The sequence below is a fragment of the Anastrepha obliqua genome, chromosome 5 (genome assembly GCF_027943255.1).
Source record: "Anastrepha obliqua isolate idAnaObli1 chromosome 5, idAnaObli1_1.0, whole genome shotgun sequence".
NCBI lineage: Eukaryota > Metazoa > Arthropoda > Insecta > Diptera > Tephritidae > Anastrepha > Anastrepha obliqua.
The window spans coordinates 79046620-79118708 of NC_072896.1; the positions used below are offsets into that span (position 1 = coordinate 79046620).

Here is a 72089-nt window from a genome sequence, read left to right on the forward strand (position 1 = left end):
CGAATTTTTCGGGAAGGTTAAAGGTTCCGCCTTCTTTACGATCTTTACAGCTTCTTTACGTCATCCTCTAATCCCAAGGCCCTTTCCTCTCTTCCTTTTCCCCTGTATGGTATCACAACGGACGAATTTTGAATGTTTGTTGGCCCCTCGCAAGGGCGACCAGTTACACAAATCCTAAATCCTAATCCTATAGCGTAAGTATAGAATATTCTCGGAAATTGTATGGGAATTACCAGGAGGATAGTTCCTTTAGAATATAAAAAGCCTCTACCTCTTTCTCATATAGGGCATGCTTTATTCCTTTAAAGAAAATTTGTGTAAAAATCTTCTGATGTTGTTGTTGTTGTCAAAAATATTTTTACTAAGCTTGTTTTTTACTAATTTCGCAAGAAGAGCAACAGAAACATTATAAATATCATGATGGAAAAAAATGCCATGTGCAACATGTCCCGTGTGACAGTAATTAAAATTTAATTAAAAAAATAGTACAATTAATTTGTGGGTAAAATCAAAACCATTTTTGCGAAAGATCAATGCACAACATTCTAAAATTAGTCACATTGAAATATTGCCTCAGGTTGACTGATATCGGCTTTTGAATTGTTGGCAGCGAAAACCACTTCTGTTTTTGTCTCGTGCGAATTCTTTGGCCGAATTTTAAGGCGAAGACGAATGCATAAGGTGATATCAGTAGAAACAAGAATAGTAGAATAAGAGATTGTATGTAGCTTTTTGTTTTTGTACTATCGCTGAAAACGAAAAATCTCCCGAAATCAATTACAGGAATTTATTATTATATAGAGCTGTAAGTTGGGCCTATTTTCAAATAAAAAAAACTTTTCGATGACGGTTTTTCTCAGCTTGAATATGTTCGACATGATGGAAATGCTCATATATGTATTTTGCAAAAGTATATTATTTTATTATTGGGCTATTATAAATTAAGGCTTTCGTCTTAATATTCCTAAAAAATTACGCATGAACGAATTACGAATATCGGAGAAGTGGCTCGGTTAAACATCTAGCAAAGGATGTATGGGTAAATTTTATACATACATATAAGTAGACATGAAAAGTTGGCAACAATTGAGGAAAATACTCTATCCTGATCTCATATTTCGCAGGTACATACATAGATAAGTTTCTTGGATAATTGTAATATCACGAGCAGTCCTTGGATATTAGTGGAACTAGCATTAAACGGACTCGTATCCATTAATGTAAAAAAATTTTGAAGAAATTCAGCCTCGGAAACGAATTAACAAAATGACAGTATGGGTGTTCCAAGACGAGCTTAAGCCAACAAAAGTTCTTTGCGACAAAAGCACCTCAAAGCAAATGGTCGTCTGTTTTTTTTGGAAAATCTGGTCCTGTGCCAAAAATGTAACTAGCGAAACTTAAAGGAGTCAATTCTGAATGGTATAACAACCAGATATTTGGCAAAAGTTTTCGGGGAATTAAGGAAAAACAATCGCCGAAGACGAATCATACTTCACCAAGACAATAAAAGCTCATATCGACTCACACAAGAGAGGTTTTAAGTACTGAAAACATCGAATTAATAGGTCATCCGCCTTATAGCCCAGTTTGGATTTCTTTTAGTTCCCGAACTTCAAAAATAAAATGCGAGGCAAACGTTTTTCAACTTTTGAAGAGGCTGCTGAAGCCCTTAAAAAGCTCGTATCTACTTCTGAGTGACAAATGTGATATGAAAATTGGTTCAAGCGAAAGCGGAAATGTATCGACTTCCATGGAGAATATATTAGAAAAAAAAAAATAAAGCCGTGTTCATTATTATTTTATTAGATTCAGCGACCAATTTTACATAGTAATTGGATGTTTTTGACTGTAAGCTGTTGAACTGAAAACTGTTGTTGAAATCTGACAACATTTTGTTCAACAGGAACTTTCTTCACGAATTGTCGTGATTAACTTTCTTTATTAAGGAAAGTTGACGCATTTGTAGAATTTTTGTGACAATTTATGAGAACATTTAGATTTTTAGGTTATTAAGAGTGTTCTTGTTAGTCGTTTCAACATAGAATAGCCACTAAAAATGCTATGAGGAAAATACTAAAAATGAAATACGAAAACATTATGTACGAGAGTCGTTTGAAAAGTTCGTGCAAAAATAAAACTACTTAGTGCTTTGTGGTAAACATGCTGCAATCACCTCCTCGTTTGAATAAAATGTTTTTTCCCGCCAGCCATTTATTCAAATAGGGTAACAAATACTACGTTGCTCAAGTGTGTAGCGTTCCATGATGAAATGTATACTAATTAAGTTTACAAATGACAAGCGAAAAATATAAAATATTGCGTCGTTCGCCCTCCCTATCGGAAAAAAGTTGAAGCGCACCTATTGAACAACCCTATATCAAAGAAGCGAGTTTCCTAGCATCAGTGAATTTTCAATAAGCCATTGAAAATTATTTTCAGCGGAGCCACCAGAGCAAGGCAATTTTAAATAAAATATACCATCAAAGTCAGTTTGGGTGTAGTTTTAGAGTTTTGAGAGTTGGGACTTTATTTCTATTATTTTTGCGACCACAACGGCTCAGGTGTGAGCTGGTGCGTTGCCATGATGGAAAAAAATCACTAGACTTTCTCGATTCAAACGAATGCCAAACACAAAGAAATATACCGATCTGGCTGAGACTTGGGGTGGGTCCTTCCAAGATATACTACTAACTAAGCATAACCTCGATACGCGCCAGTAGTACCATCTCTCTGACTTTGCACGGACTTTTCAAACGAACTTCGTACATTATGACAAAAATTCATTTAATATTTGATGCTTGCAAATAATTGCATTTGAGCGCCGATGACGATTTTGGTTTTATTCTGAAATGACGTAAAAGCTAAATATATGATATATAGGCAAAGTATAAAGTTGATTTATGCATACAGATACCAAAGTAGGTACATACCCTGTAGGAAAATACGCCGGTTAAGTTTTTGGATGTAAAGGGGGATCAAATTGGAGGTACTTTTTGCAATAGGAGTTTTTTTGACAGATCCAGCATGACTACCGTTAAACTGAATACATTATTTTTTTTTAAGTATTCCTTGACATTTCATCATGGAAAGACTTAAAAATTCTACAATTTTAGAATTTTACGCGTTGTGAAAAGTGTTCATCGCGCGGTAAAGCCAACTTTTGGGGTACATAACCGTACAGCCTGATCGATGTGAAGAGAATATTGCGCCTGTAAATGAGAGTTTAGACGAAGACGGGAAAGAATCGATTCGGCGCCGGTTTCAACAACTTGGCCTATCCGACTTTTTGATGCCGGAAATTAAATACTTGTCAAACAGCCCGTGAAGCAATGGATTTACTGTGTCGTCGTTTCGGTGATAGTGGATTGGTCAGTAAGATGGTGTGGTATCACACCTTTGCACTTTTATTTGTGACGGTATGCTTTGTGGATTAACCAGCTTCGATTGAGGCATAGGAGACCAACATTACTAAAGTTATACACGAGATACCGACCGAAGTCCTCCAGAACGTCATTCAAAATTTGGTGTTTATGAATGGCCGAATTACGGCGCAGTTGCGGCAATATTTGAAAGGGGTTGTCTTTAAAGAATAAATGTCATAAATAGTTCTACACAAAAATAATTAGTACTGCCCAATCAATTCGAATTTTCGTTGCTTATTTCAATTTGAAATCCGATACCTCTAAATTGATCACCCTTATTAATATTATGTTAAATTAAATCAAAATTGATGGTCGAATGGTATCACATTTTGAAATTTGAGCAAATCACTGCCATAGTGCCACTAAATGTACATACATAAATATTTTTAATCGTAATTTGCCTATGCCATATGGTGCCAAGTAAGTTGCAGTTAGTTGTAAATTGCCCCTTATGTAATTGTTTTTAAAGTGCCAAATTTTGGTAGCTTTTTAATTGGAAAGCCCCCAGTTACTAGTTCGCATTTAGTGATCTCAAAATCAGTTCATTTATTCAGTTTTTCTCGCAAGGTATTAATCCACGTATATACGCAGGTATGTGCTTTCATCACATGTAAATATATAGTGCTTACATACGTAAAATTGAAGAATGCCCGCAAAATTTTTTGGCACCCAAGAGTTGTTTTGATGCATCACATTTCTTTGTTATTTTCCCTACCTCACCTTTAATGCTATTCTCGCCAAATAGGACGATTGTGGAAGATCGGCAATTTTGCCAAGTCAGCAGCGTTATGTGCTTTGCATGCGTTTTACTTTTGTAAGCAGCTGACTGACTCACCTACACTTAAATACTTAATAGCAAATAAGCTATGCAAAGATGCTGTAGCTATACATGAAAATATGGCGAAATCAGTGAAATTATCATTAAAGGCTGTTGGGTTTATTTTGATAAGAAGAAAACAAAGGCTATTTGCGTTTCGAAAATGGTACTTGCAAGGCGGCCGCTAACAGAGTTGATGGAAATTTCGAATTTTCATGTGGCATTTTGCAGCACATTCCTCCAGATGCCCGGCGATAATCTAACGTTGAATCTAATCTAATCAATGTCTTAAAGAGTCTGTGGCTTGTTTACGTAGATCAATCTCTTTAAGTGAGAAAGTACTATTAAGTACTCGCTGGTCTAATCAAGTAACCAAATGGCCTGGCTTAACACATTTTGCGATTTGACTTATTTTTAGTGTTTAGTTTGAGCTTTGGTGCATTAAGAGGCTTATAGTAGAATTTTATGGGGAATATTTCCGTGGTGCATTCTAAACCATTATATCATACAGTTATAACTATTTTTGTCCTTTCCCACAAAAGAGACAAAACTACAGAACGGCTGAATAAATTAAAAAATAAAATAAAGAATTGGCGCGTACACTTCTGTTAGTTGTTTGGCCTACCTTCTCCTCTTATTCGTTTGACCGAGCGACTCCGAACGACAAATGGCTTCGGCCGTATGGATCACATAGTTTTCTATGCCAATTCAACATAGGAATGTGTAACAGGTGGAAGCAACGCTCCTGAAAACGTACATGTTTTTGCCCACTCTACCAGAACTTATTTTTATTTATTTTGAAAAAAACAAAAATTGATTTTGTCATACAGCATTATCGGTTGCCAAAAGTGTTTACATGTATCGAGAAGTGAAGGTACACAACGTCGCCGATCAGTAATTTTTCGAAAAAATTCGGCATTACATTAATCAGCTGCAACAACCGCTGACAGTGAGTTACACACGTTGGGCGGTAAGCGCGCACGAGCTATTGAATCACCTGCATTTTGTGTGGTAACATGTGAAAAATTTTAGCCAAAATTCTTTGAAAGGACTGCCTAGAAATGTTGAGGTCGATGTCGATGGCTCGACACTAAACCTCACAGCTTGAATGATAAAAAATGACCGGCTTTTTTGAAGTTCGGATATTTAATTTGGAATTCACGTTGACTACCACACAAATTTTAACAATTATTCCGCCTTCTTCGCTTTAAGCGTCATTTTGAAGCATGATAAATGTCGCAGCTGTCTACTGTCAAATGTAAAAAAAAATTGTATTAATCGCTAAACTAGATTTGTAGAGCCTTCCAGCTTCCATCTTGTATAACAATCCAAAAGTCTTCAACGAAATATCAAAGCATCCACAAAGATTGACTATTTGCTGAAATTTATGCTATGACGACAAAATCGGCTTTATTCCTTTCGAAATGAGGAAAGATTACCTCTTGCCCTGAATGGCTCAGAGTGATTTGCTGACCCATTTCCTGAGGCCAATATTCGAGCTGTGGTTAGAACATGACAGCACTAGATGTCATAAAAGCCATACCACGCTCGAAGTTATGAAGGAGAAATTTGAAAACGTAGTTATCGGCCAAGGCGAGTAATCAGCAATTAGCTACCGCGATCGTGATCGTTGTCTGGTGGAACTCACTGGAGAGGATGACATCAGTTAAAAAGCTAGAGAGAGTTTGAAGGTCTCTACTCATTGGAATCAGTGGGGCGCTTCGAAATACGTCTTACACTAGCGCTTAATGTAATGTTGAATGTGGTACCTATAGACATCGCAAGCAGAATTGCTGCTGCACGTAGCGCAATCAGACTAAGGGGTTTAGCCCATAAGCCCAATCTCACAAATGGACACTCAAGCATCCTGCGAAACTTTGAGTTCATCCCCCCGTCGACGGATCAGTGTGTACCTTCGCTTAGTCCAAGCGGAACTTTCTCCACCTATATTCCATCAAGGGAGGAGTGGACCGGGGGCAACACCTGGGGACAGGGCCTGGTTAACCTGTTCACGGATGGCTCGAAGTCGGACGGTAGGATTGGAGGAGGAGTATTCTGCAAAGAGCTCTCTATCAAACTCAAATTCTTGTTACCGGATCACTACAGTGTATTCCAAGCAGAGGTGGCCGCAATCAAAGAAACAGCTGACAGGCTATTTACTTGCGTAATAACTGTTAAGAAGGTAAATATTTACTCCGATAGCCAAGCGGTCATTAGGGACCTAGGCACTATTATGGTGCACTCGAAACTGGTTAGGGAATGCCTGGTCTCACTCTTGATTGCATCAGAATTCTTCGACATAAGGGTAATCTGGGCACCTGGTCATAGTGATATTGCTGGAAACTGCGAAGTCGACGAGCTGGCCAGAAAAGGGACTTGTGAGGTAGTGTGCCTGCGCAAGGAGAGGATCGGGATCCCCTTGACAACCTGCAGTCCACTCCTGGAAGGATGGGCTTTGCATCAACTCAGCGAGCGCTGGGCAAGTACACGAACGTGTAAGGTAGCGAAATCCTTCTGGCCACGTTTGGATCGGAGGTGTTCGAGGGACATTCTGAGGATGACAAAATCTCAGCTCTCAAATTTTGTGAACATCCTCACGAGGCACTATCCTCGGGGTATACATGCCGTGAGACTCGGAATTACTTCGAGTCTTTTTTGCGTCAGCTGTATGGAGGATGAGGTTGAATCATCTTAGCACTTGCTTCTTAGCTGCACCGCTCTCGCGGGACTAAGACTTAAGCATCTTGGTTCTCACTTCTTTTCTGCGCCTGCTGGCATAGCAGGTCTTGATATCAAATATCTGATGAGCTTCATCAGCAGCATAAAACGGCTAACACAACCGCAAATTAGTCACCGTTCACAGTCCACAAATACTCAACCCTCCCCACCCCTCTCTTGTTCGTCCTATCGCGTTTTCCTTCATCTCCTTTTCCCTCTAGCAATGGTATCACAAAGGATGAACCAAACTTCTTTCGTCCAAGTGGGCAACCATTACAATCTAACGTACCGCGATCAAGCGTTAATTATTTTTTCTATAGTTACGTTGAAGTTATTTTTCCGCCTTCTGGTTGCGAGGTATACACACCATTTCAAGTCCAAAGTCCGCGTCAACAAGCCAACTACTTTGAACGAGGTCGAAGCTTATATTCCATACGTTATTGCAAGATTACTGGACTGAGCTGTTAAAAATTAGACCGTCCGTTTGAAACCCTACCAGCAATAGTAAGGCGGCCATTTGAAAGATGTGCTATTCCATATGAAAAAGCATGAATGTAGATTCAAAATAAATTCAGTTTCAATTGGACATCGCAAACCATTGTTATTTTATTTAGTTTTTTTCTATCATTCTGGCATGATGTAAGTTAATATAATATATCAGTTGAAAACCTCAATAAACTACCAACAATATGCGCAAACTCCCACAACTATTTTCCTCACGTGATAGCTACAACACAACCCGAAAAACTGGTTGAGAAAGAGTACTTAAGCTAAGATAGTTTTCAAATAAATTCAGAAAAATAAACTTAATAAATTTTGTAAACAATTTAAGTGAAAAACAAAAAGTTAGAATAAAATGCGAATTAAAATATTAAAGAAAGTGGTTTTATTTAACAACTTAAAAATGAAGTCACGAACCCAAGTAGATCAAAAATTCGATGTGATGTTGACTTGTACAAACAAGTTTCCAAGGTGACATCAATTTACAAATACATACAACAATTTTGCAGGCTATTGTCAAAATTTTCTTCGCTGAAGTAAGAAGAGAAAAGAAATTCAAATACTCTCGGTTTGACAACCAGGCATCAATCAGCTATTAAAAAAATACCAACTTGTGTGAATTCGTCTTGATTATTCTTGTTCGTTATTAATATTATTATATATAAAAAAATTGTCTTCTACGGGCCCCTCTGTCGAGGAGTTTTCGAGATTGGATTTTTTGAGGTAATGTAAAGAATATATATAAATAGGATATGAAAAATATTTATAATACATTTATTTTTTATTTAGATTGAGTGAAGCTGAAAAAGATGCGTATTTGCAACAGCTACTAGGCGAGGACGATGACGATAATTCGGATTCTTCGGACAGTGAAGATGACGAGTGGTTTCCAAGCGGTAATAGAACGTAAAATTCTCGTGATACTGAAGCGTCAGATAATGAAGAATTTAAATTTTTAGCTATGCCGGTGATTCAAGAGCGAGCTTCCAACCAGCAGGTTATGCGAAACCACGCAACGAAGTTTGCAGTCGAAAGTTACTTCGAAAAACCAGTAGCGGTGGTAGTACCTGCTGACAACCAACATCGAGACGTCACTGGCAGAAAAGTTGTAGTTGGGTGAGGCTACATTTGCAACGAGCAGCCTATTCGTAAGCGAAGAAAGACAAGGAGTGTTGTGCCGAGTGCGAGAACCCCGTTTGTGATGAGCACTCAGTAAAGATCAATAAATGTTTACATTGCGATCAGTAATTTTGAATTACGCTAAAGATTAATCATTAAGATTTAATTATTTATATTACATGTATTTATCTATTTATTACTTTTATTCTTTACTTTTATTAATTTTTCACGTATTACTGACTGTGCAAATAGTGCAATGTCTATGTTTTTTTTTCGTAACAATCACATTGCAAAATTTACTAATTTTTATTATGTACAGTATATTTATTCAATAAACAATTTAAAAAGAATAGAATTTATAATTAATTACTAATAATACTTATTTACTTTTTCTTTGTATAAATAAAGATTTTTTCACGACATAATACATGAATCTCGTGGTTTCTGTATAGGGGTACCCGGGTGGGTTATACATTTAGTTTTTTTCAAATGCAAAAATTGTGAAGTCCAAAAACTTTTCAAAATATGCTTAATGAGGAGGTTGGCCTATCTCTCATAGGAAAAACGTTATTCAACCAAATGTACGTCAATGGGCACCCGGGTACCCGGTTGGCAACACAAGGGTTATATATATATTGATATACAGCCTTCGAAAAAAACACCCTTTTGACCACTTTAATTTTGATTTTCTTAAATTTCTTATAAAGATTTTTTTCAGGTTTTGGACAACATTTATAAGAACTCGACCAATTTCCATCATTTTAATCAGAAACATTCTCGAACATTTTCATCGGAATTTTTACAAAAAATTTGGGTACACAGTTTTATAGCCTGTTATATAGATAATATATATACAATATATATATATAAGGCACTAACACCTTTGTTGGGTGTTTGTGGTGTGCGACTTGTTCCACAAATGGAGAGATCCTTAGTTTTAAACCGACTCCGAACGCAGTTTTTTTTTTGTTTTTCGGAAACATGGAGATTCGAATCTAGGCACCTCCGAATTGTAGCAATGCACCAAATCATTCGGCTACGACTGTTCATTAATTTATATAATTAAAAGAATAAAGAGCAAGCTGGAAGTGGCTCAAAGTTTTTTCAGTGCCGATGTGGCTCATTTTCTCCATATAAAAAAAAATTATGGTGCATTTGTTATTGATTTATCATATGTACTGTAGTTTTTGTAGCTTAACAAGAAATTTGTTTAATGTCTGTGAATTTTTCGAAATTCCGCAATTTTCGATTTGTAATCTTTTAATATGTAAATAATATTTCGCGTTTGTTTTTATTATCTTTTTCTGCAAGTAAACAGTAGATAATTGGGTGATATCGGAATTTGCAAACAAAGGCTGTGAAAAAAAATTTGCACTCAATAGAATTTTTGGCGTAAAATTAGAGTATATGTACAATTTTATGTACGTGTGTGCATTGATGCAAAAGCGACCGGTTTAGCTCAACTCGCTATGTATTTAGCTTTTAATAGCAAAATTTCGAGTTTGCATCCCCGACCAGGCCGAGCGTATAATTTGCTTGCTTTTAATGGCCACCTTTTGACAAAATATGCTAAATCTGCGCAAATTGATTTATGTAAAACACGATTTTTAAAAATTCCTATATTGAGAATGCTTTAAGCAGCGCACCTCTGCCACAGTTGCAATTTATCCAACTACAGAGCGCAAAGTTCGGCCCATATCTATTATAGTTGGATGGGTTGCTGCATCATGTACATATGTACATTTGTATACATTGTATTATTAATTGCAAATTCAACAGCCAAGTGCAGAACAGCTGCCAGTCAGAGTGCATTGAATTGCATTTTGCGCCACCGAAAAATGATGAATTGCTGCCACTTTACCTATGGCATAGTTTAACCGGTTTATCTACAAGATACTTGCGGGCATATTGTGTTCATTGTTTTTCGTTTTTCGTCGCGTTTTTTGCTTTTTACGTTGTCATCTCTTAGTTACGCTTTGATGTTCCGCATGCTGTTGGCACATTCTGATGCAGGCACACAGGTTCATGGCAAACTAATGGTCGCTGCTCTGTCATCACTTTTTCTGAGTTTGTTGCAGTTGCTCCGCATAGCTCACAGCTCACAGCTCGCAGCTCACAAGAACTGTAAATGTGTAAAATATGGAGAGTACAAAGGAGAAACTGCTGTGTTCTAGAAAAACAATAGAATAGCGAATGGGAAAATACAATCGTAAATATTTGTACATACAAACATGCATATGTAGGTATTCAGGTAAATGAGTATGGGCGTACTTTTTTTATATGCGTAAATATATGAAAATAGAGGGTGGCCGAAATGAACCATAACTTTTCAGAACGCCATATATTTATTTTTGAAACCAAAAACAAAAAAAAAGAAGAGTAAAATGGTAAAACTTAAATTTAATTTCTATTTTCTGATACAGCTTTCTTTGGTGCGTGCTTCACTTTCTGTCAAAAAGTAACGAGAATTGATTATTTACAAAGCCTATTTAAGGGGACTGTCAAAATTAAAAACAAATATTATCCGACGGTAAATAAAGAACACCAAGTTTCTGCTCATTATGCCGCATTTAACAGAGCAAATTCGTCGAAAAAGGCTAAGTTTGTGGGTCATAGATTTTGCTTTCGCACGCCTTCAAAGAATAAAAAATTTAGGTAAAATTTTAAGTTTAGTGCAGCTAGATTTGTGCATGCTGTGGTACTCTTATGTATACCCATACACCTGTGTTGGAAAAATGTTTTTTTATGAGGAGCTCTTACATGGTACAAACACACTTGGAGATTTGCCATTGCCTACCGACGGGGGACCGCTTTAAAAAAAAACCTTTTTCTATCATTTTGCTGTTTCTTGCACGGAGACTCGAGCCTAGGGACTCCCGAATGGTAGTCACGCACCAACTCATTCGGCTACAGTGGCCGCCAATTTTGGAACAACATCAAGACGCGTGCCACAAATAGGAGGAGGAGCACGGCAAAACACCTAAAAGAAGTGTACGCGCCAATTATTTTTTTTTACGTGTTCAAAAAAATATGAGCTCGGCGAATTTCCAAGTTTTAAAGTTTTTTTCCTTTTTTTGTATAAATTGTTTTTTTTTTCTTAAGTTTTTATAAAAGTATAGTGCATTCCACAAAAAAGAAATTAACTCAAAGCACCAAACTTGTACAAAATTTTCAAAAATTTAAGAAGTTAAAGAAAAATTTCGTAAAAATGTTAAACTTTTTGAATCCCTAGGAGACTTCAAGGCTTGCAGTTTTAAATACCACTAAATTCTATTGTAGTATAACCAACAGCAAGTTTCAAGTGGGTTTAAAATTGTGTTAATGTTTGACAAGTTTTTTTGCATACAATGTTGAGAATTTTCTTCCATTTCGAAATATTTTGGAGTCTTTTATATAAAAGAAAATGCATATCACCTCAGCGAAAAAAATTGCCGAAAATCAATTATAATTTTCTGCTGTTTGAAAATTGCACTTTTTCAAAGGGTTTTCCAATAAGAGCAGTTATTGTGATATTCAAAGGAAAATGCTATTTTTCAATATAACTGATCGGATGTTTATTTCATTATAAAAAGGAAGGTATGCCGTTAAAAGTGGAAAATAACATCAGGCAATTGATCACCACGACCATGCTTACAGGACAATATCCTTTTCATGAAATTTTCCATAACCGAATTGCAAAGTGGCTGCCCTATGTCCTCGATAGCCTCACGAATTCCATCTCTGAGGTCTTGAATCGACCCTGGGCTGTTGGTGTAGACCTTCTATTTCACGTGTCCCCAAAGAAAAAAGTCACAAGGTGTTAAATCACAAGATCTCGGTGGCCACCTCTTCAAGAGATAACACGGTCCGGAAACTTTTCCCGTAAAATATCAATGGTTTCGTTGCTTTTTTGGCACGTAGCCTCGATCAATACCATCCAACTCCGGCCATAAAAAATCGTTAATCATCTCTCGATAGCGCAATCCATTCATCCATAACACCTGTTATTGGAAAACCCTTTAGTAATATTAAAAAGGCTATAAAACTCTGCATACACACAATTTTTCTAAGAACTCTGAATAAAAAGTTGGAAATTTTGATGAACTTTTTTTGGAAATTTTTTTAGTTTTTGTGAATTTTTTTAGAAAGTTTTGCTAGATCAACAACAATATTTTGCACGCTTGATCGTCAAAGCAAAGTATTGGCAAAGTAGAAAACAAAGAATGAATTCGCCTTATTTCATTCTGGGCTGACAGCGACATGGGCACGGCAAAAGAAACAACACAAATCAGCTGATTTGCCGATAACACCTTTATTAGATTCGCCTTGGTTTCATGCTTTGAGTTATATGGTTTTTGTTGTAGAACGCACGTACCTAACCTTAAAAACATTACTAAAAAAACCGCAAAAATGCTAAAAAACAATTAGCGAAAAAACAAATAGCGAAAAAAATTGTCAAAAATCGACGAAAATTTTGCGCTGCTGACAACTCACACTTTACTTTACCAATACTAAATGGGCTATAATGCATGCCCAGAATTTTTCTAAGAGTTCTGAATAAAAAGTTGGAAATTTTGATGTGTTTTTTTGGAAAATTGTTACATTCTTGTGAATTTTGAACAAAGTTGAAAACTTTGAGTTATAGCTTTTGTTCAGGAACGTACTACACTTCTGCAAACATCTAAAAAAAAATTTATAAACAAAAAAAAATTGCTATTGTAAAATTTGCTACAATAGTTTCTCGCACTCCTATTATTTTGAACGCAAGTGTATGTACATACGTATATATGCATATATGTATGTACATTTCAGATGCAACGTTAGCTTCATTCGCTTTACTAGGTGGGTTACTGCATATATAACATATAATAATATCAGGTAATTCTAGTGACAGAACATTTTAAATAAAACTTCCCACAAAGTATTTAATTCATCTAAAGCGAAAGTGAAGATGTGTGTCAGTGTGGCAAACTTGTCTGGATACATTTGTTTACATTATTCTATGCAGTATTTCGTTGAATACACTTTGATATCTTTATATTCAAAAATCAATGAGGTTTAAGAAACACTCAAGGCGTATCTATAGAATTTATAGAATTTAACGCGACACTCGAAATACTTTGTTTACGTTTATTTTTTATTTATTATCCAATTCACCTTGGAAATAATTATTTTGACAAGTGAGCCCAAAAAGCAAAAACAAAATACATGTAATTTTTTTGTACTATTGCTATCACCTTGAGTAGATTCGCCTTGGAAACACCCAATAAAAATGCAATAAAAATATTTGGAGTTTTCAAATAAAATAGTTTACGACTGCAATCCCATACCACTCTTCAATAAAACGAAAATTCAGGTGTTTTTTCGACGCGCCAAATTGGCACACAAAGTCTTACGCCGTTGACAAATTGTACAAATTAATTGTAAAATCAGTGTTTAGAAAAAAATGTTCCAGAGCGCTTTGCCTTAAATACCATCAATAGAAGTACAACAGCAGCAACAACAACAAAATGGCTTAGTATGTAATAATATTTTCCCTTTTGAGGTAAAATATTTTTTGTTAGAAAATGGGATATTTTTTGACCAGGTTGAGAATCTTTGGTATATTGTGTAGCATTGAGTGGTTAAGAAGAGTTAGATGTTGCTGAGTTAGATCAGATACTTCTAATTTGGTCTGAAAAATGTTATCCTAAAGTGCCCTCTGTGTCTCGTTTCTGCCTGTTATGAAGTTGGATTAAGGCAGCGCCCATAAAATTTAGCCCACTCCTGATCATCGTGTATAATAATCAAGCATATCTGATGTTTCAGCTCTATATTTATCTGTTAGGAGATTTAACAATTTATACATTCAAATATTTGGCGGAAAAAATGCGAGGTACGTTCAGAATGTAAGTGTACTGGATTTCTCACGGTCGAAGGGAATGTTTTTTCGGCATGTTGCCAACGCTGCCAAGAAGGCTGACTCTTTCCGTTCAAAACGAGATCCCTTCGAAGTTACAATAGTATGTTGAAAATTCTTGACTCGTGAGCATTTCTTACGCAAAATGTCTATCTAATTTCGTGACTAGTGCGATATCTGCGGCATCATTTGCTACTTCATTGTGAAACCTTAAAAAAATAGCGATTAAGAATGAAAAAAAGTGGTATGCTGACAAAGTGAGTCTGCCTGCTATACGAAAATCCAAGAAATCACACGACTAACAGTACCAATCATGTCTTAGACTCGTTTGGGTGAGACGTTCTTAACCACTTACTGCATTTTCCTGATCTGCCGCCTTCACAATACACATTTTTTCACATTCAGAGAAGGTACACGTGAGTGGTAAAAGGTTTGATGGCATTACGAAGTTTCAATAGATGACGAGGTGAAGAGGAGCAGTGAGCGTATGAGTTGATGGGCCACCTCCCCACTTGCATCGAAAGCGTTAGCGACTATATTTAAATAATGAGAAGGCCGATGAGCTTACTAGGCTAGGACAACCTCGACCACAGCGGAACCAGTAGTTCAGCTTGGTTAACCCTTTACTGCATGAATTAATAGCGTTAAAAATATGTATCACAATGGAGATAGCTTTATTTAATTATCAATAAGACAAGTTAAATGAAAAATAATGAAAAAGTTTGATAGTTTTTTTTTTTTTTTTTACGGGACCATACAAAAAAATAGTTCAAAAGTTTAAAAAACAGTTGAAAAGTCGAACAACTATTATCTGTCGAGAAAGATGAGCATTTTTTCTGTCAAAAAGTTTACTCTATTATCGTTTTTTGAAAATTAATCACAATTCGGCTTCTTTTTCTTCTTTTGCGCTTTATTATTCCTAAACATGATTCCTAATTATATATTTGATTGATCAAAATAGTTCGGATTATTTTATAATATATACTTTATTTGGAAATACAATAAAATTTAATCAAATCTGCAATACCTCATGTGCAGAAAAGGGCTGAGGCGGAAGTAGAGTCTAACTATTACAGCATTTTAAGTAGACAATGGAAAGAACGACCAAACAGTGCAATGTTCAGGAAGACATGGCTCGACTTTACTATATCAAGGGCCAAACAACTGCTTGGGTACGGTCGACTCAACATCTCAAGACTAACCGCGGCGTAGTTTCAAATACCACTCAACAATATCTACTACCCTGATAAAACAGTTCCCGGAATAACCCTCAGGTGTCGCTATAAGTCAACCGATTTGAATTCCGTTTTTATTTGTTTGATTGCCACATCTGTGATTAACATTCCTACTAAAATCTTCATTGCTTTACATTTCTGCGTGCGTTTTCGATTTTTTACAGTTTTAAAAATGAATTTCAATTTGCAACAACGAGTTTTTACTGAATGAATTAAACGCAAATTAACCATCAGAGAGTTGGCAGAGGACTTGAACGTTGCTTATGGATCCGTTCACAATATTGCAGTTAATGAGTTAGGTTTGCGTTATGTTGATGAAAAGTTTGTCCCATGGACCTGAGTTTCATGCAAAAAAGTCATGATATAGATTTGATATGGTTGAAGACATGATTCCCAAGGCTGAATCCGACCCAACATTGATTAAAGACATCATTACTGGAGACGAGACGTATCACATCAGTCGAGTGAGTGGAGAGCTCCGAATGAACCAAACACAAAGAAACCACGTCGTTTTCAGTCGAAAGGAAATCGGCGCTCACGGTTTTTGTGAATTCTAACGGTATTGTACACCACGAGTTTCTGTACACCACCAGAAGATGAGACATTATTCAAGTATAAAGAGTATTATTAGTGCGTTCTGAGATGAAGTAATTCGCCAAAAAAAGAAAGGTTTTGAGGGGGAAAACAACTCCAGATAACGCACCGTCGTACAGTGGCATCATTATTTGTGAATTTTTGCCCGAGAATAAAACGAATACCATTCAAAAGCGATCGAGTTCTCCTGATATGGCTCGCTACGATTTTTTTCTTTTTGATCAAGTCAAAAAACCACTACGGGGAACGCGTTTTAACCACCGAAAGGAAGTTATGGAAAAATCGATGGCGGCTCTGATGGCTATACCGAAAAAAGAGTTCCAGAAATGTTTCGAGAGCTGAATCAAACGCTGTCATAAATGCGTTGCAGTTGATGGGGAATACTTTGAAGGCGATAATATCAGTTTTGACGAATTAACTTGTATTTAGAATTTTCTGAAAATATTCCCGGAACTTGCTGATCAAGGTGGTATGCCGAAGCTGTAGAGAAGTGGGGGAGAAAGATGTTCCTGCTCACAATCTTTGCAATTGTCTGGGTTTAACAAGAGCAAAATTTCGAGCTTTTAGCAAAACCATTCCACACTAATATTGACGACATTTCAGGTTTAGAATTTACATGTCATTTACTGTCAAAAAGTACAGGGAATTGTTCAATAAAACGCAAAATTTATTTTGTCGCCTTCGAAGCAATACACATATGCCAACCATTAGTCCAGTCATTAAAGCACCGTTTAAACGCATTTGAAGATATCTTCTTCAGCTCCTTCAGCGAATTCTCCTTATTGGCCTCTATCGACTCAAAGCGGCGCCCGCGGAGTGGTAATTTAAGTGTTGGGAAAAGGAAAAATCACAGAGGGCTGAATCCGGTGAATACGGTGATTGTTCGATGATATATGTCGAGTTTTTGCTGAAAAAAGTGTTCACAATATGAGCCTTGTGAGACGGTGCGTTATCATGGTGCAAGGTCCATGAGTTTTTTTCCACAAATCGAACACACTCTGATAATCAAAGAAAACGAGAAGCATGACTTTCATTTTTGAGGTGATTTTTTGGTTTCGGCTCATGTGGATAGCGCCATTCAGCCGCTTGTTAACTGGTTTGCATGTAAAACTCATATAGCCACGTCTCATCACCTGTTATGATGCGCTGTATAAACGTAGCGTCGGAATTTACTTGCTCAAGCATGTCTTCAGCCATCTGCTTCCGATGAATTTTTGAAAGAAATTCAACTCTCTTGGAACGAGTCAAGCAGCCACGCGTCTCATGCCCAATAGATGGTGTAAAATGTTGCGAATTGATTCGTGAGACACGCTAAGGTCACGAGCTACATCCCTCAAACTTAAATGATGGTTTTCCAGCACCATTTCCTTAACTTTGGCGACTTTTTCATCCGTTGAAGACGTTGATGGGCGACCAGATCGGGGCGAATCTTCGACGACTTCTCGGCCCTCTGCAAAAGCCTTAGGCTCTCTGCAACATTTTCAACGATGCGGCACTCGTGCCAAAAACAAGCTAATTCACAGATCACGCTCAAACTCTGCGACACTATAGAGTACCAACATTCCAGCAAAAAAATTGAGACATATGTATGTGTAACGCCCGCTTTTTAAATCAACAATTCCCGATATTTTTTTAACAGACATTTACTAGCAGTAAAACTTGTAATCATTTCTAAGAAAATTCGTTAGCATTTTGCTTACGACACTAAAATGTTCTGATGTTCAGAAAAATTCAACCTTCTCAAATCTTATGAGGAACAAAAATTTAAGAAAAAGCTAACAGCGAAAATAATAACAATACAAAGAAATGCAAGTTTTCACGTGAAAATGAAGGGGAAAAGAAAATGTAAAATCAAAAAAAAAAAAAAAACTAAAAAAAAAAAAATAAACAAAATCATATGAATTCGTTCGCTTAGATCGTACAGACTCGTTGTGAAAAGCATGAAATTTTCTTTTCTGGTACGAGTATCTTTTTTAAAAATAGCACGCGCTGTCAGTTTTTCAAGAGAACTGCTGCCGTTAAGTTGCAACGAACTCAAAACTGAATTTTTTTACGTACACATTATACTCACAGCTAAGTTGAATAAAACTGTGGAAAAATAATTGTAATTTTGAAAAGAATGAAAGTCGTACAGAAATATTTGTGATTCTAATTTACGAATGGAATTTGGAGTATAGAATTTGTTTGCTATGAGGGTGTAAAGTGGAGTATTTTTTATAGACACAATAGTACATAATAAATATACATATATGTATGTATATATGCATATATATTTATATATGAACTTGAAATAAAAATAAAATATGTACCTATATAGGTAAAAATCAAGAAATAAAAAATTAAGAGCAGTGAAGTGATTGTGAAACCGCAAGCAACAAAAACTGTGAATATTCTGCCATATGTAGATACATACAGAGATATACCTACATATATACGAGTATAAGTGTACACGTACGTGAATATACCCAAGATTATTTAATTACTTTAAAGTGTTGTTTTTTCTTCATGTGATCGGTGAAAATTTCGCAACTGAATTTGTGTCAGCGAGAGTCCTGATTTTTGTTTAAGAGCATATACACCGTTACATACATATGCATGTATGTAGATTTATAAAATTTAAAACGCAGTTGCAGAGACTTTTAAAAGGCTAAGACGCACACGGCAAAGTTCGCAGTTACTCGTAGCATAAATAATTGTGTGGTAACCCATTGACGAGCCAATCGCACGGGGCATTCACTCAGTTAGTCTTTTGTGTCGCAAGACGAAAATTGTAGTCTTTGCTATTGATCAGTCACAACATTGAGCAGTAGGAAGTCGAACGCCCAAACAAGCGGTACATTGTGAACACCGGCAGGAACCAAAAATTTTAATTAATTTAACTATTGACGAATAGCACTAAGGAATTGTCGAAGCTTTAACCCACCCGGGATAATATACGATTTCCGTTCAACGAAATGGAGGAACAAAGCGAACTTACTGCACAACAAGAAACACAACAACAACAACAACAGCAACACGTACCTACAACATTCGCCAATCAATCTAGAACAGCAGCAGCTCAACCCCCGCCACCACACGATGACGACGCCTGGTGGTGGGAGGTGGAGAATGGTGATTTGATTTTAGATCTCGTGCCAAATGTTGATACGCAAAGTGAAAGTGAAAATATCAACCAAAACAACAACAACAGCAACGCGAGCAGTAACAACAATGAACTATCGGCAGATTTTGCCTCATTGTTAAAGCGTGACGAAAATGTAAATGCGACATTTATAGCGAACAATACAAATGCAATTGAATGCAGTGTTGATCAAGCAATTGCCGAAGGCATCGATGAAGCATCAGGCTGTAAGAAACCCCGAACAGGCGGCGAAACGTTGGAAGACAGCAACGCAACTTATCGCACGCTCGACTCACATGACTCACCCGCACCCAACAATGCAGCAACTGCAGCAGCAGCTGCCGCTGCAGTACACGAACAAACACTCGAAGAATTTAAGGAGGAATTGCGCATCAAACGGCTGGCTCGCCAGACGGCCGTGCAAAATTTACGTGATGAAATCGCCACATTGCGCAGACAATTGGCCGAAGAGCAAGAGCTAACACGGCGTTTGCGACGTAACGATGCTGTCGAGCTGTTGAGTACCGATGTGGATGTGTCGGTGGCGGAAGAGGAGGGTGCCATTGGTGGCGCCAGTGCTGAACCCGATGCCGACGATGAAGATCCCCAGAGTCGCGGTCGTCATGCCAACATTGAGTTGGCTAATGCGCAGCTCGCACTCCAGATGGCTAATGCGGAGAATTTATCGTTGCGTACTGAGTTGGGTGTTGTACAAAAACAAGTTGGCACTCTGAAGGAAGTCATTGCTTGTTGCAAGCAGATGCTGAGCGTCAAGGAGGAGCAGTGCGTGCAGGTGAGTTAGCATTAAGGAATGCTTTATTTTGGTTGTGTGCATACTTACATATGCATATGAAGAGTAGGAATAAGCGAAGCGTTGTAGAGGTGTATAAATGCGGCCTACCTAATCAATTATCTGGAGAGCTGGGAGGCTGTTTTAACAAAACAAACAATTTTTTGTGTTTAAATGTGGTTTAGGGCTCGGAGGATTGCACGATGAGACTTGCATAGCATTAGACAGCACAATTAATATATTTCTCTGGAGATAAATCTCTCACTCTATCTCTCTCTCTCTCTCTCTCTATGGGTGCGTATATCATTTCTTAGATGTTTGGCTGCGCTCCTCTTCTAATTTGTGGTGGTGTTCCACAATTGGAGGCACCTACAATTTTATGCCACCTTCGAACGGTAGATGGTTTTTTATGAGAAGCTTTTACATGCTAAAAATACACGCGGAGGTTTGCCATTGCCTGCCGGGAGGCGGCTGCTATTAGAAAAAAACCATTTCTATCGCGGTGTTTCAAGCCCACAGTGGGTTTCTAACCCTAGTTATAACGAATCGTAGTCATGCTCAAATCTAATCGACTACAACGAATATGCATATCCATATACTGGAAAATCTGGTATTTATTTTTTCTTTTTTTTTGTGTATGTTCTGTTGCTTATTTATTAATAAAAATAAAATAAAAAATAAAAATATTTTAAAATAAATTTGCTTTAGCACAGCGGGCAATGGCCTCTTCGACCTTCTTGCTGTTGCACAAAAATGGAAAAAATCTGTTTCCTTTTAGAAATTTAAAGTCCTTCATAAATCTTAATTGATGAGAAAGCGAAAAATGACATTTTTTGCGAACAATAAAAAAGTTTATTTTTGTCACATGGTGTAACTGTAGATTTATGGTACCATTGCCTGCTGTGATATTTTTTCTGGATAACTTTTAATATTGTACAGTGCTATCATTGAAAATTGAGAGATTTACATTTTTTCAAAAATTATTTTAATATTAAGGCCTTCGCCTCATTTGAAATGGTGTTCTTCGTGTGTTTCTTTAAAGCGTGTAAAACGGGGAAAAAATAAAATTGTTTTTGTTTTCAATACTCGTATTTTATTTTTTGATCCATTGTTAAGAAATCATTTTTTTTTGGCCAGACGAGGTTCGTTCAAAAAGTTGTCAGTCTTTTAAAGAAATACATCATTTCAAATGACGCGAGGGCATTAATTTACGTTACAATTGAGCCTTTCATGTCTCTGAAGCCCCTATTGCTCGTTAAACTAGTCAGTTGAGTCGAAAAAACTGAAAAAATGCTGGCTCTTCGTCACAGCAGTTTCTAAAAAATTCGTTGCAGGACACTCCTTAGTCGTTTTGGGTGTCTCCCTATTAGAGTGTGACATTTAAGTAGCCTCAAAAGTAGGGATGTTTCTCTCCTACTTAGAGATAGAAGTTCTTGCGATTTTCTCAAGTTGCTCTCAGGCTACATGAGGGGTGTATGTATTGTAGATATAAATGTATTTCACGCTTCCTCAAAGAAGAATTTCCTAATCCAGACTTACTAGGGAGCTAGCAACATTAGTAACTTCTTCCGAGTCTGTAGGCTTCCTTGCAGAATCGTCTGCTTTTTCGTCCTCTGGTATGCTAAATTGCATCGGTATCCACTCTAGATGAAATATAAGCAGGTCTGCTATCAAGTTTATGCCTCGAATCGCTACTGTTACCGAATCGAACGTAATAAAGTCTAGGCCGTAGCGTAGTTTGGCTACCTGAGTAAATGTAAGGTTTACTTGCTATACAAACAACTAATAGTAGGCCGTCAACAGCTTCTTGTCTTCGGTCTAAAATATGTTGCGTTGGTCTGGAAGATAAATTGATGTTGTAATACACTGCAATATGATATAGAGATATATATGTAGTTCAATAAATTTTCCATTTCGCTCTAAAGCATATTCAGGATGTCAGAAAATAAAATTACTCATAGATATATACTTTGACTAGAATGAACTTATTTCTAGGCTAATGGACTTGTGAATAAATACAATTTACCGCATCGTATAAATTTTGTCTTACGAATATTGCCTATCTATCAGTGATAGGACGTTATATACCATATATGTACATATATATAATTTCCTATGGTTCCGAGAGGGAGCAAAGGGACACAACTATCTGGGTTAGATTACGTTAGGTTGAAGCGGTTGTCCATTGTGGGACACACTCAGGCTCATGGCTTATTGTAATGCCGCGTGGGGAACTAGCCCTTATCCCTCCTGAAACCAATGTGTACTATTCAAAAATTTCGCAAATTCCTTAATTTCAACAGATCCGATGTCTTCTAATTCGTTAAAGAAAGGTCCGCTCAAAAGTCGAGTCTACGTCTGGATAGAGCAGAACAGTGACACAGAAGGTGCGGGATCGTCTCTTCCTCTTCCTCGTCTAGACAACTTCTACAGAAGTCATGTGTTTGCACACCCATTCTACCGATTAGGCAGTGCCCCGTAATAACTGAAATCAGTGTGATAAGACTATGCTTATCTCTTCTTAGTTGAAGTTCTCGCGGATAAGTAGTCTACATGCTTGCAAGGGCCTACCTAAATCATTGTCTATGTACTCATCAGTCAATTTGGTATCGATTTCTCCTCAATGTCAATGACCAGAAACCCATGATATCATTAGGTGAAATGACTTAGCCATGTCGTTAAGAGATGCGTGGCATTTCATGGCTACCTTGCAGGTTATCGACTGTTTTGTGAGGGTATTTATCACCGCCTGTACCAGTGCCACGGCTTTCATTATTGCCATCAGTTCAGCCTAAAATATAATATAGTAATTGGGAAGCCGAAAACTGAAGGAGATCCCCAGATGCTCAGAATATATACCTTCGCCCACCCTGCCATCGAGCTTTGAGCCATCTGTGTATGCATGGATGGACTCACCCTGTCTTACCACGTCCCGTTCCCACTCTTCTGGGTTACTTTATCTTCGTTCCTCCTCCAGGTCAGCAAGGGTCTACCTCTTCGTCGGTTTCCTTGTGGATTCCAATCAATCTTGAATCTCTACTAAGAATGTGTCCAAGCCAGCCCCATTTTCTTTTCAGAACTTCCATTTGTATGGAAGTTTGATTGGTGCCACTCCACAGGCTGCTGTTTCGTATGGTGTTGGACCAGAGAATGGGCAGCGATTTATAAAGTCTTCTAGACGTTGCATATTTGTAACTGTAAAGTTACAAGTTTCGAAGCCGTACTGTAGAACTGATGTGATGTTCGAGATAAAAATTTTTATCTTGGTGTTATCTGTTTCGTGTAATTATAAATGAGCACCAAATTTTTATTTTTTTTAATTTTTTTTTATTTTTTATTATTAAGAAATCATCGATTAACTGGAGGAATGTTCGGTGAAATGATTATTCTCACAATCTGAACACTGGATTTCTTCATAATATTATTTGACACCTCTGAACTATTTTTGTAAAGCTATTTGAGTTCACCCTTCTCACCCAAATAAACCCATTGTATTGTACTTATAAATAGTATCGAAAAGCAATGCCTTTTTATAAGCCTTCAAATGCCAGAAAAATTAACTGATAGTTGTTGCTGTATGGTGACGAACTCTAGACGTTCTCATAGTGAAAAAAAAATATTTTGAAAATTATCTTCTTAATTTCGAATAAAAGTATTTTATCATTACAAATATACAACCTATAAGCTATCTTACTAATAAGTTGCAAAGTGAGCTTTCGTACATTTTATTGCGAATATTTGTGAATCATATTGTTTGGTACCTGGAATGATTCCTCCATTTTCTTTTACAGGATCACCAGAGTAATGCCAAAATAACAACCACTAAGATGCATCTTAGGTCTCTAAGTGATCGATGCTATTTTTGTGGAGCTCTGTATCTTGGAGAAAAGCTTAAATAAGAAGTCTTCACACGTACATATGCATTTACACATACATGTGTATATGGCAATGGACTCTATTATACTCACAAATAATTATAATTCTACCATATAATATGAAAACTCGCGCAATCGATGGATGTGTTTCTTTGCAGCCAATCGAATATCGAATGTTGATCTCAATCGATTGGAAATTTTAGTATTTAAAAAAATCCATTTACTCATATAAGACTTTTTCTATATAATATATATGTATGTAAAACGATATTATGTATGTTGTTTAAATTCTGTTTACTTTTTAATGCAATTATTTTGAAATTTTTTTAAAGTTCAACCAAATGAATTTTGAATTAAAAGCATCAGTATTTCTATACTGAGTGCCAGAAACTATGCATTGATGGCGCCTATATGCTTTTTATTGGAAAATCTTCGATAAGTATACTTGCTCTTGCTTCAACTTCTAAGAAAATAACCTTTTCAATGTTTCTTTTCTCCAATAACCTTCATTTTCATTTTAAAATTTACTAATTTCTTTTATTACCTGAAGTAATTACAGGCATCATTTACAAATATCACTCATACGCCGTGTATCACATGAAAAAACATTTATATATGTATGTATGTATGTATGTACTGCTAAGTGTGCTCTTTATGATTTGTCAGAAAATGTGTACAATGTGTATCAGCAATAAAATGAACAATTAAATAATTAAAAATAAATAAATAAAATAAATTTGTATTACTCATAGGGCTGTTGGCAGCTCACTCATCGCCACAATTTACAAATATAGTAATTTCTCAAAAACTGACATTGACTTTGTTAGTGATTGGTCACATATAACGCACATGAAATGTCTGTGCTCTAATTTTGCCACGCTGTCACAATGTGGAATATACCTCATCATCTTTTTTAGGAACGAGCAATTGCTGTCGCATGCCGGCAATATTGATGAGATCAGCCTAAACAAAGGCACTTTTAAATTTAATAATTTCAGTTAGATAAATATTTACCTAAATCGAATGAGATTTGTGGGGAACGACTTCGCGACGTGTGATAGTAACATCTGTTATCACTTTTGATATTTACTAAATTGTAACAGGAGGCCCCGTTTATTAGGGTAACAGCATTACGAGAAATATTGCTCACAAAGGCACCTTAAAATTCATAGGTGAATCACATTTGCCTATATGTACTACCTTGAGCTGTGTAAGAAATATAAAAGAGCAAACTTGTCTAGGTCCAGAAAACCCTTTCCTTTTAGCTGACCATGACCGTCTTGTTTTATCAGCGCAGGTGCAAGTTCGATGACAACCTCCGATTAGGCAGCTCTACGCCTGTTCACGACAGATGAGGGAAGAGTGTCTTCTTAGGCGTTATGAAACAATTAACGTAGATCTATGAATTGAGATGCAATGCATCCGTCACCTAAGTCATGTCAACAATGAACATAACATTTCTTATTAGAATCAGCTAGCGCAAGAATGAAAGACTACTCTCGTATTTTGATCACACATGGATCACATTAGTTTTGATCTTTAAAAGATTGCCATTTCATCAGTATAGATACCCAGTACACAAAAGTTACAGAGAAAATCGTTTACCTCGACGTACTTAATTTCCGAGAAATCGAAGTTAAGGCAAAAGTTTATTGCAATATCTGAATTTTATATTATATAAAAAGTTAACTGTCATCACCTTTTGTTCTTTCATAGCGTGAGTATCATTTTTAGTGGGTTTTTGCAATCTTCATCGTCTTTTGGCACTATAGCTCTTTGTGAACTTTGACCTGTTTTTTCCAGTTCCTTATTCCAAGTTTATTTATATCCTCCGATAGTTCGTCGACCCATCTTGTTCTCGGTTTTCAACTTGCTTTAATGTTGAACGCTTCCTCGTACCGTCCATTCTTGTTATATGACACAGCCATTTTAACTGGTGTGCTTCGATGAAATGTATAACATTTTCGCCATTTATAAGCTAGGCCAACTCGTCGTGCATACGGCACTCGCCGTGATCTTTGATTGCTCCAACAATTTTTCTGAGAATTTTTCGTTTGAAGACTCGAAGATTTGCAGTTTTGCTTTATCTGCTTCAATTGGCATCCACGATTCAGCTCCATAACATTAAACTGGTCTAATGATGGTTTTTTTCCGAATTAATTTGCATTGCCTGTTTAGTAGTTTCGATTTGAAGGGTTTCGTTAGTGATGCGTACGATCTGTTAGCTGCTTGGATTCTCTCATCGATGGTAAGACTTGTTGAGTTATCTCTACTCAGTTTGAAGTCTAAGTAGGTAAAGGATTTCACGATTATATATTTCGTTGATTTTAAGGTCAATTCTCCCAGCTGCAATTTCAATATCTGCGAAGGTTTTTAGGTTTTTAAAGTATAGTAAACAATTGAGTTTAGCTTCCCCAATTTTATCTTTTTCTTGTTTCCACGGTAGGTTGCCTTGCTGCTTAGGAGACTTTTATCATCCCCGGTAACACATGGGAAATATATGAGGTTTGCCTTTAATGACTTCTGTTATAGCCACAGGAGCGAGGAAGAGGAAGAGAGTGTTGAAAGCTTCCTCTGTGCTCCAGTTCAACTCTTTCCAGAACGCGGCGTCGCTGTCTAACTCTTACTTCTTTAGATGCCTGTAATACTTAGAATCAGCAGACTGTATTTCAACGTTTATAAGAAAAAAAAACGATGTGGTTTCACCAAATTGCGAATTAGAGGAGGACTCTTCAGTCACGCTTAAGTAGGCTCCTCTGCAGCTTCATGGTAATGGTAACCGCTGTAACCTGACTTATCCTAGGCGCTCTCATGCATGTCAGCTTTTATGCTTTTTCTATTTTCTGTACATAAGTTATTGTATATTCATTTCAATTTTACTCTTCAAATCAGTATATCACAGTAACATCTTTTTGACACCTATAAGTAGCATTTCTTTCAAAAGTTTTCTCTTTTAAAAGCTGATCTCTTGCTTGGTTGGGCAAAATTTAGTTAAACCATAAATTTATTTCCAAAAGCTAATTGTGTTTTTGGCAATGGATAATGCACTTGTGTTTTGGTTAAAGTATTTCAAAATACATACATACATACATATGTCCCTAAGACATATCCTATACATTTTATGTAGAGTAAGTATTGAAGCAAAAGCGTGCTATCACCTTGTTTGCTTGCTTATGATATGTGCATATGTACATGGATGGAGCTCGCTTGTACTAATCGGCAGTACACGTGTGGCTTGCCGATTGTGCTTGTGTAAAAAGGCGAAGTGTCGCTTCACACGCGCATGTACTCGTACTACGTCGTCAATACGATCCACATATATATGCGCTCAAATGGATAGATGTTCGTTTGTATGTTCTGTTTAGATTCCAAAAATACGTTGTAGAATTGGTTCAATGGCATATACTGCGCCACGCTCTTTAATGAGTTGGCATAAAAGCTTTCTAGAGTGTGACAAATCTATAGGAATTTATGATACATCTACAGTCTAAGCCGTTAGATATGAATTCATGGAAGTTTACACGACTGAACTTGTTATCAATGGAACTTGCAGAAATTAGATGCAGTTAAAACAAGATTGTAAGAGTTTAGGAAGGAAGTAAGATCGAAATGAGTTGAAGGGTATATCGAAAAGGAAGAATATTGAGCGGAGGAGATATTTTGTCGCAGATTAATAATTGTGCTTTAATATTTATGAATTTTTGTAAAAAATACTTGCATGAGCTTAGCATTGATGGGATTTCCATGTGCACAGAGGAAGAAAAATCAATACTTTTATTTCGATATTGTTATCAATTTGAACTTTGATTCGATTACTAATTATGAGTGACTTCAGCATATAAGGATTTACCATCAATAAGATATTTATTTATTTATTTTCTGTATTTAGTTATATTTTTTCTGTAAATTTTTACATACTCGATACGTATGTGCATAGCATGCACAAGATTCTTGTAGCTATGAATACCTAAGATATTCATATTCTGTTGTTTTATTCATATTCAGTTCCTTCATTATTTTGCTTTCCGCCAGAATTTTAAATCATTCGATTATGCCAATGTCTTTATAAAGCGCGGCAATTCCATGTCAAGCGGTTTAAGTATTTTGGACATTGTCGTCAGTTCTTTTAAAAACTGATATATTCATAGGCCTGAGTGTAATAAGAAGTAAAATGGAACGATTTTGAAGTGGAGTACGAGTATTCCAGTGAAATTAATATCGATTTGTTGTATGTATTTGAACATAGTTGGCAGCCGCCGTAGCCGAATAGGTTTAGGAAAAGGAAGGGTGTAAGCGAAAAAAAAACTGGGCAAAACTGGAAAAGTTGCAGGCATTATTGAGCATAGCCTCGATTATTTGGAACAGGATCTGAGGTGGTCGCTTTCAGAAAAAGAAAAAGAAAATTTTCTCAATAATTTTACCAAGCAAAAAAATTTTCAAAAAAAATTTAATTTTATTCCAAATTTTTTTTTTTAAATTTAAGCTAAACTCAATTTAAATCTAATTTTGTTTTATATATTATTATATGCAATTTTATTCCTAAACATTAATACACAACTACATATTTTTTCCTTAAACATTAAAGAAAATCATAAAAAGTTTCACTTTAAAAACTACGTATACCAAAACACCGTCAACCCCGAATAAATTATTAACCTTTTAGCAAAATTTCTTCTTATTATATTATAGTTAGCCTTCAAATGAGAAGAATTGACGGAAATATCAAGAATACTTCACACAAAATTGCTAAAACATCGTAGAAAGAGTTCCTTGCTTTCAAATTTTTCGCTTGGTGCAAATAATGAAGTAAAATGGTGTGTAGAAAGCATTACGAACTTTTTTGTGAGAACTATTCTATGCAAGACTTATGACATCCTGCGCGAGGTACCTAAGAAGATCGAAAAATAAACTTAGTCACTGCTCTGATCACGACAATGAGCATCCGTTGAAAATGTGTTTTGATTGCTTCGATTGGATATGCATGAGTCGCCAGAATTCATTACCATTTACACTGTGCGACAATTTTGGGGTCATCAAAATCAAACCACACCGGACCTTTTTTTTCTGAAAATATACCTATTCAATAGCAAAACCCTCGCTGGGTTTTTAAAAGTTAGCTCGATTTTTTTTTTTATTGCGTTTTGAAGTTTTCTATTTTCATGAGATTTTGGAGTTTTACCTGTACGCTAAATTGGACTTATAAATCGACCTTTGTTTGATTTAATCGATTTATTTTGTCATATCTTGATGCAGAAATGTCGTACATGCACAAATAAACTTGTTTTGAGAAGAACCTATATCTCAATACGCAATTTTGAATACCAAAATTTCGAAAAATTGTATGTTTTTACCATTTTTTACTGTAATTATGAAAATAATTAAAATTTCTCACTATTTCTTCTAGCAAAAATGTTGCAAAATGTACTAAAAAAGTCATTTATAAGATAAAAACATAAAACTGAACTTTAAGTTTGTTATTTTCTAAAAAAATAAATTTTTAACAAGATTTTTCTTCATAAAGATAATTTTTTTATACTCTGCTTCAATTTTTTTTTTAAATATCTAAAAACTCTGTGGGTAAAAATATTAAATAGATTAAGTAAAAGGAATATAGACTTGAATTCTTATAATTTTTTTTTTTTTATTAAAATAAAGAATTTTTACGTACTAAAACCTTAGAGACGAGCTCTTTTCGACAATGATTGAATTTCAACATCATCATTATCAGAGTAATCAGATTCATCAGTAAAGAATTCCATGCCTGTCTCTTCTTCTTCTACCTCAAGACTGCTGCGATCTTAGAACAGGTAAAATCGTTGGGAACAAATTTTGGAATTTCTAAAACAAACATTTCCTGATAAGACAGACTACAACCTTCTTTATACTTTTTATTTTGGAATGTGTGCTAGCCACTTTTCTATGTACTTAACAGGCTAAAAGTCTTGTGAGACCAATCTTGCTTATCACTACTCACGATCACATTTTGTTACATCCAATATTCATTGGAAAACCGTATCTGGAAAAAATACTAGCAAAAATAGAAAAATCTGAAAATGTGTATAACGGGTGGTTACGTATAAAATTATTTTCATAATTACAGTAAAAAATGGTAAAAACATACAATTTTTCGAAATTTTGGTATTCAAAATTGCGTATTGAGATATAGGTTGTTCTCAAAATAAGTTTATTTGTACATGTACGACATTTCTGCATCAAGCTATGACAAAATAAATCGATTAAATCAAACAAAGGTCGATTTATAAGTCCAATTTAGCGTACAGGTAAAACTCCAAAATCTCATGAAAATAGAAAACTTCAAAACGCAATAAAAAAAAATCGAGCTAACTTTTAAAAACCCAGCGAGGGTTTTGCTATTGAATAGGTATATTTTCAGAAAAAAAAGGTCCGGTGCGGTTTGATTTTTGATGTCGCACTGTGTTATTTATTGCCCAGACATAAAACTTTTTTCCTTTCTTTATTATGTATTTTTTTACCTTTTTTTAATTTTTATTATTTATTTTTTCTTATTTTTTTATTTAATTTTTTATTTAATTTTTTATTCATTTTTTTATTTCATCAATAAAGGCGTCAAGTTCAAAATTACTTCTCTACAATTCTGATGAATAATTTTTGAAATTTTTCAAAATAACGCCGCAGTTGGCAACAAATTTTTCGCTCATAGACAACCAAATTGGAAATTGGTTGCAGAACCAGAAAAGAGAGAATTTTACAAAAATGTAGATAATAATTTTAATTTGCTTCTGTAATGCTCATTGCTATGTATGTATATTTTTACATAGATACATATTTAAGGTACAGAAATCTAAGTGCTTTTGGTATTGCTTCAAAATAATTTAAAATTGTTGTAACCAATCAATTAACAAAAGTTTTAATTTGAAATATTTTTAATTTGTTTTTGTTCTTTGATTTTCCAGCTAAAAAATAAACTAGACGAAATTGAGACAGCATTCGGCGAACGTGAAATGAAAATCATGTCGAGCAGCTTGCGGCAGGAATACGAACGCCAATTAGGCAACATACGACAATTGCGTCAATTATACGAAGAACGACAACGGATCGCTTTGGCAGAGCAAGAGAATTTGCAGAGGTTGATTTCGATTAAACGAGATGAATTGGCAGCTGAGCAGCAAAAGTAAGTGGAATGGGAAAAAATTGAAGTAAATTAAAAAAATAGGAAATACAAAATCCAACTTAGATAAATTTTAATTATTTTCTTCTATGTAAATTCATGATTTTTCTAACCATTTATTTTTTATTAACTTCATTTGTAGAAAAAGTGAATTTTGTTTTCATTGCTTTTAATGCAATTTGCTTTAAATACATAGCAGATATACATATATGTTTTAGCAGCCACGCAACAACAAAGTAGGCCAACAATAATAAAAACTGTAAGGCTGTATATGTATATGCACATATGTACATGTGTATGTATGCATAGTATTGCACAATACGTGAATTCGTAGGGTGATCGTGACAGAATATTTAAGTAAGTTTTCTTTCGACTAATTCGTATTTTTTAATTTATTTGTTAGGAAAAGACAGTATTCAAAAAACAATTAGATTTGTTTGATTAATTTATTTTTATTTATTAATTAATCAACAAACAGGATGGTTACACACTTTAAGATCGATAGAGGCAAGAGTTTTATAAGTAACTTCTTCAAAGTAAACTCAGAGTAAGAAAAATCAAGGTCTAAGAAAGAAGAATAAGCATTAAACTGAAAGTGAAATATTTTAAAATGAAGTTATCTCAGATATTTTTTTCTTTACATTTACTGCATTTGAGAATTAAAGCAGAATATTTAAGTAGTTCTGGGGCACCAGTTTTCTTTCGATATTTTCGAATTATTTTTAGTCTACAAAAATATTCAGTTTTAAAATCAACTTGAGCTTAAATTAAAAATTGAGTTATTTCACTAGTATCTTTGGGGGAAAAGGAATCCATTTTCTTCTCGGTATTGAACTTGCTCGCAGTCAAGGTTACATTTCACACTAAAAAAGTTCATTTACTGTTTTAAGTTTGTTCCAGTCAGTTTTAAGTTGCAGCGTGTTAACAATCAGAATCAGAAGTCAACAAAGAGAAAATTCGGTACATTTTACATTTTTTTTTGATAAAGGCGAAAATGTAAGCGAGTCCGCTGAAATTGTAAATGGTGTTTATGGTGTCTAATATATCGGCATTTTTGATGTTAGAGAAAATGTCGATAATGTCGTTAAAATCACAGAAATAATCGAAGTTGACCGGCATGCTAGTAGTCGTAGCATCGCCCAGGAGCTAAAGATCCACCCAGAAACCTTTTAAACCATTTGCGCAAAGCTGGATTAAAAAAGAAGCTGGATGTTGGGGTGTCAAACCGATTAACACCAAAAAACAAGATGCATCGAATTTCCATCTGGAAAGCCTTGGCTAAACGAAATAGAATCGACTCATTTCTTAAACGGATGGTAACGATTGAACGGTCAAAACATGATGAAACAGCTCAAACGATGGCCCAACCAGGACTGCCTGTTAGGTTCTACTGTATATTTCGTGAGACTTAAAAGGAATCAATTATTATAAGCTGCTTCCGTATGCACAAACACTAAATTCAGATCTCTACCGTCAACAACTGGACCGTTGGAAGATAGCGATTAACCACAAACGGCCAGAATTGTCCAACAGAAGAGGTGTTGTGATCTATCAGAATAATGCAAGGCCACACTCGTCTGTAATGACTCGCCTAAATCTCCAAGAGCTTGGTTGGGAAGTTTTAATGCATCCACCATATAACCCGGATCTGGCACAAAGCGATTGCCCCCTTTTTCTCTCAATGCAAAAACTTCATGAGTGATAAGAAATAGGTTGTGGAAATCGATTACTAGAATTTTTCGCCAATGAAGAACAAAACTTCTATGAGCGAGGCATTATGATGATACATTTAAAATGGCGACAAATTATATAATAAAACGTTGCATATTTGACCCAAATCGGACCATACGAAATGTCTTAAGGGGTTATATACCTTGTGTTTTTCAAAAAAATCAAAATAAATTTTATTTCTTTATCGTAAAGTACAATCCCTTGAGAACATTTTCCAAAAATTTCATAGAGATCTGAGCAATAGATCGAAAGTTACAGCGTTTTAAATTGTGCGTCGTCACAACGTAACGTAACTAAACTTGAAACTTTAAACGCGATTATCTCAAAAACGTGTTTTTCCAAAAATGCTTTTGCGGTGGACGCGTAGGCAAAAAAAGTATTAAACCGATTTTTATAATTTTTTTTTTAAATTGTTCGTAATTGATGTCGCCTCTTAGTGAACGATCAACTTTTTATGTATAAATTTTTATTTTGCAGATATGAATTTTTTAATGCCAATTTTAGGACTGTAGAAGTGGAGTTTTTTAAAAACATGTTCCTATTTTCACAAAAATCAAAATATTTAATATATTGATCGTTCACTAAGAAGATATAACCCTATACTAATGAAATCTTTTCGATTTTTTGATTTCAGTTGACTGACGCGTCCACCGCAAGCCTCTTCCAAAAAAAGGGTCTTGGGGGAAAACGCCATAACTCCGCCATTTTTAAATATTTTTACACAAACAAAGCCTTTTTTTTTCTTTAAACATTGTAATATCCAATAATAAAAACTTTTATACAATAAAATTATTGCTACATATCTTTAAAAAAACCCAACTTTCGCTAATTTCACCGGACCACAAGGTATATAACCCCTTAAATAAAGTTTTAAATTTTACGCAAAAAATTTTAGTTTTATTTTTCCACAAACTAATATTTTTCAAATACCCAATATAGACTCCCAAAAGTAACAGTATTTGAAAAAACAGATTTACATACTTTTTTTTCTAGTTTCCGCTTTATTTTTGTATGTTGAATACGATTCTGATATAAAAAAGTGCCCATTTTTAGCCCATACTTAAAGCTTGGGTTAACCCTACTTTATTCCAAACAGTTCATTTCTTGTTTTTCGAGACTGCCATACTACAGTTCTTGTAGTGCGCGATACAAACTTTAATTTGAGAACATATTGAGAAAAGTGGGTGTAAAAGTACCCAAAAACAGGTCCCTTTGGATTTTTACCACTTACTTTTCTCAAAACAATGAGCAGATGGACCCTTTTGGACCGCAGACAATTAGGCTGTATTTTCTGTTTGGTTTTGCTCTTAAAAATAAAACATAATAATAATAAAATCAATTAATTTTAAAATTTTTGTGTCTTGAAACTACTAACATCATTAAGTTTGTCATGTTTTACCGTTATTTGAGTTTGTAAAATCAGAAAACTGATGCAAACAAATTAATTTTCGAATTTATCGTCTTTCACTCCAAATAAGCTCAGAGGGGAAAAAGAGCCAAACTAAGCCAAAATTTCTAAAAGTAAATAGTTATGAGTACAATTTTTGAGTAACCTAAAGAAACTAAAAGTCGAGTAGACTCTCACCCTACAATATACAAATATGCATGTGTATGTATGTTGGTTTGCGTGTGCAAACATTTACATCCGAACCTATACATGTAAGCATATGAGCACGTGCTTTAGTAAATAGTTTTTGTTCTTAAGTCAAGAGGGAAAAGAGAAACTTTCGTTATTTCATTTTGGCAACAGCAATGAGAAAATTATGAAATATAAACAAAAGAATACACGAGACTAAGATAAACAAAAGCAAAAAAATGCATACACATTTTAGCAGTTCCATGCGGAAAAGTAAAAAAAAAAACAAACATATTCAAAAGAAAATTTGTTTTACATATTGTATTTGTTTTGGTGTCAACTAGTAGACTGGCTGACTTGTACATGCTGTTGGCAACAGTTGTTGCTCTCTATGTTAATGCTACTACTAACGAACAGTGGAGCGAATGCTAACCAAAGCTCTGTAATAAGTAAGTCGATATATTTATATACTTTTAGAATGATGGATTCTGAGTTCAAAACTTGCTGGCATTAAATTCGATACACATATTTGATCATTCATTAAAAGATCATGCCGGTCGTCAAAGCTAAGTTTGTTTGTGCTCACTGCGAATATGAAAATGTTTTCTAACAGCAGTCGCCCCTTGGTATGCAACGGGAGCATTTGAGAGCATTGCTGTTATGAAAAACTGTTGATACTCGCATTCGTAGAGGAAGATGGAGCAGAGTACGATTAAAAACCTCTTATTTTTTTGAATGTTCAAATATGTAAAAGCAATAACCGTTAGTTTTTACCATTACCCCTATGCTCCCAACCATTTAATTCATTCACAGTTGAGTGAAAACATTTATTTAACACTCATTCAATTTACTACTTTTGATTTTTTATCCATTTTTATTTGCTTGTTGTAGGGAATTTTCACACTGTTTTGTAGTGCCTTTGCGCCATGTTTGTCTGAGTAAAGTTTGGCGATTCCCATATTACAGCGCGATGAAGTGCCGGGTGTAGTGTGCACGCGAAGTTTTTGTTTAGCAAATTTTTACTCAAAACATAAATAAAGTAAACTTGTTAACGTTGCTCAACTTTGTTCGTCAACATGTGCGGAACCTTTATGCGTTGTTGCATATTTAGGCCTGCTCGGCAGCCACGTAGCCTATTAAAATTTTTTTGTGGCAACGGGTATTGGTGTTTATTTTTTGCTTTTTTCTTTGTCCTTCTATTGGTTATTAATTTTGAGAACGCATATATGCACACATGCATTTTTGGTATTTTATTAGGTTTGCGGGATTTTTCTATATACACGATTTTCGCTTGACTGAAAATTCATTTAAAAACGATGAGAAAACAGTATGAAGAGCAATTGTTTAGATTTGCTAATGAAATGATTTCAGATGAATGAAGTTTTTATGTGGAAGTGAGGAGATGATTTAGAGGAAAAAGCCAAAAAGCTGTACCTAAGTGTAATTTTACAGTTTATTTATCGAAAGAGATAGGCATTGCCGAATAATCAATTTGTTTTGTCCCTGAGCAAGAAACCGTACTCACCACTTGTAGAAGGTGAAGTTCAAAATAAGCAAGACTGGCGTCATAAAAATGCTTTTGATGGCACCATCTTTTTAATGAGTTAGTGCGTTGGGAGTTACATCCCTAGCTGACTTCCAGTGAAAGCTTTTTGACATTCCGTTCAGTGGAAGCGAAGAACTAAATGCTTACCGAAACATTTGAATTTATGAAAAAAGTTTATGGCGGGTATTGTCTACCTCGTGCCAGAGTTCATGAGTGGTTTACACGTTTCAAAGATAGCTGTGAGGACATAAATGACAATGAACATACGGGCCGTCCAAAATCAGTAATCACCGAAAACTCTATCGAAATTTTTTGTAAATTTTTCAAAAATGAAGCGAAATCATCGTTAAAATTGAATATCTCCAAACCATCGATTTATCGAATTTTAACTGATCATTTGGGCTTACGAAAGGTCTATGCACGTTTCATTCCGCACAAGTTAACTGAGGACCATAAATTGCTCAGAATTCAACATTCGAAAGACCTCATTAAAGAGGCCGGAAAAGACGAGAACTTCCTTCACAACATTGTAACTGGTGATGAAACGTAGTGTTTCCAACATGAACCTGAAGCTAAGCGCCAAAGTGCCGAATGGAAGGCTCCAGACAAGCCACCATCCAAAAAATCGCGTTTGGAGAAGTCAAAAATCAAGTAGATGCTCATTTGTTTTTACGATTTCAAGGGAATTGTCCACAAGAAGTTTGTGCCAATGGGCCAACTCGTCAATGCAATTTTCTATCTTGACATTTTGAAGTGTTTGTTGCATCGCATTCGTCGAATTCGCCCTAAATATCGCTAAGGAGGAAGCTGGCGCTTATCGTATGATAATGCACCATCCCATCGATCCACTTTTGTCACTGATTTTTTGACTAGAAATCGCATTTTAACCATCAATCACTCACCGTATTCACCTGATATGACTCCCTGTGACTTCTACCTACTCAAAAAATTGCATTTGGTTATGAAAGGAAAAGGTTTTGCGTCCAGGCTATCCAAAAGGCTTGTACCGACATCCTGAAGGGCATTCCGGTCAATTACGTGAAGCACTCTTTCGAAAAGCTTTTAACTCGCGCAAAACAGTGTATCGAGGCCAGACTATTTTGTATAAATAAACTCGAAGTTATCAGAACAAAGCTTCTATCGTTTTTATTTTAGCTCATTCTTGTTTATTTTGTTTAAAATATAATTAATCGAAGTTGACCGTCATGTTAGTAATCGTGGCATCGCCTAGGAGCTAAAGTTCGACCATAAAATAGGATTAAACCATTTGCGTAAAAATATTACTCAAAAATTTTTTTTGAAGATACATAGTAGATTTACTAGAAAAATCATATAAGTCCAAGTGTGAAACTTCGTGCAAATTCAAAAGAGCTCAACAAAATTTTATTAACATCTCAGGTTTTTTCATATCTTTGGTTGATTTTGTACTCTATATAGTTAAAAATTATGCATACTCAATTTAGTTCAAAATGATCCATACCAGCTAGGATATGCAGCGAAAATAACCATGTAACGAGTGGAACTTATATTGGAGTTTCTTGAATCTGTGGTACTTCTGATTTCATCCAATTACTGTATTTTCGACTTGATTTATTTCCCTTAAGCTATCGAAAATTAAGAAAGTAATAATTGAGAAGTGGTATTATTCATTTAAATTCAGTCTTGCTCTATTTCTCAATGGAACCGGAGTATATTTTAAATATTACTCATACGCAACGTAGCACAATATGCCTCTTTGCACCTGAAGCAAATCAAGCGCTAGCAATTACATCGGCGCAAAATGTTATTATAAAAGCACATTTTGTATTTACCTATACATACACACACAAGTATGTATAATATATACCCGCATATTCTGTCATTTACACTCTACTTTTCATTTGTCGTTTAAGTAAAATGTTTACATTTGGTAAATTTTTCCCATTTAATTGCAACAAAAAATGCAAACATTCACAAGCTCTTTTTTACACAATGCAACTTGTCAAATTACTACATGAGTTTATGTGAGTTCGAGTAAAATTTCTGAAGAAATTCTCATTTTGTTTTTTTTCTATTTGCAGAACAAAAAACTTTGAAGAGCATAATCAAACATTGATGAAGGAAATTGAAAGCGCAAATAACGAATTGGCAACATTGCGCGAAGAATGCAACGAACACAAATTCGAAAAGAAAGCTCTCAAAGAGGAAATGGGCGCTGTCAATACGGTGCGTACAAGTATGCGTTCAAGATATGTGTGCATGTGTGCGTATAGCTGATTGAGTGTGTGGTTGTGGGAATGGTGGAACTATGCATGAGTATGGTAAACGCTCGTAAGCGGATTTCAAGTCAATTGTAAACTTGGAAATTGTTTGCTTTGTGTCTTTACTCACACATTTGCAGTGCACACAAGGATGGTGATGTATGTGTGTGTGTGTAAATATCTCATGTGAATGCCCGTAATGATGTACATACGTTCATGTTTTTCTTGATAAGAAGTTTTGGTAAACCAAAATGCTAGAAAACGTCGATCTATTCCTGCATTTACAGCAGAATTTATCGAAGTGTCGAAAATTCACTTGAGTGTCATTGAGTTGATTGAATTTGCTTAAAATCATATACTCGTATGACTAGAGGGTGCGTAGGTGTATAAATTTTAGTAGCAATTAGGAAATGTAAAATTTCTTATTATTTTTTTAGTTGGCAAAATCATTATGGAGTACTTCAATTTTAATCCTCTTAGTGCTCACTTTGGTATCTATTTTCCAAATAAATTAGCTTGTCAAAAAAAAAAAATATACTGTTTTTGACTACTTGTTTAATAAAAATCATTATTTAGTTATATAATTATAAAAGAAACTTACTGATATTTTCAAAAAGCATAGCGTCCTCATAGACTTAGAACCGTACTATCACCAGTTGTAGGGTAAATAAATGTTGAACTAACAACACAGGAGCCTTTATAGGTGAAATTTTGTTAAAAACTTCCAACTTTGCACAGAATTTTTAAACGAAATCAATAAATTGTAGTCATAATTAAACATTTTTTAATCAGAGTTTTCAGAAACTGTCTGACATGCAATTTTTTAGTCCATTTAATTTTCGTATAAAAACGCAGATATACCGAAGAGCATCCTCGTAGTTATCTTTGTTCAACATTCAGTAGACTTTCCAGTGACCAGCAGTGCTTTTCTTAATATTAGGACTGAGTTATTATATTTACTCTGAAAAATATTTCGAAAAAGTTTATTTGAAAGTGAGCAATTCATGCCAAGTGCTTCAAGTATTTTGGACGTTCTCATCGATTTCTCTAAAAATTGGTTTATTTGTGGTTTGAGTATAACAAGAAGGAAACTGCAAAGACTTTTTTAAATTTCTTTATAATTTTGAGATTTATTTAGTGTTGCATATTTTGGTATAGGGGGTTTTAAAGTGCAAAATCTTCGCTGCTTTTTGGCATTTCTATAGTTTTTTTTTGATTTTGATTTTTCAGGATAAAATATACTTTTTTCCATTTTTTTTTTCAAAACTTTTTGCAGTGAAATATGTTTTTTTTTAATTTTTACAAATTTTTGTTTTTAGGATCAAATATACATATATTTTTTTGTTAAAATTTTTGTTGTCATTTTTGGAAAGCCCCCCTCATATATTTTCTTTAACAAAAAAATAACTACGGTTTTTTTTATATTTATGAATTTTTGTTTTCATTTTTTTAGGATAAAATATATATTACTTAAAAAAAATTTTTGAGAAACATATTTAGTATCAGGTCCATAAGTTCGTGCGTTTTTTAAAGGTGATTTTAAAATTAATAAAAAAGATGTTTAAAGTATTTATTAATCAATAATATATTTTCCTTCAATACAATGTTTTCCTAACGTTTAGGCATATTTTTAATTTCCTGCTCAAAAAATTTTTTGTCTTTGGAGCCAAAATACGCTTCGATATCCCTTTTTATAGCTTCTATTGAGGAGTAGTTCTTATTACTCATATTGATTGGATTGAAGTCCACGGAAATGGTGATAATCACAAGGTGCAATACCCGGAGAGTATAGGAGATGCGGCATTAGCTCCCATCCGAGCTCGTTCAGCTTTCATGTTCAAGCCGTTGCAGCAGCTGAGAACACACATTCACTCTCTGCTGAAAGTTGACCACGAAAGTCTATGCGGAACTCATTTTTCCAGCTTCGAAACCTTTCCTAACTGAACCAGATGCCTGTGAACTGTTTCATGCGATGAATTTAACCTTTGAGCTATCATATCGACTGTCAAATTTGACGCAGCTTCCACGAGTTCGAGCAAGGCGTCGGAGTTAAAGACTTCAGGACGACCATCGCGCGGGGCATCCTCCACGTCGCAGTTGCCACTTCGGAATTTTGAAAACCACTTTTGCGGTATCCTCTCCTTGAACAGTGTTTATTTCTGCAGCAGCAGAAAAAATACAAAATATGCCTCTTATACGCGTTCGAAGATTCCATTTCATTTTTTAACAACACGTGCTTCTATCCACGATTAAATTCACTTGTTGAATGCGCAATATATCAAAGAAAATATAAACAGTGCCGTTATATTCCGCGAATAATTTTTTGTATGCAAAAATCGTACAAAAGTGAAATGATGGGTAAAATACGCACTAACTTATGGACTGACTGATACTAAAAAACACATTTTGGAGTATATTAAATTTTTTTCGTCATCTCTTGGACTTTTTTGCTTTAGGTGAAATATAGTCGATTATTCTAAACAGTTTCATGAATTTTTTTTTTTAATTTTTAGGATAAAATATACGTTAAAAAAGAAAAATTCAAAAACATAATTATTTTGTTAAAAGTACAGTGATATATCTGGGGTTTTCTAAACATTTTCATAAGTTTTTGTTATTAGTTTTTTAGAATAAAAGGTATATTTTAATATAGTTTTTTTGGAAAAAAAAATTTGACGAAGCAAAAATTGTAGTTTTTTTAAGTGCTTTATCTTTGGTTCTTTTCAACAACTTTAAGCGCATTTTTTAATTTTTTGGGATAAAATATACTTTTTTGGGAAAAGTAATATTTTTTGTTAAACATTTTTGGTTTTTTTGTTTTGCGTGAAATATCTTCGGTTATTTTTAAAAGTTTTATGATTTTTTTTTAATTTTTTGAGCAGAATATATTAAAAAAAGTTTGGAAAAAATTACTATTTCGTTGAAATTTATGGAAATAGGTTTTTTGACAGTCCAATATTTTTTTTTAATATTTTCAGAAGTTCCTGTTTTTTGTTCTTTAGAATAGAAAATATTTAAAAGAAAAAAATTTGTAAAAAACTAATATTTGTTTCGTCAAAAATTTTTTATAATTATTTTTAAGTGAGATATTTAATACATTTTTTGTTTTGAAATATGTTTTTTAAAACAATTAAAAAAAAATATATATTCTTTGTTGAACATTTTTTGTAGTGAAATATCTTAAATATCTGCGGTTTCATCAAAATTTTTTGGAAATTGTTTTTGAGATATCTTTCGTTTTTTTAACAATTTTATGAAAAAGAATTGGAAAGCATTTTGTTGTTGAACATTTTTGTGAACAATGGTTTGCAGTGAAATATCTTCAGTTCTTCTTAAAATATAACTAAAAAAAATTGGAAAAAATTATATTCTTTTAAAATATATCTACTTTGTTGAAAGAAATGATATTTTGATGTAAAAAAGTAAAATACACTGGAAATAAAATATACTTGTTAGAAAATTGTTTTTATGTGAAATATGTTTGATTATTTCGAACAATTTTGTGAAAAGTTTTTTAATTTTTTAGGATCAAATTTACTTTTTAAAAGAAAGTTTTGAAAAAAAAAACTGATTTTTTTATAACATTTTTTTGTCATTTTTGAAAAACATTCCCTTAAATTTTTTCTTATATTTTGTATTATTAGCTGAAAGTCCAATAGTGGGATCCCCATTGTGTTGCGAGTGACATTTAAATGTCTACAGCAAATCAGTGCAAAATACCGCTTCCCTTAAGAAAATGAAAATCTAAATACGCAGCATTACCGTATAAAATCTAAATTTTCATGCGAATGTGAAATTTTTCCTCTATACTTTTTACTGTCGCACGATGCAATATATTAAAATATAACATTCTAACTTTTACCCAAAATACTAAATTAATTAAACTGCTATTTGCTTGCCGACAACCTGTATTTCTTGACAATCTATTGCCAATGATGAAGTGAAAATATTTATGCTTAATTACAAGAGGCCTGCACATATTCCCACAAGCCTGAGGCGGAGAACACACTGCACTACTCGCTTAAATACATGCAGTTACACACATTCGCCAGCTCCTCTTCGTAGTTTGTGCTGCTGCTGGTTGTCTTTCCCTATTTGCTATTGCAATCAATTAATCACACTCTTCTATATTTGCAGCTTTTCAGCCAGATGGTGATGGGCTTCAACGATGAGAATAGCTTGGATATTGATCGACTTACAATGATGCTGGAGGAGAACCGCGGGCTGCTCAACGACATGGCAACTAAAGAAGCAAACTGCACTGATGGTGCAACGTTGCCAAAATTATTATTCGAATTAGTCGAACAAGCGGCGATAAGTGGCAAGGCTGCAGAGCGTAATCGCAGTCCAACTCCTACATTCGTGGACGGCAGCGCAGGTGAAGATGAGTACGGGGTGGATGGAGTGGATGGAGTTGCACCGAACGCGGTTGACAGTGTTGACGCAGCAATAGAACATAATTTGAATGGAGATGAAGCCTCGTCGTGCTCCGCGACTGAACTGGACACTGCTGCGACAGACCACAACAATACCAACAACAAGACTGTAAAAGTTGGCGCTACTGTTTCCACTGCTACTTTAGCCGCCTACTGCGGTAGAAAACATCATCGCAAAAGCGTTGGCAACCGGATGAAATTACCAGCCACCACTGCCGCAGCAGACAGCAACGCAACGGAATCTTGCACATTGAAAATCCACGAACCAGAAGTTATGAGTAAAGTTGCAACGACACAAGAAATTATTGGTAACTTGCCGAAAGTTTGGAAAGTGCTAATGGAGCTCTTAAGTCACCACAAAATCGAGCGGGTGCAATTTGAGGAGCATGGCGCTAGTGAGGATTGTTACAAATCCGTTGAGACGGCCAATGGACCAAAGGCGGAACTGAGCGTCAGCAAGACATATATTAAGTTAAAGGTGAGTGCAACGTGCGTACTGCTGCTCATGGCATTTTCAGGTATGGGGGGATGACACATCAGTCAAGCTTGTTAGCAGCCACTTCCGCTTAGTAAATGCTATGGTGCAACGCTGTGGAGTTTCGTAAAGTGGCCGATGCACTTAACGACGTGTTGCGCAAGTTTTAACATTTTTCACTTAAACAGTTTTATGAACCGCTCAAAGTTCCACTTTTCAGGTTGATTATTTTTGACAGACTTGAGTAAATTCGAATGCTCTGTTTTCATTAGTTGGTTGGAACTTTCGACCGTTTGTGGTTTTTGGCGCAGCACATAAACGAGCTAACGATAATAATGCGGTTGAATACTTAAAGAGTATTATATAAAAGTTGGTGACGTTATTAAGAAGAGGTTTGCTACTTTTAATGGATCACTTTATATTTAAATGCGACATAAAAGCGGGCAATAAATTTTATGAAAGCATGTGCGATATTGCACTGTGAGTCAATCGATTTCGAAAGTGCATACAGAGGAGTACTGAGTGTACTATTAAGAGCGACTGTTTCTGGGTTATTTTATAGTAGTCATGCGTGAAAATTCAGGTAGTGCGCAATTATGTGGAGACACAACGCATAGAAACTGTGAAAATCCACTACTGAAAATATTTAAAATTCTGAAAAAATTTACAATAATATGGAAGAAAAAGTTTGAATCCTTGTCATATTTTTTCAAAAGGAAAAACGCCTTCATCGTCTTTGATTTCGTCTGATTTAGAATAATTTGGAAATTTTTTAGTTAGAATTCAGTACATTTTTTTTTGCAGTACTAAAAAAATATGGTACTCGTCTACAGATTCTGGATTAATAGCTTAAGTCTATCGCTTCTTCTGTGAGAAGGTTGAATTTAAGCCAAACTTTTCTCCATAACCGATAATTTCAATACAAAAATATGCAAAGTGAGAGTTCACAGGCAAGTGGGCTTGTGCGTGGCAATCACTTATTGGAACCCTGGGGCAAACACCACAAAATATCAAAATATATAAAAAGTTGTTTCTAATACGAGGGCTGCCTTTTATATTTTGTGGCCAATAATGAAAACACAGTAAATAATAAAGAAAATAGCTTTATTGTTCTTCAAAAAATCTCCTTCGAAGGCAATACATTTCTGCATTCGCTTGAAACAATTTTCAAAGCACTTTTCCCACTGAGAGGTGGACACCTCCAAAACCGAGCTGTTTAACAGCTTCAACTTATTCTTTAATGTTTGAAAAACGCTGGCTTCACATTCTTGATGTTTGGGAACTCATTAAGTGCTAAATCAAGGCTGAAAGGTGAATGACTAATGAGAAGCTTCTTCAAATACATAACGAAGGCGGTTCGCGCCAATATAGGGTTTTCTACATAGTAAAAATTTGATCTCGATAGAACTTTTCTCGTCTTGTCATCTTGCAGCTGTTCAGAAAGGTTCAAGACCAATGAAGGGAGTGGTTACAACCTTTTTCGCTAAAGTGTCCGAAATTTGATTCCCTTCGTTCCCTTCATGTCCCGGTACCCACATCAGAGTAACAAAGTTTCTTGATGCTAGAGTTTCGAACATTTTAAAACATTCCCAGACAAACCTTGATTGAAATGAGAAGCTATCTAGCGATTTTAGAGCTGTTTGACTTTGACTGAAAATAGTTTTTCCCATTGCAATTGCCTTCTTGAAATGTGGTCCGACAACTCAAGCCCCGTCACTGCCGTCTTTTATTTTGGATCCCTTAGTAAACCACACCTGTGCGTCCTGTTTTAAAGATATTTCATTGTTTCTTCATGTTGAGTGATCACTGATAATCACCTTGAAATTCTTATAGAATTCTAATTTTCTTTTCATCTTGCCACAGACTGTCAGGCACGGATAATTCAGAACTGTACCCAGAGTTCTTAGAGAGTCAAACTTGCTTCTAACCATAATAACTAAATCGCCAGCAAAGCCCTTATAACAGATGATAGTGGTTCACCATATTTATACTGATAGCTCAAGGATGGACAATGCCACTGGATCCGGAGTGTACTCGGAACAATTATCCTTAAATTGTTCCTTTAGACTCCCAGACCGGTGTAGAGTCTTTCAAGCTGTAATCTACGCTATAGACAAAGCAACAAAGACGATAAGACTAATGGTCTTACCTCCCGAAAACCTGAGCATTTATGTTTATAGTCAGGCAGCGTTCAAGGTACTGGCCTCAGCTTACACCAATTCAAGATGTGTTAAAGAATACAGAAGGTCGCTCTTGCTTATTCAACAACACAACACCACATTTTGTTGGGTCCCCTGCCACTCTGGAGTGGAGGGAAATCAATGAGTGGATGATTGTCTAAGGAAAGGCGCTGAGCTTGACCTCGAAACGAATTGTACACTCCGATTGACTTGAGCGTAATCGCGGAAACCAATAGAAGGTGGTCTCTGACTACTAACTGCAGGGTCTTCAAAGCGCTTTGGCCAAAACTGAATCTTAAAAGGACAAAATGTCTTCTTGGATTCAACAGATCAACAATGGACGTCTTCACATGTGTTATAACTGGTCACTGCCATAGTGGCATCCTAGCCAGTAGTATAGGTGTCTCTCACAATGATTTCTACAGAAATTGTGGAAAGGAAGAAGAAATTGAGTTGGTACCACACCTCCTCTGTGAATGCCCTGCACTTTAAATAAGCCGTGCCAAATATCTCGGTGATTATTTCTTTTAAAACCTGGGATATTTGCCAAATGTCTCATTGGAGGGACTAGTTACCTTCTTAAAAAGATCCAAGTGGTTGAAGCAACTTAGTTATGGGATCGAAATCAAATGCAGGTATCACAATGCGCCTTAGGTTCACCGAGTGTCTTGTCTTAGACAAGCAACTTGGCTAACCTAACCTAACCCAAACGCCGAGTAGTTGAAATTAAAGATTTTCCACTAGAAAGGCTGATTGAAGAAATTCAGATTGAAATATGTAATTTCTTATTTGAAGAATTTAAATCTACTAACTTTTTCTTTTATTTACAACTTACTAGTAAGATTTCGTCTATTGTCAACTTGCATTAGGATTTGTATGGAATTATTCATTCATATTTCGAAGAGAGATTATCAAAATGCCACATTGATCATTGAAATTACACATTGGTTTCCTGTTGAGAGGATGGTCGGGGAAATTTATATTCCGATATGCAACTTTTTTTAAATTTTTTTAGTTAGAAAGGTTGCTTCTATCATCGCTTTCAAAGAAGAGCTGTGCAGAGCTTCATACCTATTTTGAGGAAAAATTAAGAAAATATTATACTCTGCAACAAAAATACACTTTGGTTTGCTGTTAAAATATTACACTGCTTCATTGTCTGTGAGCGGAATGATTCTAGCTCAGGATGAAAGAACTAGACTCATATAGACAAAAATAGGGTAGCATCCAAGGCATAAGGGGGTAGTATGGTTAATTCGGTGTAAAACAAGCATATTTTTCGAAATTTTTTTTGTCGACACAGTTGATTTATTCAAAATTTTAAAATTACTTCATTATAAAGTCATATTTAAAGAATATTGTGTGAAATTTTCATTGATATTTATGAAGAAATGAGTTGGTGGCAGCGAATCTTCGCGGACGTCTCATAAAAAAGTTTTATTGCGGTGTCCCTCAGAACTCATTACTGGATCAACTAAATTCAAAAAACCAAATTGATTTCATCAGCTAATAAAGTTTCGCAGGTAACAACGTCGAATTTTTTTTTTTTTTTTTTTTAAATTTTTTAAAGCGCTTTGAAGTCGAAACACCGATTTTTCATAAAAAAAACTTGAAAACTTTGTTGTTTTAAAATATGACAAAATTAAAAAAAAAAAAAACTCGACGTCATTACCTCGTGAATAAAGTAAAGAAACAAAAAAACCAAATTTGAAAAGAATCGGTGCAGTAGATATGAATCTACAGTGGACACCGACCGTAAAAAAGGCAAGTGTGAGAAAAACGCGTTTAAAGATTTGTGAAGATTGTGAAATCCGGTTGGAGAGGTAGATACTTAATCCTTTGTGTCTTTGTCAATTTTACTCTAATGCACTTCAAACTTTCACACAATAATCTTAAGATGTTATAGAATAATTAAAAAAAAAAAAAAAAAAATGAAAAAAAAAAAATACCATACTACCCCCATAACAAAAGGAATGTATGTATTTTGTTTTTGGTTTTGGTCCCCAGAAGGTCAAAATGTGCAAACAAAACTTGGCAGCTTAGTGTATTTTTAACAAAATTTGATTATATAGAGACCGAAGAAAAAGAAGAAAAAAATCGAATCAGGTGCTCTACTTGTGCAATGCGCCATGGTATCAGCCAGTAAATTAAAAGTGAGCATAAACAAGTTGTTGCATATTTCAAGGAGACACGTTTTTTTCTGTAGACTTTTAAGTTCTTTGTGTAAAACTTTTGTCTAAGAATACCTCTAATGAAATTTTCCGGCGAATAATGATCTTAGAATCTTTTAACCCTCTAGTGACCTTCAAAATGCGGTCGATATTTTCATGAGAGAGTTAATGGGTTAAAATGTACACAAAATTACTGCTTGTGAAATTTGACTATATGTACCCAAACTTTGATATGGATTGCACTCTGATATAAACTTTAATAATTTTCCCGTTTATTCCAAAACACACATGCAAACAATTACAAACTTAATGTAGGGCTAAAGCCACTTCATTCGTGCACAGGGGAACGTTGAATTGTCGTGTCCTTTTGCTTCTCCTGTGGCTAGTTGCTATTGACGGGGGGAGGGAGCGGGGGTTACTAACACACGCCACACGGCTCAGTCATGGCTGAGATTTTGGAAAGTTCATTGGCTGCACTCAGTTGCTGGGTTGCCAGTAGCCGCCTCAGAGTCAACTCTGCTTAAACGGAGCTGGTGCTATTTACCAAAAGATATAAACCCCCACACTTTAGACTTCCAGTTTAAATAACCAGGTCTTCCGCTTCCATAGGATGCTAGGTATCTTTGAGTTAGGTATCAAACTCCTACACATTGAAAATCGGATAAAAAAGACCTTTCTACTCCTGCAAATCTATGTTCGTCAAAAAATGGGGACTCAAGCCACAGGTTGTACTTTGGTGTACAATGTAGTGGTTCTGCCAATTTTAACGTACGGATGTCTGGTTGGGAGGCTGCTGATCACTTTCTCTGTAAATGTTCGGGTTTAGCAGCTAGATGATTAAGGTCACTGGGCGCTTCTTTCTTCGACAGCTTGGCGCAGTGCTCCAAGCTGAATTCCATAAAATTTCTCCATTCCATCAACAGCTTTGGTTGGCTGTAGATATCTGCCTGTTGGGGGTCTCATAATGGTATCAAAACGGTGCTTTAGTGCTACTTGTGGAGTGCTAGACTGGTACTTTATCCATTTAACCTACCTACCTTAACGCAGAAAAGGAGGCTTCCTGGAGAACGCAGAACTATTTGGAAGTTTTACTATAAATGCTGTTGTACTATTTTATATGTAGATGAATAGTATTCTTCTATATGTATCGACTGACTCTTTCGCCACTTCGACAGCAGCACTTAAAAGGTTGAAATAGCGAAACTCGTTGCTTTAAATAAAATTCAAACAGTTATTTGGTAGAAGAGCGTATCCAAATTGTTGTCTACTTTTTAAAATTCCAATTTTATGTTCTATAAATTATTAACTTTTTTTTGTAATTTTTCTTTTCCATGTTTGCCACATACCAACCATAGGATCTAATATTGGAGAAAAAATCCCTCGTTAAAGAAACTAATCGCTTGAAGACGTTAAACTGCCATCTTGAATATCGACTGAACGAGCAAGAGAAGCGTTTAAGTGCTGTTAGTTTGGAGTTGACAAAAACTTGGCATTTGGTTGGCAAAATGCAACGTCAACATCGTCAATTGCACACACAAGAGCAAATATTGCGCTATCAATTGCAGCAGAAGCGACGCTTGCTAACTGAACTCAAAGACGAGCTGGAGTATTGTCGGCGCAAATGGGCGGCAGCACGTGCCAAAAACGACGAGAGTCAAGAGCAGTGGAATGATTTACGACGCGAATTTGCATTGCGAAAACTGGAACATGCCAATAATTCAGCCGAGAGTGGCTACAGTGACTCAGGACAGGTCTCTGATGAGGAAATGGGTGCGACAGCTGGTAGAGACGTAACCATTGGCATAGAAAGTACTTCTACTAGTGGAAGTGGTGGTGGTAGTGGTGGTTGTCCAGGTGGAGTTGGAGGTGCGGCTGCTGCTTGTAGGCGTAAAAGGTTGAAGGAAATGTTTGAACATACACGCAAGATAAAGCGCATGCAAAGCACTTCGCCTGGACGTGCCGGCGATGATACTGCCGAGATAGTGTTACGTTGGAATAGTGCGCCACCAACTTGTGGTTGGCGGAATAGCGACGTTGATAATAATACCGTTGCCGACTTGTATGACAATGACGATGAAGAGAATAATGCCAGTGGGGACGATGGTGCCATTGGAGGTGTAGAAGATTTGGCAGGTATAACGACTGTATCTAGTAGCGGTGCTATACCAAAAAGCGGTATTACACGCAACAGACACCGCAGTAGACGAGAAACTACGGGGACAGCGGGAGCTGCCGAAGTGGTCGGTGCGGATGGCATGCGAGGAGAACGTACTGAACGTATACAAAGACTTGAAGAGCAATGCAAATCGTTGATTCAACAAGTACTCGAGACATCCGACAATCGTGAGCGTTTAGAGGTACAACTACGTAGCTTTCAAGATGAGATCGCGCCAGTACAGTATGCGGTACCGTTGAATGATTTGATTAAAAAGAAACGTGTCGACCGCATGACACGTGCCAGTTCAGTGCCTGTGACCGGCTCACTTACACCACGTGAGGAGGAGTATACGCGCAAACGTTCGGAACGGTTGGAGCGTCTCGAGGAAGAGAGTCGTCAATTACTGTCGCGCATCAAACGCACGAGTGATCGCGGTCATTATTTGCGTTGTTCATTGGATCGCTTACGACGCGCACCAAGTCGAGAGGGCAGCTTCGAGAGCAATACCGAAGAAGAGTCGAGCAAATCGGAAGAAAGGCCGCGTAAATGTGTAACCAATGAAAATGAACGGAAGACTGAGTATGTTGAAGAGAAAAAACCTGTAGCTGAAAACACCGACGAAGTGCAGGAGCCCGGGGCGCAAATTCAGCCGAATCCACTGACCGCCAATGAAGAGGCCTATACGGCACGTCGTTCTGCTCGTCTACAGCGTTTGGAAAACGACAGCAAGGAGTTATTGAACATACTTTCACGCAATAATGAACGAGGCCAGAAACTCGGCCATAAATTGGAGGCGTTACATGAACAGCACTGCGATGTGCCAACACATGGAGTGGATACCCTTGCCGCCTCCGCGACGCAGGCTCCAAATACGTCACAACCTTCTGCGCCATTTATGGGCATTGGACAACGCTTGGGGAATATTGAACAAATATCCTCAAATCGTATGGAACGTCTGCGTATATTGGAAGAAGAAGGCAAAGAGTTGCTTAACCGATTGGCGGGCACATCGGCGCGTGGCACGGAGATGATCAATCGTATAGCTGCGCGAGAACAAAATCGTCAAACAGGTGTGGTGAAGAAATCTGATGATGAAGTGGCTTCGAGTGCCACTACGAATGTTAAGGATGATGCTGAGGAGGATGAGTGTGCGGCGGGTATGGAGGCAACTGCAGTAGCTTCATCACTTTTGCCAACACTCAACAATGTGGCATGTTCCAGTATTGTTTCTGAAGAATTGACGGATCACGTAACAGTTACCACAATACCTAGTCAAATCGCCGCGCAACAAGGCGCTATACCAAAACAATCTTCCGGGTTGGTATTGAATGCGGCGATTCGTGCTGAGGCTGCGAGCAGCAAGGAACTGAAACAGAATAATCAGGCAATTGGAGACAGTTTAGAGGATATGGTGAGGCAACTGAGGGAAATACCATTCCCAGAAGAACAAAATATGGCAGCAGAGATCGAAACCGAAACAGAAGTAGTGGAGCAAGCATCAGTAGAAGAAGAACGACAAGAAATTGTTAAGACCGATGAAGAGTAAAGTAAACGCGATACTAGTGATTATTTAATTAAATATTGAAAATTGAATGTAAACTTACTTGTAGATTCTGATCTGTAACTGCTACTACTACTATTATAAATACGCCCTTATTATAAAACGTGTTGTACTTTATAAATGTAAGGAAAGACCTCCTCTTCGTGTTCAAGAAAATTTATATTTTAAACTTAATAAATGAAATTAAATGCTATAAATTTATTTTTGGATACGTTTTTACGACTTTACGTGAGCAAAGAACGTGCTTTATGATAGCCTCTTTAGGCTAAGAGGGGGGAAATGTTAAGTCCTTACTCTCAACCGTATTGTAAGTTGCTGGAGTAAATATATTTCATACCAAAGCAAAATACCTTAGATCTATAAGTCTTTTTAATTAAGAGTAATGAAGCAACTGATATAATTTTCTATAAGAGAATCAATCGCAAGTGAGTAAATATCACAAAATGCTCAAAAGAAACGAGTTCTCACGGAAATACCGCTAATTGATGACCTTGCGGTAGTTGTAAGTATGAAATTCCCACCAACAATTTTGGGTGTCCTTCAAAGTAATGCAATAGATATATAAGTATAACAAGTATAGGGTGTTTTTTTAGAGGTTAGGTTTTCAAGATGAAATAAAACGTATATAATTTAATGTTGAGCTTTATTATAAAGATAAGGGTTTGCCATTATGTTTTAAAAATGATTTCGGGCAAGTGGCCGCCGCGGCTGGCTCCAATAAATTCCAGCCGAAAGGCCCAGTTTTCGACCACTTTTTGCAGCAATTGGGGCCGTATGTCAGCAATAACGCGCCGAATATTCTCTTCCAAGACGTCAATCGTCTCGGGCTTATCTGCGTAGACAAGCGACTTCACATAGCCCCACAAGAAATAGTCCAGCGGTGTTATATCGCACGATCTTGGAGGCCACGCCACAGGTCCACGGCGCGAGATAATGCGCTCACCAAAAGTTTCCTTCAATAAATCGATTGTTGCGTTGGCTGTATGGCATGTAGCGCCGTCTTGTTGGAACCAAAGGTCGTCCACATCAACATCGTCCAATTCAGGCACGAAAAAGTCATTAATCATGGCTCTATAGCGCTCTCCATTGACTGTAACATTATGGCCGGCTTCATTTTTAAAGAAATATGGACCAATGATTCCCTCTGCCCATAGAGCACACCAAACAGTGACTTTTTGAGGATGTAACGGCGTCTCAGCAATGGCTTGTGGATTATATTATGTTCACTCCAAATGCGACAATTTTGCTTATTGACATACCCATTCAACCAAAAGTGAGCTTCATCGCTGAACAAAATTTTTTTCGATGCGTCGCGCGAACCGAACCATTATTTTCGTAATAAATTTGCACGATTTGCAAACGTTGTTCAGGTGTAAGTCTCTTCATTATGAAATGGCAGACCAAACTGAGCATAAATCAAGTGACAGCGGTCAAAAAGACCATCTACGAAAAAAGTAGTGCCAACTTGAAAACCTAACCTCTAAAAAAAACACCCTTTATTAGGAAGAAGGCCAATTCAGCTCTAAGGAGCTTTGATTTTTAGACCTAAGGAAGAAATATCATTTCATTTTTTCAGTCATTCAGTTGAAGAGTTGGTCGAAGTGGGTGCAGCACAGTACTAGACGAAATTCGCTTACCAAGCCCCCTATAAAGCCTTTATCGAAATGTTATCAGACCAAATTCTTATATGATATGAGTATTACTATTGCCTTCAAGAATAGACATAAGTGCCCATAACTATGAAAGTCATAAAAACCTAAGGCATATATTTCATATTTCGAGATATTTAATGAATAGCATTTGAATAAATGAAAAAATGTTTTTTCATTAGAATTTTATTAGTTTTAATTAGCTGAAATTTACTATGAATATGAATTTTTTTTTTAAGGGGGAAGTCTTCTGTGGCAAGGGAAAAAACAGGCTTATTTTCCGGATTTTATTTCTAACAAAATATTGCTCGTACATAAAATCTATTTAAACTCTTATCTTTATTATATATTTAAGTTTTTGAAAAAAAAATTTTAAGTCAAAATATTCAAAATGGCCGCTGTGGCACTTCTGCAAGCGCAGGTCCGCTTTTCTTAGGTGCCTAAACGGTGTACATGAAATCTTACGTTTCGGTGATCTAAAACAAAAAAACAAAATATTGTTATCATATACATAGTATTGACTCTCGTCTGACGTAGGATTATGTCGATAAAAAATTTTGGCGTTGAAAAAAAAATTCTTGAAATTTTTTTCTTTTTTTTTGCCTAAAATTGATGTTACTATTGTTTATAACAATTTAACAAATAACGATATCAAAAAAATCCTATGTCAGACGAGAGACACTATTACAGAGAATATATAATTAAATTTTTAAGCTGATTCATTTATCAGAACTCGAGATATCGTGTACACCGTATACAAAAACTTAGTTTCGAGAAAAATGCGTTTAAAGTTTCATGTGCCGCAGGTACGCGCTTTGGAGCGCTTCGGGAAAAGGTCGAAATTTCAACGAAGAAAAATTTAGCCAGCTGTAACACATATTGTACCTTATTTAAGAGGGTTCAAAGTATTTTTTAAGCTAATAAAAAAAAATCGATTTTTTGAAAAATTCACAGTAGACTTCCCCCTTAAGTTAAAAATTGACTTAGATCATTTTCAAAATTAACTGATTGTCTTATAACTGTCACTTGTATGCAACATCGGCGGATATTGCGGCTTTAAATATCACACATCTGGTGAAATTTATCAGTACCTTGAAGCGGTTAATATAAATGGAAATTCCCACTGTTCGTCGTCATCCTTTAGTCTAAGTCCTTTCCTCCTTTTTATCCCACCTATCTGGCTCCTTCCCTTCTCCTTTTCCCTTCCCCTCCCCCTGTATGGTATCACAACGCCTATAACTGTCTTAAGGGGGAAGCTTCTTCAGCACTTTCAAAATTTCCATTTTTTTGCTTAAAAAATTCATTTCATTTACAAACTAAAGAATATCTTCTCAATAGAAAGTCTAAGAAGTTCTTATGAAGTCAGTGAAGTGATGAGCGTCGAACGCAAGATGAATAAGAATGAAAACTTTATTCGCGCTTTTCTCGAAATACGTTTTTTCCGCGCTCTCGATTGTAACTCAAAAAGTAATCAAGATATCAACTTAAAATTCTACATGGATATTCTTTAACATTTTGGCCTTTGCATGTTCCATACATTTTCTATTAATTATCACTAAAAATATTATTTTGATCAATTTAAAAAAAAAAAACTTCATTTTTTATTTTTTTTTGCTAAAAATAGGTAAGTGCAAAGCGGAATAACTCATTTTAATGAAATTTTTGGTCTGGTTGATTTCAGTTGATTACAAGAGGCTGTACATTCCACGGTGCAAATTAAAGCAGCCACGTTCAAGCAGCTGAAGCGCCGTCATTTTGTCTTTTTATTTAAACAATTTTTTGTATATTCACTTAAGCATGAATATTAATATGTAATATATTTTAAGTTAATAAATACTCGCAATTTTTCGCAAAAAATGATTGAAAAACCCGTTGTCTGGATGAGCTACCCCCCGTTAAAGCAGTAAAGAACTATGAGTTGTATTTGAGACAATAACTTTCGTGAAATAACTCATGAACATTTATTAATTAATTATTAATTCATTAATTAAAAAAAGTAATCCATTGTTAACTTTTCGAGTTTCTAAGCTTCTTAAAATGATCCGGAAAAACTGGAGGGATGTATGGTAGTAAAGACGTAACGGACGTAATGGTCGTAGGTTAATATTTCCGTATATTTTTGGTCTTTTTGGGGAAAGATCCACAACTTGGAATTTAAAATCATCTAAAGAAGTTTTATAGAACATTTTATAGGTTCATTTTTCAATAATATCAACTATTGTATTCGCCCGCGGTACTTTTCTACTTCTTCTTGGTATGATTTATTTGAAGATGATAATGATCTTACTCGTTTTCATTTCTTTGAAATATTTCGTGGTCTTTTAATATCTGTATATCACACCATATCCAAATAATAATTAACATAGTCACATAATACAGGGTCCGGCACTCGAAGTGTAACCAACTTCAGACCGCTCGCGTAGCTGATTCTTTACTAGCGCGCAGAAACATTTTGCCGAGAGTAAACGCGAAACAAGAAAATCAGTAATGGATTTCAAATGTAATGGAGTGATTGCATTATAAATATTTGGCTGGAAAATCACAACCAGCGATTGTTCGTGAGCTCGAGCACCTTAAAGTAAATAAAGTTTATGTTTATCGCCCCATTACTCGTTACAAGGATTCTGGTACCATCGCGAAACGTCATGGAGGTGGTCATCAAAAGACGTGAAATGGTTCAAAAAGTGAAGAAGCGGCTTCAGCGAAATCCCGACGAAGTGCCAATCAAATGGCGAAAGAACTGAAAATATCTGACTGTAGCATCCGCCGTATACTGAAAAATGACCTCAAAGTCAAGCTTTACAAGATCCAAAAGGCGCATGAGCTCACCTCAAAGCAGCAACAAGTTAGACTTGAAAGAGCCAAGGAATTGCTTCGCTTGGCCGAAAACGGTCGATTTCCGAACATGGTATTTTCAGACGAGAAAATTTTTCAAATTGAGCAATTAAGTAATTAAGTAAAAGTAAGTAAGTCACATTCGGGCAGCTTGCGATTCGTTTCTTGACCGCCTCAAGGCCATAGTCACGGCAAAAGGTGGTCATATCGAGCAAAAGTAAATTGAGTCTTAATTTTGTATTATTTTCACACAATTTTTACTTTGAATTGAATAAAAGTAATTTTTCAAGCTAAATTTATGGCCTTTTTAATTGGTTACACTTCGAGTAATTATAAGGCCACAGGCGTTTGCTTTTAATATAAAAATGTATAATGTAAGTTATTACGTTAAAATTATTTTACTTTATCATAAATGATTGTGAGCGCTTTATTTCGTTCTCATATTTATGTGGTCGTTTTGCTTTATAAATAAAAAAATATGCGGAAAAGCTCTGTCTGAATTTGAGCTGGGATGAAATTTAGGATGGAGAGAGAGGACTTAAAATGCGAGATATTGAAAAACTGTGATTTTGCTTTAATTCCATTTGAAAGAATAGTAGGGATGTGCCAAGAGAAGTAGTAGACAACTAAAGCTTTGGCGCTAGGGATGTTCAGGAAGTCAAACGTTTAGCTATAAATAAATTAAAAAAAAAATAGAAATAAATCAAAATACTGAAATTACACATACTCTGAATTCGGAAGTTACTACCCGTCGTGTGTAACAAATTTTGCAAGCTGGTTCTAGTCTAGAATATGCAAAATGAGTACCTAAATCTAAGTTAACCACACAACACAAGCAGGTCATATTGACATTTGAAGAGAAGTAACAATACGGCGGCCGCCGTAGCCGAATGGGTTGATGTGTGATTACCATTCGGGATTCTCAGAGAGATCATTAGTTTGAGTCTCGGTGAAAGCAAAATTAATAAAAAACATTTTTCTGCCATGAAAAGGCTTTTCATAAAAATATCTGCCGTTCGGAGTCGGCTTGAAAGTGTAGGTCCCTCCATTTGTGGAACAACATCAAGACGCACACTACAAATAGGAGGAGGAGCTCGGCCAAGCACCTAACAGAAGTGTACGCGCCAATTATTAATTAATTAACAATTTGTTTAGAGTAATTTTTTCCGGTGATGAAAAATTAAATCTGCGCGGACCGGATGATTCCCAAATGTACTGGCGTGATGAACGGAAGAAAATGCGGGAGGGAATGGCTCGTAATTACGGAGGGGGTTCTGCCATGGCTTGGGCAGCCAAAGACAAAGAACCTATAAATATTTGTAATAATAGTTTTAAGTATATAGAGCTTTTAGGCGAAGGACTTATTATTTTTTTGATGGTAATTTCAGCCGTTCCTGCCTCCAAAGCAACTAAAGAGTTTTTGGCAGCGAAACAAATATCAATTTTAGAATGGCCTGCCTGCAGCCCTGACCCTAGCCTGCGTACGGTGATCGGGCCAAAAGTGAATATTACGTGCGCAAAGTGGGGGTTAAAACTAGATGATTAAAAAAACTGCGCGAGCTTGTAAACGATTTCGGCCCAGCATCGGTGATACTAAATCGTAGTTTAAGTGGTTGACTCCATCGAAAATGTATGGGCAATACTTTCGTTCGGTGCCTCGACGACTTCAAACAGGTTATAGTGAAAGGAGGATCCAACCCAAATTACTAAGCAAAAAATGATAAACTAATGCCAAGAATTTTACTTGTTTATTTTAATTATAATAACACTGGTCTAATACTTTTTAAAAAATAAATTTTCATGGTATTACAATAAATTTATCTCGAGATTTTCGTTACTTGAAAATTACCGAAAAAACGGGAACCCGAAATCCCGAGATTAAGTCATCTAGGTATTGCCCTCTCTAACATGGAATGAATGCTCAAAATTTAAAGACTAGGAGTCGTTATGAGCGCACTGGCCACTTTAAAATTTTTTTGAAACTGCTGTTAAAAAAAAAAAAATTATGACGTTAATAATATCAAGTTAAAACGGGATTTTCGTAACTTAAAAATAATCAAAGTAACAGGATCCCGAAATCCCTATACTACAGCATAACGGAATTATTATTTCTAATGTTGAATGAACGTTAGTAACGTAGAGACTAGGAGTCGAAGCACACTTGTCGCTGTTAAATTTATTTAAATTATGTTCCTATCGCGTTGTTGCGTAGAATTTCTAATGCCTGTGCTACTTGCATACGCATATGTATGTATGTGTGTACATATATGTATGTATGTAAGTAGTAATTGCTTTGACATTTCTCTTTGACCTTTCCTCTTGCGGTTTTGTTTGGTGCTCACTTCGAAGAAAAGTCGGCATATGAATCGCGACACTGGAATCGCGCCTGCTGCGGTTATAAATGCCAAGGAGCTTGAAGCAATTTTTTGAGCTTTTTCCCTAAAAGACAAATAGTCCTTCCAATTTATTCTACCTTTAGCAGTTAGCAGTGAATTCACTTTTCGTGTTTGGTTGATTATAAATAGGTACATACAAGCACAAATATTTATCTTGCTTCCGTTGCCATGCTTAGATCGGACAAAATGATATGTTTGTTTCCTATTTGTTGTATGCTGCTAATTGCTTGTTTTGTAATGCTGTTAGTTTTTATGAATATTCCTACTGCCTCCCACCACCAGCATAATTAGCGTAAACTTTAGTAGACGCTTGTGGCGCTACGCATGACTATTAGCTGGTATGCGGCATGCGATAGATAATTTTTCAGATTTGGTTTTTTGCCGCATTCTGCATGTAAATTGTGTATATTTCCGTAATATTATTTCAGGAGTCCCAAAGGACAGGATAATTAAAATAATAACATATAAAATGACTGTAATATTTTCTACCTGTAGCTGATTAGCGACGCCCAAGGACGTTACCTGTTTACTAAATGATTTCCTACTTAGTCACATTTATATACCCAGTGGCATGGAATATAAAACTTATTTAGTTACATTTAATATATTTAGGAGAGTAGATGAATTGTGGCTAAGTTTTTATGGTTTGCTTCCCCCTTTCAAGTGATTATGAGCAATTAAAACTACGGCTACGGTGAAGCTACAAAGGAATCTCTCTGCTGGATATAACTATAAAATATATTCAAATACTCCATAAATAAATTAAAAGAACATACCGAAAAAATTATAAGCGACTATAGTGGGACTTCAGAGCAGAGCGATCACCGATTGACCTTGACCGATTGATGCTTTTCACTATCCCAAATATTTCAAAAATACTACAAATACAAAATTTATGCTATGCTGTCTTTTTATAGATTTAAACAAGCATTTGACAAACTCAGGTAGGCGTACTATTTAAACTATCATAGTACGTCTGATTGCAGGCACTCGAAGTGTAACCAATTAAAAGTGACATAAATTTAGTTTGGAAAATTACTTTCATTCAATTCAATTAAAAAAATTTGTGAAAATAATACAAAATTACGAATCAATTTACTTTTGCCTGATAGGACCACCTTTTGCCTTGACTATGGCCTTGAGACGGTCCAGAAACGAGTCGTAAGCTGCTCGAATATGACTTAAAGGTATTTTGGCCTAGTTCGGACCTTGGTCTCCAAAATGTCCCAAAGAGAACAATTCATCAGATTCGCGTCTGGTGAATTTGAGAGCCATTGTATGGACGTTATGAAGTTCGGAACGTTGTTTTTTAGTCATTCTTGGTTCACTCGAGCTTTGTGAAATGGTGTCACAGCTTTAAAGCAACCTCACACCATGGAATTGAGCGGGACGAAACTAAACTTTGTTCTTGGAATGCACGCATCTGTGCTTCAAGCGGAGGTGTATGCAATTCAACAAGCGATGAACTTTGTTGTGGAAAACTGATGGAGAGGCAGATCTATATATGTCTGCAGCTACAGCAAAGCTGCCTTGACAGCCTCCAACCACTTCAAGGGTAATTGAGAGCTGTGAACCCAGGCTGAACTATGTCGGTAGATATAATAGCCTCATGCTAACATGGGCCCCGAAACACGTGGGTATCGCGGATAGCGAGACTTCTGACTCTTTAACTAGGATGCGCTCTGAAACCAACTTCTTTGGCTCGGAGACCGTACTGCGACTCCCTTCTGCAACCATGAAAACCACGATTAGCAAACTGGTTACTTTAACCCAAAAGAGAGCCTGGCAGGCTGAGAGAAGATGTAGATGGACAAAACTGCTGTTACTTGTCATGTCCGATCGACTGTCGCAGATCCTTCTGCCCTTAAGCAGAAGGAACTGTAGGCAGCTGATGACGGGCCATTTTCTATGGGCGAGGCACATGACAGGCACTGTCTGAGATGCAGTACACCCTGCCCAGCATATGGAGAGCAGGATGAGACTTCGGACCACTTTCTGTGCGTGTGCCCGACCTTCGCTCGATTCAGGCTTGAGGACTTTGGCACTGATGTGTTAAGAAGCGACCACCATGACTTCTTGGCACCACAAGATCTACTCGGATTTCTTCGTAGGTCGGGTAGATGTAAAGAAAATTAAAAAAGCTAACCCGAGTGCAGTACAATGGACTTAATGTTGTCTGAGTACTGTACTTGCTACTTCTGTTAAGATGGTAGGACTTGTCATCGACAAAGAAAAAACCAAAAAAAGAAAATATATGGAAGGTTCCGCCCGTAACACAATACGTATCTTACGAATCGACAGGCAAAAGCTGATGATGGAGCAATGTGGAGGCGAATTGTAATGGTTCACTCCGCATTGTGAAGCTTTGATGAAAGTACGACTACTTAAAGGGAAATACCATTTATTCTTATTCCTGTATGAGAGTATATTCGCCTAAGCGATTTTTGGCCAACTTGAGCTACACTCGTTTTTTCTTTCGTCAATTCTAAACATCTAATTGAAATAAGTCCAACATCTCCTCAACTTGATCTATCCTACGCAGAGGAGGCCTTGCATCTGCTCATATCAATACTTTATGAGTCCTTTCGCACGACATGACTAAATTATGAATCTGCGTGGAGGAAAGGGTTGAAACAAGTGCTAATCGCTATAACCAAGGCTGCAGCAGCCCCTAAGAAGCTCATAGGGCCACTGCTTTTTTGAACTCAGAAGGCGTCTTATTGGACGACTACAACGAAAGATGTGTCACCAAATTTTCAGAGAAACTGATAAAAGACAGACTTTCTGAAGAACTGACAAAAAGAAGGGCACGTACAAGAAAGAATATGCACACTGCTCGAAAAAGCGAAAGATGTCATAAAAAGGAGGGCTCTAAAAGTGATTCCTTTGCTTGACGGCTCGACTGTTTACAAGGGGTAGCGATAGCAGCCCTGTACAAGTCTGGCTTCGAAATATTTAATTGCCCTCTTTTTAGTCTATATTTAACACCTTATTATTTATTTCCAAAGTGAAAGGAAGCTCGGAGGAAATATTTTACTAAAAAACAAAAATGAACGAGATGATGCCGATAATTAAAGTTGCCGAAGGATACAAATAAAAAGAATATAATAATAATTGACGTGTTGTCTTGCCGTGTACGTCTTGATGTTGTTCCACAAATAGAAGGACCTGCAGTTTAAGCCGAATCCGAACGACAAATGCTTTTTATGAGAAACTTTTTCATGGCAAAAACACATTCGGAGGTTTGTCATTGCCTGTCGAGAGGTGACCGCTATTAGAAAAATGCTTTTCTTTAATTTTGGTGTTTCACCGACATTCGAACCTACGCACTTCCGAAAGGTAGTCACGCACCAGCCCACTTGAGCAACAGTGCATTTACGTCCGCAAGTCATTCCATAAACTCGATTCTCCTATTAACTTCCGCCTTCTGATTTTTTGCAGGGAAAAGCTATCAGTGTAGTTTTGGCAAAGATTTTGATGTATGAAAGACCTAATCTGTATTATTCAGCATTTTGAATGGCATTTTTCAGCCAAGACTCTGTTCCAGATGGATAAAGATCAGCATGCCACATGAGTGATTTGTGCCCAGTATTTATTTATTTCTAATTGAATGCATTTTATGGCCACTATTTACATTTGCTTTTCAAAAAACTCTTTGCCTCGCTATGAACTTTAGAATTTCTTTAACATTTAAAGACGCTACACAAATCCTTCTGCAATCCTTTCTTTACCTATAAATGAAATCATATAAGTATACTTCAAATATGCACACCTACATACATATCTACATACGCAGGTTTAGTGAATATATCCAAATTTTCGCTTAATTTTTATCTCAATAAAAGTCAACGAGAATCCTTAGATGATGTTTCCTCTAATAATTTTACATAAATTCATATTAAATATGCGCTGCTTCGTACCAAAAACTCAATCACTAAAAAGTGTGGTGAAACTTTTCCCACAATTCGTTGATTTTCCTTATTTTGTTAGAAATTTTCAGCGAAATTACAGCAATATGCTCCTTGCTGTACCAAAATTTTGTTTGAGTTTTCGGTTAGGGCAGGTTGTGGCATACATACACACATACATACATACGTGCATAGGTCGAGTTTAAGGAGGAAAAAGAGATGAAGCCCGCATCCTTTCCCAACACCACCAGCAGATGATGGTGCATGGTGAACATTTTGCGGCGCCATCATATTTACATAATTTTCGTTCGTTGAGTTGTGCTGAAAATTTCGCAAAAGTTTTGAATTTGCCTGCCTGCATTTGTTGTTGCTATCAGTTGTTCTCTTTTTTAGTAGTTGTTGCTGCAGCTGCTTGATATTTTTTATCAACTGAATGAAAATGTTCCGAAAAATTGCATCTGCATATAATTTATACATTTCACATGCATCGCTAAAGCGCATTGAGAAATTATAATAATGATCTTATGCGCATATTCTACATACATACGCAGTCATACATACATGTGTGTATACAATAATCATCAGTATGTAATAAACTTCCTTGCCATCTACAATCTACAAGTATTGATAAAATTGGTGCAATCAGGGTGCATAGAATATCAGGAAATGCCGTTAATGCGCGCTGGTGTTTTTAATGTGTATTGTTTGAACTTATATATGTGTATGTGCATATCGCTCATTTACTGCAAGAGTGACATAATCCAAAAAAGCAAAATGTGGAAAATGGATACAAAGTTTTCAATTTACTATGCCTCCCTAAGTAAAAGTAAATATTATACATATGTTCATTTAATGGGATACTAGGCCTCTTGAATAGATGAAGCAACTGGTACAATAAGTAAACATTGTGGGTAGCACTGGAAAAATACTGCCAAATAGATATTACATGTTGTTGAAAGCCCTTAATAAGTATTACTGAGACCGCGTTGAAAAAGGGAAACCTTGCCTCAACTCGGTACTTGTGGTGCTCGTGATCTGTCAACACCCTTTGGCTTGCTCTCGTCAATGTTATTGTTGACTTTAAACTAAAAACTCACAATTGCAAGGCATATAAACACGACGGGCAACACCAAAGGAGAATTCACAATGTTGAAGCAACTAAAGTCTCTCTATTTGAACGCGATTTTATCAAGGATGATCGGTTTAACAGTTTTGCTAATTATTATTTTTTTTTTCACTGCACTCAGGAGCATAGGGCCTCAACAAGACTCAGTCTTGCGTTGGTTTCGTTAATCTATTTTGCTTTCTGACAGGGTAGGTGATTAGCCTGCCGCTACCAGTCCTAAGTAGTGGCAATGTCCATCTGTCGTTGCTTAGGAACAACGTCTTCTTACTGCATGAAGCGATATCTGTCTGTCACATTTTTCTTGCAGAAGGATCACACAGATGGTTGAGGACCTCGCTAAATTTGGTGTATCTGCGCTATTAGAGCGATTGCCCGCTTCCTCTTGCTGGTGCCACTGTTGCTATGTGTAACTGTGACTTTTTTTATTTTTGTCTGCTTGTTTTAGCAGCCACAATGCAAGTAATGCGCTGACTTTGTGCGGGAGTAAGGATTGGAAGGATAAGGTTGTTGGGGTTGAGGAATGAAATTATTATTATTATTTTTTTTTTTTTTTATTATTTTTTTTTTTTTTTAATTTTTTTTATGAGTAACTAGGAAAGTAAGTAAGTTTGGAAAAGTGCGAGGACCGTGCCTTACGTGGGATTCGAACCGACAACCTCTGGGATGGCAGGCTAGTGCACTTACACTAGACTACCGAGGACGCTCATAGACTATGGTGAAAAAAAATTGTGAGGGAGTATCAGTCGAATACTGCGCACACATATTCACACACTCGTCCAATCAGTTGTTGTTCAGACGGCAATGACCAATACAATACAAGCTTTTGTAAACACATCCCAAGTGACGCCTGGCATCAGCTGATTCTGTTAATTTTGTTCAGAGCCGAATAACGGTCTGCTAAGAGTACACCTCTAAAAACCTTTTCAACATGTCAGTTTATAATTGTATTCGCTAGCGGCAAATATTGTTGTTGCTTTCACATGCAAATTTTTCATCAAGTGAGCTGAGCCCAGAGATAGGCTTAGGAGAAGTGGCGAATCGAAGACTCCTACTGCTATTAGATAAACAACAACGAGATCCCAGCAGAGCTCTTTAAACACATGAGTAGTGAAAACCTTCTCAGTTTGTTTGCAACATTTGGAGTGAAGAACTTGGCATTGAGAGATGTGGGAAATTGGAATAATTTGCCCTCTACATAAAAAAAGGAGACATGTTGATTTGTTAAAAATTACCGGTCCATAACTCTTTTCAACAGCATCAACAAAATATTTTCAAATATTCTAAGCCGCATGCTAAACGCATCATTGGTAGCTCTCAGGCTGGTTTTCAAGAGGGAAGATCAACGATTGAACCAAATTTTCGGACTAAGACAGATTTTAGAAAAGCCTCGCGAGTACGACATGACGACGTATCATCTTTTCATAGACTTCAAAGCAGCTTACGACAGCATAATTAGGAACCAACTCTTCTCAGCCATGGCAGAATTATTCCCGAATTCCCGAAAAGTTAATACCTTTCACACGCTCGACTATGCAGAATGTAAGAAACGTAGTAAAAGTTCAGAACAATCCGTCGCGAGAGTTTGACACCCTGAACTGGACTTCGGTAAGATGATGGGCTCTCATGTCTTATCTTTAATATTGCCCTTGAAAAGGTTGTCAGGGACTCGGTCGTAAACACAAAGGGAACTATTTTGTTTAAATCGGTGCTGACTTACGTGGACGACATAGGCATAATCGCATCCTCGCTGCCGATTTTGAAAAAAATCTTCGCAAGCATTGAAATAGCAGCAAAATGTATGGATTTAGAAATAAACGAAGCCAAAACTAAAGCGCTAGTTTCAATAACATCGGACTCTGTTAGACACACCCACAAATACTAAAAATCGGTGACTATGGTTTCGAAGTAGTGAATGAATTTAAATGCATTGGAGTAATCATTAATCATGACAACAAAATTTCTGCAGAAATCGCCTACAGAATCCTTATGGACAAACGCTGCTATTTTTCGCTATGTCAACACTTAAAGAGTCGCCTCCTAGACAGAAAAACAAAGTTTTCACTGTATCGCTCAATTATTAATTACATTTTGCTATAAGGTAGTGAAACGTGGACAGTCAGAGATGTAGATAAACTGATACTGCTGATTTTCGAGAGAAGAGTTCTGAGAAAAATTTTTGGCGCGATATGAGATAAGGCGAGTGGCGGAAACGCTACAATCATGAACTCGAAAAAATATGTGTGCACCCATCTGTGATAACCACAATCATGATCAACAGATTGAAATGGGCAGGTCACATATTGCGGGCTAACATGGATTACCCACCTCAACAAATCTTCTTCTTCTTAATTGGCGCGATAACCGCGTACGCCATTTTGGCCGAGCTTAACAAAGCGCGTCAGTCGTTTCTTTCACGTGCTAACCGGCGCCAATTAGACACACCAAGCGAAGCCAAGTCCTTCTCCACCTGATCTTTCCAACGCAGAGGAGTCCTACCTCTTCCTCTACTACCACCAGCTGGTACCGCATCGAATACTTTCAGAGCCGGAGTGTTTGTATCCATTCGGACGACATGACCCAGCCAACGTAGCCGCTGGATCTTTATTCGATGCACTATGTCTATATATATGAAGCGTCGTAAAGCTCATACAGCTCATCGTTTCACTGCCTGCTATATTCGCCGTTGCCAACGTGCTAAGGTCCAAAAATCTTGCGCAGAAACTTTCTCTCAAACACTCCAAGCGTCGCTTCATCGGACCTATAAGGTTCTAGCGAGCGTATTGTGTGAAAGGCTGAAGCCCACCATCAACCAACTGATTGGACCTTATCAGTGTGGCTTTAGACCTGGAAAGCCTACCATCGACCAAATATTCACAATACGCCAAATCTTGGAAAAGACCCATGAAAGGAGAATCGACACACACCATCTTTTCGTCGACTTCAAAGCTGCATTCGACAGTACGGAAAGGAGTTACTTGTATGCCGCGATGTCTGAATTTGGTATCTCCACAAAACTAATACGGCTATGCAAGATGACGTTGCCCAGCAGCGCCGTCAGAATTGGGAAGGACCTCTCCGAGCCGTTTGATACCAAACGAGGTTTCAGACAGGGTGACTCGCTGTCGTGTGACTTCTTTAACCTGATGTTGGAGAGGATCGTACGAGCCGCCGAACTTAATCGCTCAGGCACAGTTTTTTATAAGAGCGTACAATTGTTGGCGTATGCCGATGATATTGACATCATCGGCCTTAACAACCGCGCTGTTAGTTCTGCCTTTTCCAAACGGGATAAAGAGGCAAAACGAATAGGTCTGGTGGTGAATGAGGACAAAACGAAGTACCTCCTCTAATCAAGCAAACAGTTGGCGCATTCTCGTATCGGCACCCACGTCACTGTTGACAGTTATGATTTCGAGGTTGTAAAGGACTTCGTATACTTAGGAACCAGCATTAACACCGATAATAACGTCAGCCTTGAAATCCAACGTAGAATCTCTCTTGCCAACAAGTGCTACTTTGGACTTGGCGATTTAGATTTAGATTTACATTTAGATTATAGTAATAGTAATATACTATATGTACATAGGTATTTTTCTTTGGATCCTAGGTGGAACATAGGGCCTCAGTAGTATAATGGTAGTATAATAGTAGTCTTTTTTTTAAGATTAGTAAAAGATGTAATTAAAGATGTTTTATGGGGAAAAATTGTGTGCAAAATGTGTTTGGCTTCTTTCCATTTAAATATGCTTATTATGCCGAAAGCAAGTTGTGTCTCGTGCCACAAGACGTAAACACAAGAAGGCTTACAATTTGCCCAAGCTCCAAGGGAAGAAGTTAAACAAAACAAAAAATGGATTCAGTCGTGCGGCGACTTCTTCAAGTCTGATGAAAAAGCAGGCACGCTTCATTTCTCTGAAATGGACTTTGATACTGGGCTTAGTAGGAAAAGAGCTAAACATTTCAGTGTTGCTCTTTCAATGGCAGTCGGAGTTTTTAATATTTGTGTTGAGCCTGCACAACCCGATTTTCCATTTGATCATGCTTGTACTCAGATTATTTGCTGTTTTGAGAACTGTATTTTCATGTACATGAATTCTTTGTGGTGGCAACATTACAAAATCAAAAGCGAAATTTTAAAAGCAAGCGTCCGGTGTTTTCTTTTGTTCGAAAATGCAGGGAGTGCTTTATTGGAATTTTTTTAAATAAAAAGTTAAGCAATAAAATGGCCACGTAAAAAATATATCTGCGATAATTGTTTTGCATGCCATGAAATTGACAGTTCGAATGCGATAGTGCATACATCGCAAATGGAGAGGAAATATTTATGTAAATGGTACGGGGTTTAAGAGAGCAGCACTCTTCGTTTACAATTGCAATGAAATTTACTTGCAGAATTTTCGCTATTATTATCGTTTTTTTGCATTCGTAAACAATAAAAGGTGGTTAAGTTTTAAGGGCCGGTGTTGATTTTGAATAAAATATGATTTTTTTTTTATTATTATTGTTTCTCTTTACTATGATAATATTCGTATGGCTCAATTATGTATAGAATAAAATATCAGGGAAATGGCCGTCGCGGCCTCGGCGGCACACCTTCATCCGATGGTCCAAATTTTCGATGACGCTGAGTCATAATTGAGGTTCTATGCCGTTAATGTGCCGAATTATCTCATCCATTAGCTCTTGAATTGTTGCTGGCTTATCGACGTACACCTTTTCTTTCAAATAACCCCAAAGAAAGAAGTCCGATGGTGTCAAATCACATGATCTTGGCGGCCAATTGACATCGCCGCGACGTGAGATTATTCGGGCATCAAATTTTTCGCATAAAAGAGCCATTGTTTCGTTAGCTGTGTGACAAGTGGCACCGTCCTGTTGAAACCACATATCGTCCACATCCCAATCTTCCAATTCGGGCCATAAAAAGTTCGTTATCATCTCACGATAGCGAACACTATTCACAGTAACTGCCTGATCGGCCTCATTTTGGAAAAAACACGGCCCAATGATGCCGCCGGCCCATAAACCGCACCAAACAGTCACTCTTTGTGGGTGCATCGGTTTTTCGGCAATGACTCTTGGATTATCATTCGCCCAAATGCGGCAATTCTGCTTATTGACGAATCCACTGAGGTGAAAATGTGCCTCATCACTGAAGATGATTTTCTTCGAGAATTGGTCATTCACTGTTGCCATTTCCTGCCACCATTCTGACCATTGACGACGTGGTCTTGAAATGGTCAAAAGGCTTTAGTTCTTGAGTCAATTGCGCTTTGTAAGCGTGTAAATGCAAGTCTTTATGCATAATGTTCATCAACAACGAGCGTGAGAGGTGCAATTGTTGGGCACGACGACGAGTTGAGATGGACGGCTCTTCAACCACACTATCGCGAACAGCAGCAATATTTTCTGTAGTACGAGCTGTACGAGCATGCACTGGTGTTTTCATATCTCCTACAGACCCGGTTTGCTCAAACTTTTGCACAATTTTTCCGATTGTACGCACATTTGGTCGATTAAATTGACCGAAAAAATCACGAAGTGCGCGATATGCATTTTCATTTGAACGCCCGTTTTCATAATAAGCCTGAATAACTTTAACGCGTTGCTTTATTGTGTATCTTTCCATGGTTCAAATTGAGTTAGTCTGATATTAAAAAATGTTGAATAAAATGCTGAAAAACCTGATGTTTAGGTGTGATTCACATTCAATATCAGCCCTTGAAATTTAACCACCCTTTATTTAAAATTTCACTGCAGAAAATGCATAGGAAGTTATAGTTCTTTATTTGTGCTTACAGGATAAAATATAAATGGTGGACATTTATTGACTGGTTTTCTTTTAAAGCCTTTGTCCTTTTAGTACTCCCATCTACATATTTCGCGCTAAGAAAAATGTGTGAAAGTAAGCATAATATCTCTCTCAGGCCTGAACTACGTTTCGAGACATTCAAATGTGGGAATCCAAAAATCCACACCTGTTTGCCAGGAACCCAATCCATAGAGCGTAAAGTTTTTGCTTGAGAACTATTATTATTCGATACTTTCTACTTTTTGTGCTAGAAATAGAAGTTATGAATATAGATGTTCTTTTGGTTTGAAGATGTGTCATGCCAAGTTCCAGCAAAAATCGGTGTTTTGCCCATTAGACTCGATAAACGTGCCATCAGTCCTTTTAATAATACCATTTGGACTACCTGAGGTTGCAATTTTACTTGATTAGAATTGTATTCTGTGGAATAACTATAAAGATCGACATTATATCGACATGTCAAAAACGAGTTCAACGAAACACTGTTTGCGCTATTGACGAAGTAGGGACCGAAGCCATGAAAAATCTACTTCAAAACTGGGGTCGAATCATCACATCAGCGAACGTAACACCAGTTACTGAAAAGAGCATATTTCGAAATATGACATACGTGAACGAGTGCTGAAGGTAGTCATTTGATCAAACTGTCATTCGAACAGCGACAGCCGCCCGTAAACAGTCGAATTTAACCAAAGACGTAAGTAAATTGTAAAAATATATAATTACACATGGCTTATGTAATAAATTTATTATGGGACGCATTTTAATATGCTCAACCCCACCCAAAAAGATGTCATGGTGGAGTATATGGCCAACAAAGACTGCAACTAGAAGCGCTACGCGAAAACTTAAAACTGCAATTTTAAATTTTAGTTTTAAGTATTCAGTGGTGGATTTTTGATTTTATAAGTATGATAGTTTTGGATTTTATTTTATTTACTTTTGTATTCTGTCGTATTTAAGTATGACTGACTAAACATTTTTATGTAAATAAAAAATAATTTGCATGAGTATTATCTTTTTATTTCACTTAAGTATGGTACAAAGGCTTTCCATTTCATGCACGTTACATATGTTTTCAATTTCGGGAAAAAATCAGTAGAGAATATCTTATCTGTAAGGAAAAGTTCGTAAAAGAGCTAGAATAACTAACTTTTTTTGGGTGTGCCAAAGGATTGCTCTTTTCCCTTAGCTGCCTCCGCAATATTTTGTTAGCCCCTCACTCGAAGTCATATATAAAAACAAAGGCGGATCCATGTTATATTATAGTTGTATTTATTATTTTTGACAACAGTTTTGACAGTTCCACGTTATTGTGACCTAAAAATATATTCCAAAGAATTGTGAAACTTGAAAACTATTATGAATTGAAAATAAGTTACGACTCTTTCGCATTCATTGGCTTGATTACGATTCAGCTTATACGATTGACGTATTACGTCATTTTCTATCATATTGTTGCTGATTGTTGCACGGATGTAATGATTCGACCCCTGGGTTAACAGAATGGACCATTGCGAGGTTAGCAGACATATCAATTTCAGTAGAATTATATAGGGTGCGGACGGTATTTGAGAACAACTAAACTAGTTAGCTTTTATTTGAACAAAATTTAAGAAAACCTCACGAATTTTTTACACAATATATATATAAATTATTATATATCTATAAAAGCATTCAATAAAGTTTTCATCATCTGCAATAACCTCCTCCTCCGGGTCCGGAAATGATGGATGCCTAAATCAAATGCTTCTTACGACAAAAACGGTATTACTTGCAGCCTTCAGAGAAGAAATTATGTTATGAGGATGCGCATTGGAACACGTTCAACTGCACCCCATACGTAGTAATCCAGGGTATTACGGTCTGTGAAGTGAGTTGGCCATAAGTTCGGTGTGATGTGGTCATGGAAATTTTCAGCCATCCAATCCTGTATCGCTTTGGGAAATGGAGCAGATCCTTACTGAAAGGTGTATGGCCTGTCACCACGCACGCTTCACGTCTGCCTCTGCAACCTAGAAAGCAGAATTCACTCCAAATGCTTGAGTAAAGCAGTGTGGTGATGACGACATATCCATTGTTGCTCACAACACCCAAAACCATAGCAGTGGCTGGAAACTTTGTGTGTATGACAACAGGAACCTCTGTAAAATTGAAATATAGTCATCTGTCATTCTGATAATTTCTGCGGCTCGTCTTTTGGCCCTGGTCATATTTTTTTTATCAACAAAGAACTATAACATCTCAGGCACTTAGGGGTGTTTAATTTTGTTTACAAGGCGTGCTAACTCGCTGTTCTCGTGTTTGGTCCGACATAAACTGTCTGTTGCGCATAACGTAAGATTTAAACCGAAGATCTTCATGGTATACTAACGACGGCGAATAAAATTCTCAGAAACACTAAACTCCTTCGCAAGGGCCCCCATTGATATTGAAAGCTCCTTGTACATTTTGAATAAGTTCTGCAAATCGGACAGTGTCAGAACGTTCCTCGTGTTTTCTGAGTTTTGCAATAGATTCCAATTTACAGCGAACCTTATGAACCTATAAACGGGCGCACTCAAGAAAATTTCAGATTTCTAAAGCGGTGTGTTTTGCGCAGATTGGGGCGATAAATGCCCGTCTATCCATTTCTTGAATTAAGCTTGAATTAGTCTTCTATGTTTTATCTGAAAAAGAGCAAAAAGAAAAATAATGATTTCAGGAAGTTATAACCACATACAGGGTGCGCTATATTTTATGTCGGTATGAAAACATTGAATAACTTTCAAAATAAACAACTGATTTGTATAAATGAGGTATTTTTATTTGGTTTGGTTATTTATAATGCATTAAAACTATTTTTTGAATACAATATCAATCAAGTGGCCACCTTTATTAGCAATCACAAACTGCGATCTTTTTTCTGCGGTTGTCATCACCTTGTCAAGCATTTCGGCTTTTCTAGCGTTGATTTCGGCACGAATGTCTGCCCTAAGCTGGTCAACAGCCTGCGGCTTGTTGGCGTAAACCTTACTTTTCAGATAACCGAATAAAACAGAAGTCCGGGAAGGTCCCCTCAGGTGATCT

The 72089-nt window shown here is 36.4% G+C and overlaps 1 protein-coding gene across 1 annotated transcript; it reads left to right on the forward strand.

Moving 5' to 3' along the window:
* Positions 1-18302: 18302 nt before the first annotated feature.
* On the forward strand, positions 18303-51452 carry LOC129247477 (uncharacterized). The gene is made up of 5 exons (XM_054886611.1): positions 18303-20198; positions 31006-31223; positions 38134-38278; positions 42451-43227; positions 48931-51452. Exons 1-5 carry the CDS (start codon positions 19239-19241, stop codon positions 51277-51279), a joined length of 4449 nt encoding a protein of 1482 aa, XP_054742586.1. The 5' UTR covers positions 18303-19238; the 3' UTR covers positions 51280-51452.
* The last annotated feature ends 20637 nt before the right edge of the window (positions 51453-72089 follow it).

What these genes read in the sequence shown, in the direction of transcription:
- LOC129247477 (XM_054886611.1), top strand. Translation starts at nt 19,239, where the DNA reads ATGGAGGAACAAAGCGAACTTACTGCACAACAAGAAACACAACAACAA. An exon ending in TTGGCAGCTGAGCAGCAAAA is followed by an intron (nt 31,224 to 38,133) that starts GTAAGTGGAATG and finishes TTCTATTTGCAG; the next exon opens with AACAAAAAACTTTGAAGAGC. An exon ending in AAATGGGCGCTGTCAATACG is followed by an intron (nt 38,279 to 42,450) that starts GTGCGTACAAGT and finishes CTATATTTGCAG; the next exon opens with CTTTTCAGCCAGATGGTGAT.